Source organism: Henckelia pumila, unplaced genomic scaffold (genome assembly GCF_033568475.1).
Source record: "Henckelia pumila isolate YLH828 unplaced genomic scaffold, ASM3356847v2 CTG_19:::fragment_3, whole genome shotgun sequence".
NCBI classification, from domain to species: Eukaryota; Viridiplantae; Streptophyta; class Magnoliopsida; order Lamiales; family Gesneriaceae; genus Henckelia; species Henckelia pumila.
Genome location: NW_027331777.1, coordinates 625,596 through 681,287, shown reverse-complemented (window position 1 = coordinate 681,287; position 55,692 = coordinate 625,596). Strand labels below are relative to the sequence as shown.

Sequence of the window (55,692 nt, the reverse complement as noted above, 5' to 3'; positions counted from 1 at the left end):
CATCAGTATGCGTAAAGAGGGACAGTCTGCAGAACTGCGCGGCCCTTACGCTAGCATCAGAGGTGAGAGTCAAAACGCCCTCGGCTCTGATGTCTAAACAACTCATTAAAGAGTGGATAACAATCTCAGAATTAAGAGAATAATGGCTCAATATCAATGCTATACATCATTCATCACAATCATCATATAAAACATCTAAACAAACCAATACCTCAAATAGCAATTAGACATTTTACATATCCTCATAAAGGCTGTAAGATAGGAATCAATCCGTACCTTAATTGTCAAATAATTACTAGAGTAATTCTTACAAACTTGGTGCAAATCCTAATTACTCCAAACCTGAGGCAATTACCATTTTCATCAATCCTAACATATATTTCAAATTCCAAACAATTTAAATATTCAATCCTAGGGTCGAAAATACCCAAATTAATATTCTGAAATTTTTGAAAAATGCCAATAAATTCCACAACTATCATATACTAATTCTAAGGTATTCCAAGACCCAAACATTCAATAATTCAATACTATAATTCGAAAATCCCTAATATCTACAATCTGAATTTTTGAAATTAATTCCAAAAAAAATAGGAAAATTCGATCGATACCTCCAATCGGCTTAAATATTGCACCTACAACCAACAATTAAACATATATCAATTATTGGAATTCAATTGAACCAAAATACTCAAATTTTCGAAACCCTAGCAACGAAATTACCTCAAAGTTTTGAAACTGAGCTCCAACCAACCTAAATAATCTTCCTCCTAGCCTAAGCAACGATCGGCGGCGGCAACACGGCGGAAAAATGGCGGCTGGGAAAAAGAGGTCTGATGAAACGAACTCGAAACTCTACCAAATTGGTACCAAAAGAAAGCCCTCATTGCGAGGATTCCGGAACTACGCTCGGATTAATTTTTGGAGCAACGAGCGACGAGAAATCGGCAAAAGAAGAAACGAAAATGGAAGAAGAAATGGAACGGGGAAGATGACGTGTGAAGGAGAGAGAGAATGGAGAGATATTATGTATCTTGTATGCATATGTGTGTGTATGTATTTAATTGGGTTCAATATTTGACCCGGTCAATTTAATTCTAACTCCTGTGTGCCATAAAAATTAAATATGTATTTAATACCGTCTATACATCGATATTTTATAATACATATTTTTAACACACAAATTAATTATCTGGCTTAATTATTTTAATTCAACACTTTAAAATAATTATTAACAAATCTATCCAAATAACAGGGTAATTAGCATCGGGTTCTTACAAATGACGATACGAAGCAGACATTCAAAAGATAACTCAGTTGAAGGAGCTCGTGGAGTGAGGAAGGAAAATAAATCGGGCACTGTGAAGAAGTCGAAGAAATCGAAAATAGGTGAACCCTGTTTTTCATTTTTGAAATCAACCACTATATAAGATTTGTCTCGAGTAACTGAGAAAATTTATCGTTTAGAGAAGTAATTTTTGTCCTCATTGTATGAATATTTATGTGTTTCCATTATTTTTAGGGCTTTCTCGGTCAAATGTGTTGCTATCATTTTTGTTTGCATATATTTTTCGAAATATTCGCGTCATTATTCCTAAGTTTCGTATTTATTTTTGACAGTTCCCGAGTTTAAATATTGTATCCCAATTTGTAAGGTTTTGTTCTTGAATTTGTTTTTGAAGTATATCTTGATGAAAAATGATCAATTTTGGTAAATTAATGATATATTGTTATGAAATATGATGATTTTGATTTTTTGAATATATATTCGATAGTGTTATATTGTTGAAGATAATTGACAAATTTTTGTACATAAGTACCCAATTGTTCCCAAAAAACATTTAATCTATGAAAAATTAATGATCTTGGACATGTAAAAACCTCAAAACACGAAAATGTTTCGATTGAAAGACCACAATTTCAAAATTTTGGACCAAAAACAACCCATTAACAAAGATTTGATTCAAACTCCACATAATCAACACTCACACCCAAAATTCTGATTTTTACACAACTATATCCATAAATCTCAATAAACTTAAACCAAAGATGTTTGGAACAATTCACGAAACTACATCATATTCATGAAATCTTCATAAATCATGCATCAATCAATATATATGCACATAGGGTTCATATAAAAAATACCTATACCCTTGAATGGAGGTTTCAAAACGTTAAAAATTTGCCTTTGATTGCCGGTATGGAAAAATCCTCAACCTTGGGTGCGAGTTAGCCCTACGAACGAACGAACGGCGAATGAGAATTTCCTTGCTAGAAGTGGAGGCAGAATTCGAATGGACAGGGGAGAGGCGTATGCGGCGTGAAGATGAGGGGAAGAGGGGGAAAAAATTTACGTAAAAACGTTGGAGAGTATTAATGGGGCGAAAGCTAGCCCGCTAACTAAAATAATATTCCAAAAACTTTTCTTCACTCCAACCTTTAAAAATAAAAATTGTACATAACTTTTGCATGAAAAATCTGCACCCTCAACACAATAAACGTAAAAATTTCTTACTCTTCGTCATAGGCTAATCTCGACTCCTTCGGTCTCCGAAATTAATCCATTCCTGGAAAAACATTAAAACTAACATAAAACATTAAAATCTCATGTCTAGGCAATTAAACATAAAATTATCTCATTCTATTTAAAACTTTTCCTCGTGAATAGTTCTGTGGATTTTTGGACCTTACATATATATTATCAGAAAACATATTCCTAACTAATTCTTTGCATGTGCATCTGTTGTGCCCCTCCCTATGCCATTGACCAAACTCACTAGAGTTTGAATATTGTTGTAATTTGCACAATACATTTTATCTTCCGAGATGGTACTTTCAAATCATCGATGCAGTAAAATACTTCCATGAAATAAATATTTTAAAAAAAATCGTAGCAGTACTATAGAAATTGAAAAACATCAACTGCTCTAATTCAATTTAAAGGAAAATAATAAGAAAAATCCAAGTGAATTACCTTTCAACGTATTTGTTACTTTGCTTATGTTCATTTCTTTTTAGAGCCCACACATCAATTATTCTCAATTTCAAACTCAGTAAAATTGAATCATGTTCGAGACATCATCGCCATCATTCAAAATCACAAACATTTTCTCATGGGGAACTGCATATTACTAACACACTGTTTCTAGCTTAATATATACATACTTTGTTTATGGCTCCAAAAATAACTCCATTAAAGTCACCAGATCATTTACCAATATCATACAATCCCTTAAATTTCGTATACTTTTTAGAGTAAAATCATATAATTGACCTCAAACATGACATTTCACTTGAAAATTAGTTGTTTTCCTTACCCCATCTAACCAAGACGTGGGTTGGAAATAATCCTTTCACACACAAAAAATCTCAATAATCACGGTCAAATCCTTAAATCTACCAAGACAAAACTCTAAAACAGAAATGACAAAAAGAAAAGAAAACTTATAATATGCAAAAACTAAGCCCAAAAAATTTCAAGTATGAAAAACGAAGCAAAATTACAAAAAAATAAAAAAAATAAACATTATCGCTGGAGAAGACAATGTTTTTGAAAAGAAAAATATTGTCGTCGTCGCCCACACTCGCCATTGATAGCATCTCATTGATCCAAGAGTTTTTCGTCATCTTCTCTTTTCTTTTCCAAAAATCAATTTTTCTTGAGGATAATGGGTCTCATTTTTTATTTAATGTTCTTAATTAAATTTCATTATACATATAATAAAAATTCTGAAAAGGAGAGCTGAAACTAAAAAAATTGATAGTGGGAGCCTTTAATAAAATATTCTGACAGAGGGAGCTAAAACTAAAAAAAGATGATTGTGAGAGCCTTTAATAAAATATTCTGACTGTAAGAATCTAAATTTCCAGAAGCAATGAAGACCATAACCGATGGATTGAGGGGAAAACTTTTCAAATCTGAAATCGATGAGAGACCAAGAACTGTAACAGCTATTGTAACAGTCATGTAATGGAGATTAAGGGCTATTATGGAGGATAAATGACTGTTAATGAGAGGCTTTTCAGTAGCTACTTGAATCCTATAAATTGGGGATTAAGCTGATGGAAAACTCACAAGTTCGAGCACCACAATCCCATACGATATTCTGCCATTTTTGAGCACCATTTCTTCCAATTTTTAGTGATCAAGGAACTGTTGAATTTGGAAAATTTCAGCAGGATCTTGAATTCAAATTCGGTCCTTAGATCAGAGGTCTTATATAGCCTGTTTTCGTCCCAAGTTTGGAGCATCACAGCAGAAATTCGAAACATCAAGTTCCTGCACAGAAATCTCGAAGAACTCGACGTCATATAGAACAAAGTTTATGTCCAAATCTTGAGAATATTTCCTGTCCAAAGTTTGATCAGATTCTGTCCAGCTTGAAGCCATTGAATCTGTCTACGCTTCGAAGCCAACGCCTGCAGCAGCCATTGGAGAGTTAGCAACAATCAAGGTCCAGATCTCTGTCCGATGTTGCGCTGAAACATGATCAAGGAGCTGCACTTTTTTTCTGTCCAAAACCGAGCAGCTAAGTTTCCTTAAGATCGAGCATATTTTGTCTTGAACTTAGATTTGAGGCTCTCCAAAAACGTCTACACCTACACGATTTTCTTAGAAATCAAAAACTTTAAGTGGGCTTCTATCTTTCTTTTGCATGATATAAATTTCTACACTTATATTCATTTTTGTGTGTGAGTTAAGCTTTATAAAATAAATTACTTATATTTTTGAAAATTCGATCGACATGATACGTATATTTCTTTCACTTTGATATTTTATTTGTTGGCTATTCGTGATATTATTTGAAGCATGTTAGATTTATTTGGAAATATTTGAGATGCACTATTAAGAGTCAAGTTAAAAATGGTTAAGAAATTTCTGATTATTTGATTTGATATGGCCTTGATGCGGTGGGTTATAATTACCGTTCCTTTGGCCTCGCCCCTTAGAGGAGTAGCATATATGGGACTGATTAGTAAAACCACGAAAAATGAGATAATTAACAGTGCAATATTTTCTTCGTATTTGTGTCATATTTAGCATGCTTATTTCGAGATTATGAAATATACATGTGTACATGTAAATATATTTTTGGTGTTTATCGTGCTCGATCGGCCCCTACTTGATGAGTGTTTTCCAAAGCACTCACCCCCCCCTTATTTTCCTCCCCAGATACTGAAAATTTCCATTTTTGAAAAATTTTCCCGAAAATCCCGTCTCTTGCATGATAAGTTGAAATTATTCATGTGATACTGTTTTTTTTTTTATTTCGGATATTTCGTTCTATATTCTAAGCCTTTCCGTTTGTTTTTTTTAGGAAATGGTTGTTATCTTTCGCATGCGGCAGATGGTCATTGATAATCAGAAACTTAGGATCAACCGACTATGTGCTAAAGTGGTTGGTGCTAGGCGCGAGCAACAGGAGTGGGATAAACGAGTGAATAAATACTTTTATGAGTTAGAGCAAGTAAGGGGAGACAACATCTACCTCCGAGATGATATCAATCTGAATCATTTCCGAGAAGAGGCTCTACGCAACCAGGTGAGTTAGTCTGAAGAGGAGCACAACAAAACTAAGGTAAAGATGGAGGAAACAGAAGTGGAACATAAGCGGACTAAGGAGACGGACCATACCATACTTTAAAGTGCAATGGTTTAATCATTCTAAAAGGGAAGCCACATGGGAACTCTAAGAGAAGATGCGTAAACAATACCCATATCTTTTTGAGAAGCAACTCGACTCAAGTTTCGAGGACAAAACTCCCAATAAGGAGGGTGGGATGTAAGAATCTAAATTTCCAGAAGCAATGAAGACCATAACCGATGGATTGAGGGGAAAACTTTTCAATTCTGAAACTGATGAGAGGCCAAGAATTGTAAAAACTATTGTAACACTCATGTAATGGAGATTAAGGGCTATTATGGAGGATAAATGACTTTTAATGGGAGGCTTTTCAGTAGCTACTTGAAGCCTATAAATTGGGGATTAAGCTGATGGAAAACTCACAAGTTCGAGCATCACAATACCATACAATATTCTGCCATTTTCGAGCACCATTTCTTCCATTTTCTAGTGATCAAGGAACTGCTGAAGTTGGAAAATTTCAGCTGGATCTTGAAGTCAAATTCGGTCCTTAGATCAGAGGTCTTATATAGCCTATTTTCGTCCCACGTTTGGAGCATCACAGCAGCAATTCGAAACATCAAGTTGCTGCCCAAAAATCTCGAAGAACTTGGAGTCGTATCGAACAAAGTTTCTGTCCAAATATTGAGTGTATTTCCTGTCCAAAGTTTGATCAAATTATGTCCAGCTTTGAAGCCATTGAATCTGTCTATGCTTCGAAGCCAATGCCTGCAGCAGCCATTGGAGAGTTAGCAACAATCAAGGTCTAGATCTCTGTCCAAAGTTGCGCCAAAACGTGATCAAGGAGCTGCACTTTTTTTTCTGTCCAAAACTGAGAAGCTAAGTTTCCTTAAGACCGAGCAGATTTTGTCTTGAACTTAGATTCGAGGCTCTCCAACAACGTCTACTCCTACACGATTTTCTTAAAAATCAAATACTGTAAGTGGGCTTCTATCTTTATTTTGCGTGATATAATTTTCTACACTTATATTCATTTTTGTGTGTGAGTTAAGCTTTATAAAATAAATTACTTATATTTTTGAAAATTCGATCGGCATGTGACCGGCTAAATCGGTTTGATTAAAATCAACTGGCAAGTGTACCAGGTCAAGTAATAGTAAAGTGAATGAAATTCGGATGTCGAACCCACAGGGACTGTATATATATGAATACCAAAATATATTTATTCCTACTTAATCTAGACCAATAAATAAGAGTGATTCAGATTTTAAACTAATAATTAAAAATTCAAATAAAATTAAATTAATTAAAACACATCTAGAAAATTTGGATTAATTCAAATATGGAAAAAGTTCGATCAAGGACTCACGTAGTCACCAGACAATTCATGTAACAAGCAGTCGATCTAAGACATCAGAGTTAATATTAATTCACGGGACTTTTCCTAATTTGTTCGAATGACTATTTCTAGAACAATCAAACCTATTCAAATATTGATGAACTAATCTTTTGTAATTTTAATCAAATTTGAATGCATGAATAACTGAGAAAATTCAGTTTACACCCAAACCGTATAATGAAACCGAATTCTATTTCTAGTTAGTTTTACCCTATGTTGAATATCGAAGTGATCAAAATCGAAACCTCCTCTGTCGACTTGGAATCAATTAACATGCAAGCAAATAACTGGCCAGGAAATTCACAAGACAAATATAAATTCGATAATCAATAAATTAAAATCAAGTCTGCAATTCTCAAATAAACAAACGAGTTTTCTACATAAATTGTCTGCCCCAATCACGTGGCCTTGATCGAAAAAGAAAACTACTCAATAAATAAATTTATGATTTAAACAAAGTTTTTAATCATGAAAAATCAAAAGAAAATAATAAAAGAGGAAGAAATCTTCTCCCAAGCAGTAGCCGCCTCCCACGTTCTCTGCGTCTGAAATTCTGGAACTGGATCTCCGGAACCCTTCTAAAATAATAAAAACTCCTATTTATAGTGTTTGGATCCCCTAAAAATTAATTCCTTAAGCAACAATAATTCTCGGAAATTTTTCTCTCCGCGACATGCGCGCGCCAAAAATGCCTCGTGCGCGCGCAGTTATATAAAACAGTGGCTCAGACTTCTTCTCTCGTGCGCACACGTGAAATAGTCCCGCTCGCGCGCGTTCCTTCATCAACATTTCTGGAATTTTATACCGCGCTCGCGCGAGGGATATAGCTCGCTCGCGCGCGTCCTTTTTCAAAGCAAGCGCTATAGACTTGTGCGATTGCCCTCTTTACAGCGCTGAACACTTCCACTTGCGCTGTTCTCCATTTCCATTGCGCGTTAGCGCTTCATCCAATCCCCAACAGTGCTTCTTCTTGTGCTAAACTCTTGTGCAATCGCGCTACAACATTCACCAACAGCGCAACTTTCAACCTGCTCCGAGCGACAAATTTGAAAAATTCATATATTGAGTTCTAGCCGTCGGATCGACCTAAAATTTGGATAGCAGCTTCAAAACATCTTGAATTCATTCTGAACGGTGGAGATCGGATTTGGATCTCTCTAATATTAAATTTGATTTTTCTAAACAAAGCTTCTCCGTAATTCATTATTCATAAATCTATTTTCCTACAAAATTAACCAGAGAGTGAAATACACACATGCACTAAAACACATAAAAACAATATGAATGCACACAAAATAGACATAAAAATATCACGAAATAATGCATACAAAATGCACTTATCAACACCCCCATACTTAAACCTTGCTCGCCCTCGAGCAAGATATGCAAAAACAATATGCACACAAAAACATAAGTAAGAGCGATTAATGAGAGTGCACAGCCTCCGAGAAGTTCAATCACAAAAACAAAATCACCAACATGCTCTCAACTTTTCATAATACACATTCGGTTTAACGTGAACGTGTGTGTGTGAAATGTCATTCCAGTTTCATACAACTTAGACCGAATTCGTTTCAAAACTGCTTAGCGACCTATGACAAATCAGTGCAAGTTTCACTCTTCAAGTGTCCATTCCTTCCAACGACCTCTACACTAAACCCACCTCCCTTTAGATAATGATTTACACACCTTCGGATTTTGCACCTGGTATTGCTTTAGCCCCAATAATTACCCGCAAACTTAGCTATAACTAAGGTAGGATTCAAAAAAATTTCTCTTTTTTTTTTATTTTTTTTATTTTTTTAATCCCCTCGTCTATAGCCCGGATGAAGCATCAACCCCATGTTACCCGCATACTTAGCTATGGAGCAATAATTAGGATTTCAATCATTGTCCAAGCCCGGATGGAGTTGTAAAAAATTTTTTCTAGGTGCGCCCAAGATCATAAGTGTAAACTAGAGCCTCATCAAAATTCATAGAACACAATCAAGATCCAAAAACCACCTATTGACGTGCAATGGTCAAACAGACAGAAACTTCATCAAATCTATCGTTACACTCCACTGGTCCAACACAAGTGCTTATAAATATTCACGGTTCAACCTACAGTTTCTCATGTCAAGTCAAGAGCAATTTTTTTTTCAAAAATCCACTTTTTTTTTCAAATAAACTTCATCATCATAGACTACCATGACTCATCCTAATCATAACAATGCAAACAACAACAAACAAAAATTGTATGCAAACAAATACGAAACACGACAGATGCAAAACAAACACAACAAACAATAATGCAATAAACTATTCTACCCCTCCCCCCCCCCCCCCCCCATACTTATCCAAATCATTGCCCTCAATGCTTCAGACAATGAACAGAATGCGAAACGAACAAAAACAAAATGAGAACAAAAATAACACTCCCCTGGTTTTCGATTCATCCTCTTCCTTCTTGACAGTATCAGCCGGGACGGTAGCAGCAGTCTAGATATATCGGCAGGCACGACAAACTGGCATGGGAAAGAAAAAAAAATAAAATAAAAACAAAACAAAAACAAAATAAAAAGAAAAAGCAAATGCAAAAACACTGGGTTGCCTCCCAGTCAGCACTAAATTTATAGTGTATAGCCCGACTATACTCCTCTCTGAGTGGAAAAATTCAAGGTGGTTTAACCACCGTCTGTGAAAAAATCGAATCAGTCTTGCACTTGCATGTTACACCATTAAATAAATTGTGCAAGGGACTAATTCCTGCAGAGAGCTGCACCTGCAAACATTCATCATCATAATCATGAGTCTCATCAATCACATAAACAGCAGAGCAAGATTTTAAAGTTGGGCTCTCACTAGCCGGCTTAGGAATATTAAATACCACTTGCTCATTATTCAGTCTTAACACTAACTCCCCCTTCTCAACATCAACTAAAGGCCTACTAGCAGCAAGAAAAGGACGCCCTAAAATCAGCGGAACCTCACAATCCTCATCCATGTCAAGAATAACAAAATCTACAGGATATATAAAGTGTTCTATCTTGACTAGGACATTCGTTACTACTCCTCTCGGGTATTTAATAGATCCATCAGCAAATTTAAGAGAGATAGCAGCAGGTTCAATATTTTCTACACCTAATTGTCGAGCAATAGAATAAGACATTAAATTTATGCTCGAACCAAGATCACACAAAACCTTTTCAAAAGATAGACTTCCAATTTGACAAGGTATGGAGAATCAAACAGTAATTGCTTAGCTTTATGGGGGAGAGGTAGGGTAGAAATATCAACATTATCATTAACTTCAAATTTTGAAGTCTTACCTTTCTTACCTGCCTTTGAGGAATTTTCAGCACGCATATCCTCCTTAGACTCTGAACTTTTTGGCCCCTCTTTCATCTTTTCCTCGTCCCTCTGATGCTCCTCAGACTGTGCTCGAGTCACGATCATGATAGCATTCACGCCTCTGAGATTTGGTTCAGTGTTGCTAGGCAATGCTCCAGTAGGACGAGTAGAGAGTTGGGTTTTTATCTGAGCCATCTGAGTCTCCAACTTCTGTAGCATAGCTTCTTGATTTTTTAGCCGAGCTTCTGTACCAGCCACATAATTCATCATGATCTCCTCAAAACTTGGCTTTTTCTCCTCTTGGTTGGGCTTCCAGTTCTGATTATAGTTGTTGTAGGAGTTGTACGGCTGCCGTCCTTGATTTACTGCAGAATTAGCCGCTTCAACTTCAAACAAATGCTGCTCTTCTTGCAGATTCCCATGTGCACGATTTACTGGCCCTGCTTTCATAAGTGCTACTTGATGTGTTAGAGCGTCGATCTTAGAATTCATGGCCATTAAAGCATCGACCTATAGAACTTCAGCCTTCTTCTCTCTCTTCACATTCGGCCATCCAATGTTACTCTCTGTCATGTTGCCAATGATCTCCCAGGCTTCAGCTGGCGTCTTCCTGAACAAACATCCATTAGCCGCAGCATCCAGCATAGATCAAACCGACTGATCGGCTCAATTGTAGAACGTCTGAGTCTGCTGGCTTTGAGATAAATTATGATGAGGACACATCTTCAACATCTTCTTGAATCTGGTCCATGCCGCATGTAAAAATTCACCCTCCTTCTGTTTGAATGAAATAATATCTGAAAATAATTTCTCCATCTTCGTAGGAGGGAAATACTTGTTCAGAAAAGTTTGAACAAGTTGGTTCCATGTAGTGATGGAACCCGTAGGTAGATCATCTAATCACACCGTAGCTTTTTCTTTTAGAGAAAATGGGAATAACCGCAGTCACACTGCATCAGATGTTACCCCCATTAACCTTGAACGTGACGCAGATCGACAGAAAACGCTCCAGATGAGCGTAGGGGTCTTCCACAGATGTGCCCCCAAATCTTGCTTGCAGTTGGATCAGCTGAATAGTAGAGGGCTTCAGCTCAAAATTGTTTACCTCAACAGCGGGGCGAACGATGCTAGATCCATAGCCTTCAGTTGGCGGACGGATTAAATCAAGAACAGTACGGTTGTCTGTCATCTCTCCTAGCACCTGAAAGTTACAAAGAAAATAGAGAAATTCATAATTTAATAAAATAAATTAAAGTAAAGTCTAATCTCAAGAGAAACAAGAATTCTGATATCACAACAGTGCCCGGCAACGGCGCCAAAAACTTGACCGGCTAAATCGGTTTGATTAAAATCAACTGGCAAGCGTACCAGGTCAAGTAATAGTAAAGTGAATGAAATTCAGATGTCGAACCCACAGGGACTGTATATATATGAATACCAAAATATATTTATTCCTACTTAATCTAGACCAATAAATAAGAGTGATTCAGATTTTAAACTAATAATTAAAAATGAAAATAAAATTAAATTAATTAAAACACAGTTAGAAAATTTGGATTAATTCAAATATGGGAAAAGTTCGATCAAGGACTCACGTAGGTACCAGACAATTCATGTAACAAGCAGCCAATCTAAGACATCAGACTTAATCTTAATTCACGAAAATTTTCCTAATTTGTTCGAAGGACTATTTCTAGAACAATCAAACCTATTCAAATATTGATGAACTAATCTTTCGTAATTCTAATCAAATTTGAATGCATGAATAACTGAGAAAATTCAGCTTACACCCAAACCGCATAATGAAACCGAATTCTATTTCTAGTCAGTTTTACACTATGTTGAATATCGAAGTGATCAAAATCGAAACCTCCTCTGTCGGCTTGGAATCAATTAACATGCAAGCAAATAACTGGCCAGGAAATTCACAAGACAAATATAAATTCGATAATCAATAAATTAAAATCAAGTCTGCAATTCTCAAATAAACAAACGAGTTTTCTACATAAATTGTCTGTCCCAATCACGTGGCCTTGATCGAAAAAGAAAACTACTCAATAAATAAATTCATGATTTAAACAAAGTTTTTTATTATGAAAAATAAAAAGAAAATAATAAAAGAGGAAGAAATCTTCTCCCAAGCAGTAGCTGCCTCCCACGTTCTCTGCGTCTGAAATTCTGGAACTGGATCTCCGGAACCCTTCTAAAATAATAAAACTCCTATTTATAGTGTTTGGATCCCCTAAAAATTAATTCCTTACGCAACAATAATTCTCGGAAATTTTTCTCTCCGCGACATGCGCGCGCCAAAAATGCCTCGTGCGCGCGCAGTTATATAAAACAGTGGCTCAGACTTCTTCTCTCGTGCGCACACGTGAAATAGTCCCGCTCGCGCGCGTTCCTTCATCAACATTTCTGGAATTTTATACCGCGCTCGCGCGAGGGATATAGCTCGCTCGCGCGCGTCCTTTTTCAAAGCAAGCGCTATAGACTTGTGCGATTGCCCTCTTTACAGCGCTGAACACTTCCACTTGCGCTGTTCTCCATTTCCATTGCGCGTTAGTGCTTCATCCAATCCCCAACAGCGCTTCTTATTGTGCTAAACTCTTGTGCAATCGCGTTACAACATTCACCAACAGCGCAACTTTCAACCTGCTCCGAGCGACAAATTTGAAAATTTCATATCTTGAGTTCTAGCCGTCGGATCGACCTAAAATTTGGACAGCAGCTTCAAAACATCTTGATTGTCATTATGAACAATGAAGATCCGATTTGGATCATTCTAATATTAAATTTGATTTTTTTAAACAAAGCTGCTCCGTAATTCATTCTTCATAAATCTATTTTCCTACAAAATTAACCAGAGAGTGAAATACACACATGCACTAAAACACATAAAAACAATATGAATGCACACAAAATAGACATAAAAATATCACGAAATAATGCATACAAAATGCATTTATCAGAATGATACGTATATTCGTTCACTTTGATATGTTATTTGTTGGCTATTCGTGATATTATTTGAAGCATGTTAGAGTTATTTGAAAATATTTGAGATGCACTGTTAAGATTCGAGTTAGAAATGGTTAAGAAATTTTTGATTATTTGATTTGATATGGCCCTGATGCGGTGGGTTATAAATCTTATAATAACCGTTCCTTTGGCCTCGCCCGTTAGAGGAGGAACATATAGGGGACTTATCAGTAAAACCACGAAAAATGAGATAATTAACAGTGCAATATTTGCTTTGTATTTGTGTCAGATTCAGCATGCTTATTTCGATATTATGAAATATACATGTGTACATGTAAATATATTTTTGGTGTTTATCGTGCTCGATCGGCCCCTACTTGCCGAGTGTTTCCCGAAACACTCACCCTCTTATTTTCCTCCCAGATACCGAAGAACAGTTAGAAGATGATGAAAAATATGCATTCTGGGGTTGGTGATCAAGTTGTTGAAGTTTTAGTCGTAGTTATTTTCTGTTATTTTGTCGCTTCCGTTATTGTCATATTCTCTATTGTGTAAAGACATATTTGATTATATAAAAGACTGGTTTAAGGCTATTTTCTATACTAAGTGACTTGTTGTGTTACAATTCGAAAGGTTAAACAACGCCGATGACACGTGTCGGTCGCGGGGCGTGACACTGTGTAGTAACCCAGATTCTATTTTAAGATAATGATATGTTAAACATGATTAAGGGTTAGTAATTAATCAATTCCAAGGTTCAATCGGATTTCAGAATCAAGAATTGGACTTTCAATCTTTGGTCCAGTTCGTACGGTCCAAAGGGGACTTCGGACGATCCAAACTCAGCAATCGGGGGCTTCGGAGAAGGGCTTGTTGACTTCGGAGTTAAGGCACGTTTGGACGGTTCGAACCAGGATCGGACGACCCAAACTCCCTTGTGGCAAGCAAGCAGGATTACTCAGCCATGGATTTTGACAAGTGTCGGATGTAGGACACTTCAGATGGCCCGAAGTGGCGACCGGACGGTCCGAACTCAGCGTGTCTCGCATGTAGGCAGTGAGCTGGATCGGACGATCCGAACCCGAGTTCGGAGGGTCCGAACTTGACCAGAAATTTTCCTATAAATAGGGCTTATTCGATTTCATTTTGAATTACGAATTCCCGAGTTTCCTTCTTCAGTTATATAAATGTGAGTTATACACTTGAGGGCCCTATCGATTATTATAGAGGTTCTGAAATAACCAAGTTGTGGTTATAGTCATCCGGGACTAGCAACATCAAAGGTCTTACTACGGACGAAGGTATGGTCCGGGAATCTATTTAAGTTTTGGGAGTACTTATTAGCTTAGTTAAGGCTTATAGAACTTGTGTAGTGATACGGTGAACTTTTGAATATAGGCTTGGAGCCTAGGATCCTACTAGACTTGAACTAGCCTAGAGGTACGTACACATTGACTGAGATTGCCAGTGAGTATACATGTTTATATGTTGCATTTATTTGGCATTATTATGTGGCATGATGTATGTTTTATCGCTTTCTATATTCATATATCATGTGCACATACACGTTGAGCCTATACCTTGATATACCTGATTATAGAGCAGCTCAGCTCTATACTCAATAGTCTGTCACTGAGAGTACCGCGACGGTGGGGATATGTATGTCTGACTACTCTAGTGTACTAGACGAGTATGGTTGTACCCAGAGGTTGATCTGTGTGGTGGCAGCACTCATGTGGCGCCGGTACTGAGCATGACTTTTCAGATGACCCTTTACCAGTCATCATGTTGCATGCATCATATATATACATTTACTCATGTTTATGTACTGAGCGTTAGCGTTCACGTCCTAGTTATTATCTTGGACACCCTATCACACGGGGCAGGTCGCAGGATGGACGGAGCCGGTAGCTCGAGGCAGGACTAGGGAGCCGGAGCTTTTCAGGGGATTTTATACAACAAGATTTGTTTAGCTGTATAAATGTTTTAGACAGTTCATTTTAAGCTTTTCGATATGGTTGTATCACTACAGTATTAAGCCTGGATATGTTTTACTAAGCTGATATGTAATATATGGGTTATGTTTTCGCACCACTACAAGAAAAACGGAAAACGACAACGCTTTTTCCGCGTTGTTATTGTCAGGAAAAAGCGTTGTCGTAGCCAGTGTTGTGAAAGACCGCGATCAAAGACAACGCGGAAAAAGAGTTGTCGTTTTGAGCAAAGACAACGCATAAAAAGCGTTGTGATATTCGAAAAAGACAACGCTTTTTCCGCGTTGTCTTTTTTAGTAACGACAACGCTTTTTATGCGTTGTCTTTGCTCAAAACGACAACGCGGAAAAAGCGTTGTCGTTGAGCGGGTTTTTTTTACAACACTGGCTTTAACAACGCTTTTTCAGCCACATAGACAACGCGGAAAAAGCGTTGTCTTTTTTCGAAAAAAAACAAAAAAAAAATTATAATTCACAAATTTTCAATATTATAAATCACCCAAAATTCAAAAATTTGTAAAATAAAATTTAATGTACAATCGTCCAATATTATAAATCATTCAAATATAAAAAATAATGGAATTCTAAATCAATGAACACTAGGAAAAAACTATGCATTAATCTCGAAAAACTTTGATTCTTCTCTTCAGCACCTGTTCCCGAACTTTCATAAAAGCCGCAACAATCTCATATCTTTTAATTCGTATCTCCATACTGTAAATTATTAAAAATAAAAGCAAACAAACATAAAACAAATATGAATAGATCAAAATGAAAAATAAACTTAAAACACATATTTGGCAGCAAAGAACAAGAATTACGAATTACGAAGCCACAAGTTGCTAAAAATGAATGGTTGAACAAGTTATAATGGTTGAACAAATTACATTCTCAGTTGCAACCCCATTACTTTATGCATTCAATAACAATGAAGCCAAGCAACTCGAAAACACATGCTAAAATTTTCACTTTAAAAGCCAAATACAACAGAACGAATTAAAACTTCACTTGTAACAGAAGAAATTGCGGCACCTAAATTCAACACAACTATAATTAGAGCATCTAATTTAATAAAGAGAAATAAGCATCAACAAATGGAGGACTCTACTGATAGCACAAAGAAGTGATACCTGCATTTCATGACAGGGCAACCATCTATCCTCTCAACATAGAACCTGCACTTTGGACACCTACTCCATTTCTTTTTCTTGGCCAGATTGGCCAGCATTATATCATCATGACTCCTCTCGTCACTTCTCAACTTCTGAAACTTGGCGCACGTAGCCCCCGAATGCCAAGCAACCTTACACTCTGCGCAGAATAGCCTGTTACAATAAGGGCATTCGGATTCCATTATAACCTCATTCGTCCCACGCCGCTCGTCCAATAGCAAGGCCGAGCAATCCTTGAACGGGCAGTAATACTACTATGATTTTTCTTACCACTACGATGTATAACTGGGTTGGAAAATGCATCATCCAAACATAAAATTACGTTAATCCCCAAATTTGAATAGATCACTGCCAAAAAAATTCATATCAAAAGTAGTGTAAACAGTAGTAAAAAGAATGTTTTAACTCTGAACTATCTATCTCATATTGCAAATAAGAATTTTTCTTAATTAATTTTTTTAAAAAAATGCTATTTATCTTTTATTTGACTATTAATTTTGATAGAAAAATATTCGTTACTATATTTTTAGTTGTTTATTTTATATATAAACTTTCCGATTTTAATTATGAATTTGTACTTTTGAAATTTAATAAATAAGTTTTTTGTGTTTATGTAGAAATGGTTCAAAAGAAGGATAATAAAAAAACATTTTGAAGGTTAATTTAACTAAAGGCTATTTTTAACTTACTTAAAAGCCAAAATTGATTATGGTAGTTCAAGGAAGGCCATTTTGGAAAATTTCTCTTATATATATTAATGAATTGAACACAAACTTGACTCTTGATAAACATTACAAGATTCATATTTTTATATTAGAGATCTAAGCCAATTAATAAAATTCAAGATATAATCATATCATATCAATTAGTTATGGAAATCCAAATACAGGAATACAAATTATATGAATGAATAAAAATATAGCATTGAAACAATACAACAAGAATGAAGATTTTACAGAGCAAGATTAAAATAGGCAGTACTGTTGTTGAATCAAGATTCAAGATTCAACAACAATGAAATCATTGTTACGACAGGAAATATCATTCAGATCGGAACGCCCTCGATCGGCCGAATACTAGATAGCTAATGTTGAACACAGACTTGATTCTCGATAAACATTATCATTCAACAAACAATCCAATAATAAAACAATTGAAGATATCATATTGTTTCTTCTGTACGTTTTCAACTTCAAATGAAAACCCATGCATAGTAAAATTAAGCCTAAGCTTCGATTTTCGAACCCCAAAAAATACGAAAATTATTTGATTAAATGTAAAATCAAAATATAATCAAAGGAAATTGAACCAGCAAACAACAGCAACACAGATCAAATCAAAATCCAAAGAAGAAAATTTTGATGAGAATTTATAATACCTTCGATCCGTCGGTCGAGCTCGATTATCACCATAGAAGAAAACAAGCCGTTGAGACGGCTCAGGCAGCAGCGATGGATTCAAAGTTGCTTGATCACCGCTGCTGCTCGATTATCATCACAAACCACGTTATTGATTATTTAAGATGTGCATGTTGGCATATATAAGACACGTGCTGATTCAAATTATCATTGTTTGCATATCTGCTCCAAACCAACAGTAACAGTATATTGGATCAAGATAAATATAAACATCAGAATAAAAAAATTAGGAATACATGTTAGTTAGTGCTCACGGGAAATAATCATCAATTTTCAGGGGCCAAGATTCACTAGCAGCATGTTTTGCATCCGTGTATATAGATGGTGTTGAATATAATGCATTCACCCGGCCACACTGTTTCAGTAAACTCTCTCAGACTCATTTTATGAAATAACATGAACACAGAATGCAATCTTGAGTCATCACAAATTTTATCACACAAACTCTTCAAGTTCTGCACTGATGGCTAATTCAGGATTTAGAACAATAATTTCTCGTGCAAACAAATATGCAAGGAATCCAAATAGCTTCAAAGAAACTCAAACTAACTGGAACAAGTTCAGGTTATACAAAAACTTGAGAAAGGGGACCGTGATACCTATTTCATGAGTGATGAATCCACTATCAGGACATTTTTCGGATGCTTTTTTTCCAAGACATGCGAAGAGTAGCTGGCAGTAGACTTGGAGAGCTCCTACTAAGTTTATCACGATTCACGATCGATGCGTACGTTCGCTATGTCGAGGAGCCAGTAGGGGTTGTAAAATCCAAATCTGGTAAGAAGGGGAAGCCTAGACCAGCGAGAAGACTTGTAAAAGTTTAAAACAAATTCACAACGTAAATGTAGATTTGTTAAGGATTCCAATTCAAAGTTCCGCTTTTTAACTGTAAAAGCTTTAAAAAAATTCAAATAGCGTGAGTTGGAAAGGGAAGAGATTAATGGATCGAAAGTGAGCTAAATTCACCAAAATAAGAAAAGCAATTCACTCACCAAATCCCAGAATTGTATCTATATTCGGTTGTAGCCTCGAACAGGATAGAGCGCGTCGAGCTTCCTCCGGAGAGAAGCTCAGAAGAAAGCTCGTAATGCCGCCGAAATTGGCGTCGACACTCAGCAAAGAAGCGGCAGAGACTCCAGCGATTAGCCGCCGTCGGAACACTGATTGTAGTGGCCTGAATCACTCGGCCGCCTGCTGAAAACTGCAGCAGAAAAACTGAAGATTGGGATGTGACGAGGGCGAATGTCGCAAAGACCGTGAGAGCTTTGATGAGGATCTAGGGTTCAATCGACTTTGAGAGTGGACGGATAACTGTAGTATATTTAATTATAAATATTTCTTTAGGCAGTCTCTTTACGCTTTTTAAAATTATTTTAAAGAAAGCGTTGTAAAAGAAATAAAAAGAACGCTCATTTACAACCTTTTTAAAAAGCGTTGTGAATGATAGAATAAATGTTGTCATTTATACATTTAAAAAATAAAAAACGCTCATCTACAACCTTTTTTTAAAAGCGTTGTGGATGACAAAAAAAATGTTGTCTTTTATGGATTTAAAATAATAAAGACAACGCTTTCTCATAAAAGCGTTGTGTTTTTTTTTTTAATAACGCTTTTTGTAAAAAGCGTTGTCTTTTAACCGTTGTTAATGACCATTTTTGTTGTAGTACACGTTTTTCTCTGATTAGTATTATTTCTTTTATTAAGTTTAATGCATGCTTTTAGTTGTCAGTTAGTAGGTGATTTCATGCAGGGTCGTTACATTTTTGGTATCAAAGCATGCATATATTTTGGGATTACTACTTTGGATTTAGTCTAGTCTTGAGTAATTATTGCGCATTTGGGATTTTAATGTGCAATTCTTTCAGGATATGGCCGACGAAAGTCACGGTAGTGTTGGCCAGGGAGGTGGTCATCATCATCATCATCATCGCCATCATCATGAGGATCGACATCGTCCTCATGAGGGTAGACTTCGCTACACTATCAATAAGTTTATGCAAGTAGGACCGAAGCCTTTATTGGGTGGCAAAAATTCTGAACAAGCGAGAGGATGGATGTCTAAACTCGAGAGTGCTTTTCGAGATTTTGATTGCACTGAAGAGCAGAAACTGAAAGTTCTAGAATTTGTTCTAGAGGATCGAGCACGCTTATGGTGGGATGCCAATGCTACTCAGGCACGTACGAAGAGAGGACAGGTGACTTGGGGGGATTTTTGTCAGCAGTTTCAGAAACTATATTTTTCTCCAGCAGTTCGACAGGCACGATCTATGGAGTTGCTGACTCTGAGGCAAGGATCAATGACTATTGATCAATATCAGCAAAGATTTCTTGATCTGATACCTTTCAATCCTCATATTAGTGATAGCGATGCATCCAATTATGATATCTTTCTGCAAGGCTTGAATCAAGATATCTATTCACAAGTTGTCGTATGTGATGATCCGACATCTTATGAGAATTTGGTGAACCGTTGCCGTCAAGTGGAGAACAACAAGAGGCGGGCACAATTGATGATGCCAGGACAACCTAGTGGATCTCTTGGGCCTAGGGCTCAATCTTTTGTGCAATCTGGACCTATGTCTTTTACTACTACTACTACTTCGTCTGGTTCTTGTGGTTCACGAGGTAAGTTCCGTTTTGGGAAGAAGAAGAAGGAGGAGTTTTGCAGTCACTGTGGTGGGAAGCATCCTGCAGCTTCATGTCGGAAGGCTACTGGTGCTTGTTATATTTGTGGTGAGAAGGGACATCTGCGGAGAGATTGTCCTCAGCGTATGGGTTCTGCGAGTGGATCGGGATCACGGGTTGGATCTCAGGCTTTGAATTTTCCACGTTAGCAGCCAGAACAACAGAGTTCTTCTGATTACCGTCCACAGACTCAAGGACAGGTATTTGCTCTGTCTCAGGAGGAGGTTACTGAGGGAAGTGGTCGCATGTTGGCAGGTACCTTTTTGTTATGTGGTATTCCTGAACTTGTTTTTATTGATACTGGAGCATCGCATTCCTTTATTTCTAGTCGCTTTGTTAAGTGACATAGATTACATTATGTATCATTAGATATGGATTTTTTTGTATCTACTCCGCTGGAGCAGGAGGTAGTAACTAAGCTTCTAGTGATGGGTTGCCTTCTAGAGTTTGAGGGTCACGTGTTGTCTGCTAATCTGATAATTCTAGCGATGACATATTTTGATTGTATTTTGGGAATAGATATGCTGACTTTGTATCATGCTACTGTGGATTGTTATCAGCGTCTGGTACAGTTTCATCCGGATGAGGGTGATAGCTGGTACTTTTATGGTGAGGGTGCGCGACCTCCGATGCCACTTGTTTTGGCTCTGAAGGCATGTCATGTCTTAGAGTCAGGTGGGGAGGGCTACCTTATTTATGCAGTTGATATGTCCACGAGTAGTCCGGGTATTGATCAGTTACCGGTTGTCAGCGAAGTTTCCTGATGTATTCCCTTATGAGATTCCTGGTTTTCCTCCGGTTTGAGAGGTTGAATTTGGTATTGATCTAGTAGCAGGAACGACGCCTATATCCCGAGAACCTTATCGTCTAGCACCGTCAGAGATGAGGGAATTGAAACAGCAGTTGCAGGATCTGCTTGATAAGGGATATATTCATCCGAGTGTTTCTCCGTGGGGAGCACCTGTTCTGTTTGTCAAGAAGAAGGATGGATCGATGCGATTATGTATTGATTACAGGCAGTTGAATCGTGTCACCACACTACAACAAATATGTTAATTAACCACACTAAAACGACAACGGTTTTATGTGTAAACTATTGTCTTTAGTCTTTGACAACGGTTTTTACAAAAACCGTTGTCGTTGACCGTATTTTAATTAAAAACGACAACAGTTTTTATAAAACCGTTGTCGTATATATGTCTAAGACAACGGTTATAAAAACCGTTGTCTATGAGCGCGTTTTTGGTGGGCTACAACAACGGTTTTAATTAACCGTTGTCTATGTGCGTTCTTTTTGGGGTCTACGACAACACATTTTTATATCCGTTGTCGTTGTTATTCTTTTATTTGTTTTGAATTTTTAAAAAAATTAAAAAAATATATAATCTCATATAAATACATAAGAACCTTCTACAGGCACTCACGCACACTTGAGCGCCCCCTTCAAGTGCGATCGAGAAAACTCAACCCAATCCCTAGCCCCAACCCGTCGCCCCTTCAACCCCGCTCTTCTCCGGCGCCCTAGACGTCGATTGTTCGCCGGAAACTAGTCTTCCGACCTCCTTTAAGCTAACCCAAGACTTAGCAACTCCAATCGTGACTTGAATCTCAAGTTTACAGCTTAGATCGACAGTACACTCGCGACCATCACTGTGTAAGTTTTGTTTCATTGTTCTCTAGCTTCGTTCTCTTGCTTTGTGGTCTTGTTTGGGATTTTGGTGAATGGGTGGAGAAAAAGGGGTTAAATATTGTCGTGAATCTCTTCGATTTTTAGGTCTAGTAGATGCTAAGGTCTAGGTTTCTAGTCGTGAACATCTTTTAGTAGTTTCTAAGGTCTAGGCACTGCGCGGCTCTTTGAGCTATATAAACCGCATCAGCACTCGGCTCTTCAATTTCCCCTCAGTTCGAAAATTCGGAAATGACGGAATGACATAGTTCTAGTCATTTCACTTCGATCACGCGTACTTGTAAGTTGAAATTTCTGCTGGAACAAACTTCTTCTTTATATGATGTAGTCTGTGATTTTATCGGTATGATAATTTAAGCTCGATTTAGGTGCTTGAACGAGATCAATCGATCTCCAGCTCGTTGATTTTCTGTAAATATTCTGAGACGTTGTTAAATGTTAATGTACGTTATTTCAGGTGCTTGAATAAGATTGAGCAATCTCCTGCTATTTAACATGTAGCAATATCCGTATCTTGCAGCGTGCCCATTTTCTGTTCTTAACTTGATTTGGATTGATATTTCTAATAGAATGGGAAAGAAATTGTCTGTGTAAACTCGGTGCTACTTTTATGTTACCTGGTTGTTATCTGTAATAAGCAGCTATTGGATTTTCTGTTAATGTTGTTCACAGAAAAGGCTACAGAAGTTCACAACAAAAAAAGTTATTTGAAGTAATTATTTGTTGTCTCCTAATCTCATAACAATATTTTTTTGGCAAAGAAGAGCATAGATTGGATTCTACTGGAAATTAAATCATAGGTACCATATTTAGTTTATGTGAGCCCTAACATTCAAGTTCAACGCATGCAAGATTTTCTAAATTTCTCGGTTGTCGCATGTGATCCAGTTATGACAGCTTCTGTGCATTTTTAATTGTTTCAAAGGAATGTCTATTTACAAGAAGAAGTTCAATTGTGATGTTTATCACCAAGAGCAGGGGATCCCTGCCATCACTCTTGTTCTCTACTAAAAGAACTACATAAGTGTAACCACTACTTTGTCCCTCCAATTCTAATGATGCCCTGGTTGAGCATGGATAGTGTAGTGTCCTGTATTTAGTAAGTTTGGCATGGATATGATTAAAAAAATTTAGTTATCTTATAGGAAGAACATCACATCTCAAAGATGTATTTTTCATGGCCTCAAGTTTCATGTGTGTCTGGGTTCCCCGCAAGGGGGAGCAGGGCTGTTTTGTGAGCTATAAAGACGTTATTGGTCAGGCAAGTTGCTGCACTTCCATGCTATTGATAGTTTTTCGAGGATTCTGTGCTAATATTAGAATTACCTTTATGTCAAAAATTCAAGTTTATGCAGAAATTCGCAATGCATTTTTTCATCGTCTTTGAAACAGAAAAGTTCATGGAAGGTAAATATGGCACTATCAATAATTTTAGCACCTGAAACTAGTTATTTATTTCCACTTGGTATGATAATGCCTTCTCAGGAAATTAGTGCAAATGGAAGTCCTCCACTGCTTCAAGAACAATTTGTACCTGAAGCAATAGAAATTCGGGAAGCCGCAGAGACAATTTCATCGTTTCCTCCCAATTTCACGCAATTGCTGAATAACTGCAACCCTGCAGTTGATGAAGGTACCTTGCCTAAATGGTTTTAAAACTTTTTAAAACCATTGCTGTAGTATTAATTACTTCTTATCTTTCTTACAGGGGTACCTGGAGGGAACTTCATTACAAGGTATGATTTTAGAGAAGCAATCATCTTCTTTCGATTTGTTTGGTCATTATGGGAACGAACAAAAAATAATTAACTGAAACAAAATGTCTAATTGATCAAAATCCTATGGAGTTGTGCCTGACTACCGAGAAAACATGGACGAATGGTTTGGTTTTATCTTCTAAACATGACAGAGATAATTGCAACAGTTGAGACGTCATCAAAGAATTTGGATATGACATCGCTCTGTAAATGAAGCTTATCAAGTGACATCACACTTCAATTACATATAATTCTACGGTAACTAGTTGTGCTCTTTCATTCACTCAGTTGGATAAACTTCAAATAAGTGCAATGAAGACAAAATCATGCATATATTTTTATTTCCTCGGAATGTCTCTGTTGCACATGATAGTTAATTCAAATATATCCAGGGAATGGTTTACAAGATTTTACTTTTTAGCAATTCATGCTGCTATGGGAGGGGGCACCGGGCTTTACATATTCCAGAAACATTTCCCTGGACGATGTTTCGATGTGGGGATAGCCGAACAGCACGATGTCACCTTCGCGGCTAGTTTAGCTACTGAAGGTATGAAGCCATTTTGCTCGATTTATTCGTATTTTTTGCAGAGAGGCTATGATCAGGTGAAAAGAACTAAAACTAGAACATTCCCTCTATGATAGTTTAGTATCAAGAACTCGGCCTATTTACACGTGGGTGATGATATGATGCAGGTGATACATGATGTCGACCTTCAGAAGCTCCTGGTGAGATTCATCATGGACAGGGTCCATCTTCTGAATCTGGATGTGCGTGTAATAGTGATGCACTATCTTGTTTAGCTGTCAAAATTATTCCCTGCATTGAGCTAGATAATCCATTTATAGGGGTAGTTTGATCAAAAAAAAATTCGTTCTCAAATAATGGTTTTCGAATGAACAAACCTAGTGGTTGGTCAATGTGTCGTGGGCACCTGTCAATGTTGCATGCTGTGTATTTTTTATTATATCTTTGTTTGATTGAATTTTTGTTCTTGTAAATGCCCTTAGGTGATAAAGCTGGGATTTAATTCAGGACATGATAAAGTTGTGAAGCTTCTTTTCCATTTTCACCGATCTCAACGTTATATATATATATATATATATACAAAATCTTAGGATCCAAAACTTCATGTCACATCTATGGTGAGCTGCAGCCCCTTATGTGAAGTGAATGCGAGGATTTTTTGGAGGTTTCAGCCATTCTTCCGTGAGTTTTACTTCTAGGAATTGGAGGCAAATAAATAGATCATGGTCAGTCATTGGTGACGTGAAGACGAATCCTCGTGTAATCTTTAAATAATCCGAACACTTGTAAAAATTAACAGCTGAAAGAGATGGTGTTGGCAGTATTACAAGAATCGAACCTCGTATTATCAGAGGATTTCATTGAACTAATTGTGGATAAGGTCTACTAATTTAGCTACTACATTTTCTTGATCTCTCGATTGAATGTCCTGATTTTCACTCCATTAATCTTTTTTTTTCCTTTTATAATTAGACATTCTCTGAGGCGGATACAAAAGGCGATGGAAGGATAGATGAAGATGAATGGAAGGAATTTGTCTCCAAAAGTCAAACTCTCATCAAGAATATGACTCTTCCTCATCTCAAGTATATACATCTTTAAAACCCAAAAAATTACTGTTCTTTTCAGAGATATGACAGTAGCATTTCCTGTAATGGGCACTGATAACGTTTTTGCCCCTTTATTTTGGTACTTCCAAAGTTTTAAAATTTGTTCATTTATGTTTACCTTGTTGGTTCTTCATGGGAGTGCTTATCTCCAAAATTTACTTCTGGAATTATCTTTCTTGATTTACATCTATGAACAAAAAAATGAAGAGCTACTCGGATCCCCCTTCAAGACATTATGAGTGATGCAAAAATCGAGTCTTTGATGTGTTCATTGAATTTAATATACTAATTACTTTGTTCATTGAATATTTATATTTTATCATTGTTTTTTCACCTTTATTCGTACTTTGTAGATGTTGAGCTACTTGTGTGGAGCTCGCCTGCAGATCAGTTAAAGTTTGTACTGGGTGAAAGTACTCGAGTTTGAGTTCTTTTTTAAAATTATTTTCATGCCTTTAAACCACTAATATCTCTTATTATGTAGTGGATTATTTTAAGGGAACAATTGCATTTTTTGAGTCTTTCCTCTGTTACCTTATATGCATGCTAATAATTAACTACCACTATGATTTTGGTTATCTTACAATTTTTAGCCTATAGTTGGTATTATTGATTAGTTTCTGTTTAATATGTTGTGATTAATTTGGGTGCCAATTAGATACATCTAATTTTTGTTCTCATCGATAATTCTTTGATCATGCTCCTAATTTTTCAGGCAGTAATTTTAGCTCTAAAAAATGCATCTTATTTCCTGAAAGCGGGAGGCCATTTTGTCATATCAATTAAGGTTAGTGTTTCTGGGTATGTTTTGAGTGTGATCATATCCATTTTATCACGTGGAGGATCTTATGTTCAGGGTGGATGATGTTAGAAACTGCTATGTTTTTTGTTCTTGAAATCTGCTTAGATGTGGAAACATGTATACTCAATGTTACTATATATGCGTCAATTGAAATTCCAAATGGCAGACCATAAATTTAGCTTGATGGAAAATTTTAGAAATTTTAATGCTCGATCTGCACCGACTTAATTAATTCTTGTGTTTTTGTGGGAGAAGATACGAATGATGTGAAAGAAAATGTTGATGTTATATTGTTGTTGATACTCTTCGAAACATTACAATTTATATGGTAAACATAGTTGTCTATAATTTATTTATATGTTGGTTTTCTTTAAATACTATTTTGCCAGGAAGATGTCACGCGATCTTTGTTGCTTACTTCGATTCTTTGTTTATCCTCTAAGATGGTTCAGTAATATGTGGATTGTTTGGATAACTGTATTGGAAATTTACTATCAAGTCGATCTTCCCACCATATTTGTTTTATAGATTTGAATTCCAGAATTTTGACATCTTTTCTGCTACTTGAATTCGTCAACTTGTGCAGATAGTCGTGATGCAGAGGATAATGGTGGATGTTATTTTGGAAGGAGTGTTCCAAGTTAATTTATATAGATTAGTTCATAAGTCGATCTATTGGAAAGTTCCGAGTTAATTTATATAGATTAGTTCATAACTCGGTCTATATATATTTTAGTGTAGATTGATTTTGAATTTAGAATAAGAATATTGATTTGTAATATTGAAAAATTTTATATTAAATTTTATTTTATAAATTTTAATTTTTTTTTCATTTTTAATGTTGAAGACAACGAATAATAACTGTTTTGAAAATCAAATTAAAACAACGGTTTAAAATTGTTGTAATAAACAACATACGACAACGGTTTTAAAACGTGGTTGAATAATAAGCAAACACCTACATAAGACATCGGTTTTAAAATGTGGTTGAATAATGTCTACGACAACGGATATATAAACCGTTGCAAATCTGTTGTGGTATGTCAACATAGACAACGGTTTATAACTGTCATTAAAGGAAACTTAAGACAACGGTTATAAACCGTGGTCAAATACTGTGTACGACAACAGATATTTACTGTTGCATATCCGTTGTCGTATGTTAGAATCCACAACGGATATAAACTGTTGTTGTATGCTATACTTTCGACAACACCTTAAAGTACAACGGTTTTTTGACCCCTACGACAACGGATTATATCCGTTGTCGTTTCCCGTTTTTCTTGTAGTGCCATCAAGAATAAGTATCCTTTGCCACGAATTGATGATCTATTCGATCAATTACAGGGTACTTCTGTTTACTCTAAGATAGATCTGAGATCGGGATATCACCAGATGAGGGTACGAGACTAAGATATTTCTACGACTGCTTTCAGAACCAGATATGTGCATTATGAATTTCTTGTAATGCCATTCGGTTTGATGAATGAACCGGAAATCTTTATGAATCAAGTATTTCGAGAATATCTGAATAGATTTGTCATCGTCTTCATTGATGATATTCTTGTTTATTCTTATGACAAGGATGAGCATGTACATAATTTGAGAATTGTATTGTAGACATTACGAGATAAGCAGCTATATGTGAAATTGAGCAAGTGCGAATTTTGGCTTGATCGTGTAGTTTTTCTCGGTCATGTGATTTCTAGTGAAGGAATATCTGTTGATCCTAGTAAGATTGAGGCAGTGCTGAACTGGTCTCGTCCGATGACGGTTGATGAGATTCGAAGTTTCTTGGGTCTAGCGGGTTATTACCGTCGGTTCATCGAGAATTTTGCACAGTTGGTCAGGCCTTTGACTCAGCTTACATGGAAAGATGTTGCCTTCATTTGGTCCTCGGATTGTGAGGAGTCATTTCACGAGCTGCGTAGACGTCTTACTACTGCACCTGTGCTAGCTCTAGCTTCTGGATCAGGAGGTTATGTTGTCAACACTGATGCCTCTGGTCAGGGGTTAGGATGTGTTCTGACACAGCATGTACATGTTATTGCCTATGCTTCTCGACAGTTGAAGACGCATGAGGTTAATTATACAGCACATGATCTCGAGTTAGCCGCCATTTTATTTGCGCTCAAGATTTGGAGACATTATCTTTATGGCGAGAAATTTGAGATATTTACGGATCACAAGAGTCTGAAATATTTATTCACTCAGGCAGAGTTGAATATGCGACAGAGACGCTGGATGGATCTCCTGAAGGATTATGATTGTGAAATCAAATATCATCCAGGTTCTGCTAATCTTACTGTTGATGCCTTGAGTCGGCAGGTGAGACTTTCTGCACTTCAAACTAGTTATTTATCTCATATGATTCAGGAGTGCTGTTCATAGAGTTTTACACTCAAGCACAAGAAAGGAAGAAATGGAATTCGTTTGTATACTATATTATCTGAGCCGGCTTTGTATTCTCGAATTAGAGACGCTCAGATATCTGATGTTAAGACTCATAGTTTGGCACGTCTAGCCAATGGAGTTTATACATCTGGATTCCATTATCATCCAGATGATTTATTATGCTTATCTAATCGAGGGGTTGTACCAGATGTTGCGGAGCTCAGGAATGATATTCTTTCTCAAGCTCACAGGAGTCGATTGTCAGTTAATCCTAGAAGCATGAAAATGTATAAGAACTTGCGAACTAGATTCTGGTTGAAAGGGATGAAGCGGTGGTAGCTCTTATCGTGTCACGCCCAAATTACCCAACTCAAGCAGATAATCACTGAAAATGTAGTAGTGTGAGTAGGGATCGTTCCCACGAGGAAAGGTAAATTCAATGTGTTCTAAATAAAATAAATGGGGGTTTTGGAGTTTGGATTAACTACTAAAAACTTTAAGCAATCAAAATTTACGAGCATGCAAAATTTAAATAAAAGACTGGAGAAATTCAATAAGAGACGAGACTTGGTATCGGTCGACTACACCCTTGATATTCATTCATTCAATCATCGATTCTCTAAAATAATTAATCTTATTAAATATTCATCATTGAAAATTCAATTCCTGTTTCACCGTAATATTAGTTAATTAGAAAACAACATTCTTAACTAACCCTTACCAATGGACCAACCCGATAACAGCAATCTAGATTTAAATCCACGGTAGCATTCAAACTAGTAAAACTGACGAAACTAGACAACACAACACCAACGGTTATATTTAGCCTATCCAATAATTGACCCTACTAGATAATAAATTCAACAGCAGAAATTATCACACATAGTTGCTTCGGAAATTAGGTTATTCAAACAATTACGTATTTTAATTCTAATTTAGCTATCGTTTGCAATACAAAATCCTAAGATGGCCAATCCTAAAATCTCGCATACAAACATAAAATAAAACAGATCAAAAATTGATACTTAATAAAGATTAAACCACTACAAATCCAATCTCATAAATGAAATATACCAAGGGTTCGTCTCCCCCAACCAAGTAAAAGAGTTTAGTTACAACGATTCATAGCAAAATTCACAAAATTCAAAGAAAAAGAAGAAAACTAGAATTAAGAATTCAAGAAGAAAAACCTAGCCTCCAATGTATCTCCACAAGTCTGATAATAATCCTCCTAAAACGGAATAATAGTCTAATAAAGGCTAGGAACTAAATTAACAAAGTTTCCAAAAATATATTTTTTTTCCGGAATCACGACGCCCGCTCGATCCGCAAAATTCTGCGGATCGTGCGGCGTGAAAATGCGTAACTCTCTGCCTCGCTTAAAAAGGGTCTCGCTCGATCGGTAGACATCTGCGGATCGAGCGAGAGAAAAGTTCCATCCTACTGTCCTCAAAATATAAGCGCTCGCTCGATCTGCATACTCTTGCGGGTCGAGCGAGAGAGCCTTTCCAGAATTTGGCTTGAATTTCCCTTGCTTCAAATCTCCGTTCCTCCGGGATTCCATCTTAGTCCGCAAAATAAGCGACCTAACCCCAAAAACAAGAATCCCATCATGCAAACACAAAAAATGCAATACGAACAAAATGCTAAAATAAAACATGCAACTAATGCAAAACAACAACAAAAATGATACTAACAAATGCAATAAAAACACAACTATCAAATACCCCCACACTTAATCCTTGCTCGCCCTTGAGCAAGTTATGCAAAAACAAGATAAAACAGAACAAACATGCAAGCAAGGATTAATCACATAATTCATAGCCTCAGAGAAAACCATTTTCATCTAAAATAAGCTCATAGCAACTCTCAATTATCAATGATATACCTACAGTCGAATGCGAACGTGTGTGTGTGCCATGTTACCCCAGTTACATGCAACTTCAAAAGAACAAAGTTTCAAGGCTGTTCGCCGACCTATAACAATTCAGTGTAAGCCTCACTATCAAGAACTCTCATCCCAACAATCCTTCAACACAACACAACTTTCTTGAGAATAATTACGCACCTTCGGATTTTACACCCGGTATTGCAATAGCCCCAATAATTACCCGCTAACTTAGCTACAACTAAGACAGGATTAGAATTTCAATCCCCTCGTCTATAGCCCGGATGGAGCATCAACCCCATTTTATCCGCATACTTAGCCTTGAATTTGATCTTTTAGGATTAGGATTTCAATCCTTTTCAGGCCCGGATGGAGTTGTAAAAATATTTTTATTTGTTTTTTTTTCTAGGTGCGCCCAAAATCGTTTATGCCATATCAAAGAAATCATCAAGATTCAAACACTATCAAGTTCCACAAACACCTATTGTCGTGCAATGGTCCAACAGACATCCACGATATCTAATACATTGCTACACTTCACCGGTTAAACATGCGTGCTTAAGAATATTCAACAAATAACCTCCGGTTTCTCATATCCAATCAAGAGTAGAAATTTTTTTTTTTTTTTTCAAAAATTCATAATTTTTCAAATATCTCATCATAGGCTAATGATTTCATCCTCAACTCATGCAGTTGGATAACACAAACAAAAATAACAACAATACGATGCATAAACAACACAAGAAAATGTAACAACGAAACAAAATACATGTAATGCAACCCCCCCACACTTAAACAACACATTGTCCTCAATGCAAAAACAAAAGAAAAACACAACCAAACAACGAAACAGAATGAAATGCAAGAACACAAAACAGAACTCCCTGGTTCACAGGTCTGCGGCATCTTCCTCATCAGCCTCCGAAGGAAGGAAAGGGGCGGCGTATTGGAATGGGAAAGGTGGTGGATACGGTAGAGCAGCTGGCACAGCATTTGGATCAAGACCATGGTGGATTGTCAGATTGCACAACAAAGAATCCAAAGCCTGCAAATTATGCGTCGCCACTGTATTGTATGCATTATGATGTTGGGCGAAAGCCGTGAGTTCGCGGATGGCATCAGCTTGAGATCGCCGAGGAGGAGGAGGTGGCCTTGGCTGGGCTTGCGGTGGTGGTTGAAAGTGACCATCCTGCATAAAATGCTTGACACGGTGTACCCTCTTTGCTTCGATGAAAGCGGAGTCGAGTGGTCGCTGAGGTGACAACCACTCTTCATCATTCCGAACTGAAATGCCGGCGCGTAAGCATAAACAAGAGATGATCATGGGGAAATAGAGACCCACAGTGACATTATGGATGGACTTATGGATCTCGCTATGAAGAACCCGCCCCACATTAATGGGTGCTCCGACTTCCAGCGCATAAAGAATGGTGGCGCGCTCTAAACTGACGTCGCTTGAATGCAAGATCGGCATCAGACGCCGAATCACAAAAACAAACCATGTTGTAGGAATTACACGCAAGAACCGCTCCTTGAAGTTCAAAATAGAAGCTGGATTGACCCATGTAGCACCGGGGTGCGCTAGTTGTTCAAGTAATTCATCCAAATGCAGGCCGTTTTGCAGGCTTTGGTAGAGCGAGTCGTCCACCTCCAGTATTTCCAATAAAGCATTCAGCTCATGGGGCAGAAAAGAGATTAGTTTCCCCCGAACAAATGCCTTGCTATCTGTTCGTTCAGCGGCATTGGCATAGAATTCGCGGACAAGCGGCACTATAGCTGGCGGAGGATCCTCGCAGAATTTCGTCCACCCACGCTCATGAATAGTCTGGACAATATCTGGATAGGCCAATTTTTCTTCAAAACCACGTTCAGGGATGGGTGAATGACTTACCTTGGCGTCGAAGTACTGATGACGAGCGGTGTCATTGACAAAGTGGCCGACGAACTCGGCATAAATACGATCAGCAGCCTGAGAAGAGGATTTGCCTTGGTGTCGGGTGCGTTTGGGCCCCATTGATAGTAGGGAGATGAGAGTAAAAATGGTAGGTGCAATTCGTCGAACACCTTGCGTGCGAAGAATAGTTCGGCAACCCCTTGAAGAACACAAGATCAACAATGAAGAACTACGTCTGGGAGATGCCTAAGGAGAAAAGCTCGACGAAAATAACCCACGATGACAAAAATCGAGGATGGTGACCGGCGGTAGACGTGAGGTCCGACGTAAGAGAGGCCGAAGAAGATGATCGGAGAAGATGGCGTCCGAAGAGTTGTGGTGGAAGTTCCGAGAGATTTGCCTGCGAATTAAAAGATGGAAATATGAAATTAGGGATGAAAATTAGCTAAAAATGAAAGGTGGGGTTTAGGGAGACACAAGAGAGAAAAGAGAGAATAAGAAGGAAAGAAAGAAAGGAAGGGAAGGGAGTCGGCGTGTTTATTAAGGAAAAAGTGCTCTCGCTCGATCCGCAAGATGTTGCGGATCGAGCGAGACAAATTATGCAACTCACTGTCCTGACTAAAAATGCTCTCGCTCGATCCGCAAGATGTTGCGGATCGAGCGAGACAAATTGGTAACCTTACTGTCCCGAGCAAAAAAAACTCTCGCTCGATCTGCAAGATATTGCGGATCGAGCGAGACAACAAAAATTAAATTTTTTTGGATTTTTCAATATTTTCGAAAAACAAGAAACAACATAAACATAAAATTAAGACTAAAGACAGTAAAAGAAATAAAAACGATCAGAAGTAAAAAGGAAAGAAACACTGGGTTGCCTCCCAGTCAGCGCTAAATTTGCAGTCAGTCTATAGCTCGACTGCATGCCGTGATTTATTCGACATTTGGCAGAGCATCGAAAGTGATATCGTGCTCTTCCACTCCGACGTTCACGTGGACTCCTTCATAATAGTGCTTAAGCCGGTGGCCATTCACCTTGAAAGTTTTGGATGTGTCCAAACTTTGAATTTCGACTGCACCATGAGGAAAGACGTTAGTGACAACAAAAGGTCCATTCCAACGCGAACGTAACTTACCTGGAAACAACCGAAGTCGTGAATGATATAGCAGAACTTTATGACCGACTTCGAAGTTCCGTCGAGAGATCATCTTGTCATGGAATGCCTTTGTTTTGTCTTTGTAAATTTTAGAGCTGGCATAAGCATCATTGCGGATCTCTTCCAATTCTTGCAACTGCAGCTTTCGATGTTCGCCGCTCTCATCCATCTGCATGTTGAAATTCTTTATAGCCCAATAGGCTCTATGCTCCAATTCGACTGGCAGATGACAGGATTTCCCAAAAATTAACCGATATGGTGACATTCCAATCGGCGTTTTGAACGCAGTTCTATAAGCCCACAAGGCGTCATCCAATCGCAAGCTCCAATCCTTCCTCGTAGGATTCACGGTCTTCTCTAGGATAGATATGATTTCTCTGTTGGATACCTCAGCTTGACCATTGGATTGTGGATGATATGTCGTGGAAATCCTATGCGTCACATGATATTTCTTCAGTAGACTCGCCACGGTTCGGTTGCAGAAGTGTGTGCCTCTATCACTGATGAGGGCTCTAGGAATTCCAAACCTAGAGAAAATGTGATGCTTGATAAACTCTGCAACAACATGAGAATCGTCAGTACGGGTGGCCTTTCCTTCCACCCATTTTGAGACATAATCCACAGCAAGTAATATATAAATATAACCATGTGAATTCGGAAAGGGTCCCATGAAGTTGATGCCCCAAACATCAAAGATCTCACAAACTAGAATAGGTTGTTGGGGCATCTCCTTTCGTTGGGAGATGTTACCTGTCTTTTGTCATTGTGCGCATGACTTACAGAACAGGTATGCGTCTCGAAATAAGGAGGGCCAGAAGAATCCGCTGTCCAACACCTTCCTTGATGTCCTTCTCGGTCCAAAGTGGCCACCACATGCATAGGAATGACAAAACGTGAGAATAGGGATTACCTCGCTCGCGGGAACGCATCGTCGTATAAATTGATCAGCGCAGTGCTTCCACAAATATGGATCATCCCACACATAATACTTCGCATCACTTCTCACTTTGTCTTTTTGCGCCTTAGAAAATTCAGAGGGGAAACCATTAGTGACTAAATAATTCACAATATTTGCGTACCATGGTAATTCGGTGGTCATCGAGAACAGCTGCTCATCAGGAAATTCGTCACGCAAATTCAGCTCCTCATCAATATGAACTAGATGACTCAAGTGATCAGCAACTAGATTCTCGGCCCCTCTTTTGTCTTTGATTTCAATATCGAATTCATTCAGCAGAAGTATCCATCGGATCAGCCTTGGTTTTGCCTCTTTCTTCGCCATCAGAAAACTAAGAGCTGCATGGTCAGAATAAACAATAACCTTAGCACCAAGTAAATATGAACGAAACTTATCTAAAGCAAAAACTACTGCTAAAAGCTCCTTTTCAGTAGTGGAGTAGTTTCGTTAGGCATCGTTCAGAATGCGCGAAGCGTAGTAGATAGCATGCGATGCTTTCCCAACTTTCTGGCCTAAGACAGCGCCGACGGCATAGTCACTGGCGTCACACATAATCTCAAAGGGCTTGCTCCAATCCGGTGGTTGGATTATTGGTGCAGATGTCAAGGAGTTCTTTAATTTTTCAAAGGATGATTTGCATGACTCATCAAACTCAAATGACACATCTTTTTGTAATAGCCTGCACATGGGGGATGCGATCTTGGCGAAATCTTGAATATACCTCCTGTAAAAACTTGCATGGCCAAGAAAAGAACGCACTTCCCGCACACATGTGGGGTAAGGTAGAGATTGAATGATATCAATTTTAGCTCTATCTACCTCTATCCCCTTTGATGACACAACATGACCCAAAACCACACGTTGCCCAACCATAAAATGACATTTTGAGAATTCAAAACGAGATTGGTTTCGACACACCTCTTAAGGACAAGTGCAAGGTTAGATAGATAGTTTTCAAAGGAATCACCATAGACAGTGAAGTCATCCATAAAAACTTCTAAGATATGCTCAACAAAGTCTGAAAAAATACTAACCATGCACCGTTGGAAAGTGTCCGGTGCGTTGCAAAGTCCAAAGGGCATCCGTCAATAAGCAAAAGTGCCAAACGGGCATGTGAATGTCGTTTTTTCCTGATCCTCTGGCGCGATAGCAATCTGAAAATAACCAGAATATCCATCAAGAAAACAATAGTAAGGATGACACGCTAACCTTTCAATCATTTGATCAATAAAGGGTAAAGGAAAGTGGTCCTTTCGGGTTCCGGCATTCAGCTTCCTATAGTCAATACAAACCCTCCACCCATTTTGAATATGGGTGGGAACCATCTCGTCATCCTTATTCTTCACAACAGTGATTCCAATTTTCTTGGGTACCACTTGGACCGGACTGACCCACTGACTGTCAGAAATTGGGTAGATAACCCCAACTTCAAGTAGCTTCAGAATCTCAGCCTTTACCACCTCCATCATCGGTGGATTCAATTTGCGTTGCGGCTGACGTGAGGGGTTTGCTCCTTCCTCCATCAAAATTCGGTGCATGCATGTTGACGGGCTAATTCCCTTAATGTCTGCTATGGTCCACCCAATAGCAGTCTTGTGCTCTTGTAACACCTTGACTAATCGCTCCTCTTGATCAACTTCCAAGCTGTTGGAGATGATAACGGGTAATGTTTCTCCTTTACCAAGGAAAACATACTTTAGATGGTTTGGAAGTGTCTTCAATTTGACCTCTGGTGCCTGCAAAACAGATGGAAGACGCTTGGTATTAGAAACTGGCAAAGCTAAGTAAGAGACATTACCTGACTGAGGTAGCTCAGGCGAACTATTCAGAAGTTTCTCAATCTCTTCTATTTCTTGATTGCATCAAATTCCATCTTCCGTCTGCATAATGGGTGCTATAATAGCCACCTCTAGATCAGCTTTCCCTGCATTCTCACAATACTCTTGTGCCAAGAAATCCACAATATCAACAGAAAACAAGCAATCATCACTATCAGGGAATTTCATGGCATCATAAATATTAAATTTTACAACCTCGCCATCGAATTCCATAGTAAGTGTGCCACTGTGAACATCAATTTTCGTCATGGAAGTTTTCAAAAACGGTCTGCCTAACAAAATAGGACTATTATGATCACCGTTTTTCATATCTAGCACATAAAAATCTGCAGGAAACACTAATTCATTTACTTGCACCAACACATCTTCTAATACTCCCCTAGGGTATGCATTAGACCTGTCCGCTAACTGTATGACAATTCCAGTTTTGTTCAATGGGCCAAGTTTTAAGGATGCATATATAGAATAAGGCATAACATTAATTGATGCTCCTAGATCTAGCATGGCCTTCTCAAGTCTAACATTCCCTATAGTGCATGGGATAGAAAACATACCTGGATCCTTACATTTTGCGGGTAGTTTTCTTTGGATCACTGCAGATACATTCTCACCAAGTTCCACTTTTTGACAGCCCTTCAATGTCTGCTTCCTCTTTGCTGTGCACAACTCCTTCAAAAACTTTGCGTATCGAGGTACCTGCTTAATCGCATCTAGCAATGGAATATTAACCTCATATCTACGAAAAGTTTCATAGAGCTCCTTAATCCCCTCACCTTTTCTAGAGTCCTTAAGTGCTAAGGGAAAAGGGGCAACATGCTTATATTCAGATAAAGGAGGAAACTTACCTCTTGGCGAATCATCCTTGGATGATTTTTCTTCACTTACCTTTTGCTCTTCTTCTGCTTTCAGCTTCTCTTTGGGCTCAACCTCAACTTCTTTCTCCTTCATTTTCAACTCCTTCCCATTACTTAAAGTTATCGCACTTGCGTTCTCTCTTGGATTCACCACAGTTTGAGATGGCAAACTGCTGGAATTTTGTGATTCCAGCTTGTTGATTGCTGTAGCTAGCTGTCCCATTTGAGTGGTTAAGTTTTGTATACTTTCCCGGGTGTCCTGTTGAAAAGATGCAGTGTTAGTGGCAAGTTCCTTAACTATATTTTCGAGAAACTCACCTGGAGTTGGTATCTGAGGTCTCTGCTGTTGCTGTTGAGGGTACGGCGGCCTATAAGTTTGATTATGTGGTGGTGCTTGAGGCCCCAATTGACTTGCTTGAGGATTCCCATATCTTAGATTTGGATGATCCTTCCAACCAGGATTGAATGTGTTGGAATAAGGATCATAATTCCGTTGTGGTGGTCCAGGAAATCCGCCAGTAGCGTTTACCTGTTCAACTGAGTCCTCTTGAAGTGTAGGACACATATCAGTGGCGTGTCCTATTGCAGCGCAGATGCCACATGCCTTCGCAGTCTGTCTATTCCCTACAGCCATCTGACGCACAAGAGTCGTCAATTCAATTAATTGTTGTTCAAGGGAAGAAACATTTACCTCGTTGTTCTTCCTTGGTGGATGATCATTCCTTATGGTGCCAAATTGTTGAGAATTGGCAGCCATATTTTCAATCAAATTCCGTGCTTGTACCGGCGTTTTGTCCATGAAAACACCTCCACTCGCCGCATCCAACATGCTCCTGTCATGAGGCAACAAACCTTCATAGCATAATTGAATCAACTGGTTTTCACTTATCTGGTGTTGCGGACAACTAGCGCAAAGCTTCTTGAACCGCTCCCAATATTCGTGCAGTGATTCCCCTGAATATTGCTTGACGCCATAAATTTCTTTCCGGATGTTCGCAGCTCGAGAGGCTGGAAAAAATTTATCCAAAAAGATCCTTTTCATCTCTGTCCATGTGGTGATAGAGCCAGAGGGCAAGTAGTATAGCCAATCCTTAGCAGCACTCTTCAAAGAGAAAGGAAAGGCCCTCAGTTGAATCTGCTCCTCCGTCACTCCATGGGGTTTCATACTAGTGCAAACCACGTGGAATTCCATCAAGTGTTTGTTCGGGTCTTCACCTGCAAGACCATGAAAAGCAGGTAGTAAGTGAATTAAACCAGATTTAAGTTCAAAAGTAGCATTATTTTCTAATGTAGGAAAAGTAATGCATAGAGGTTGTTGATTGGGATCAGGAGTGCCCAATTGTCTGAGACTCAGATTAGCATTAGCAGCCATCTCTTCTTCTAGAAAAGCAGCTCGAGCAGCGGCTTCTTGTTGTTGCCTACGGAGTTCTCGCCTTCGCCTATGCAAAGTTCTTTCGATCTCTGGATCGTAGAAAAAATCCTCTTCAACGATCACCTGAAATCATGAACTAGAGAAAGCTAGAACCAGAGAAAAGAAGAAAAAAAAAGAGTGAGAATAACAGAATAAAGCAAAATAAAACAAAATAAAAGAACACAAAAAAATTAACACCGTTCCCCGGCAACGGCGCCAAAATTTGGTAGCGCTTATCGTGTCACGCCCAAATTACCCAACTCAAGCAGATAATCACTGAAAATGTAGTAGTGTGAGTAGGGATCGTTCCCACGAGGAAAGGTAAATTCAATATGTTCTAAATAAAATAAATGGGGGTTTTGGAGTTTGGATTAACTACTAAAAACTTTAAGCAATCAAAATTTACGAGCATGCAAAATTTAAATAAAAGACTGGAGAAATTCAATAAGAGACGAGACTTGGTATCGGTCGACTACACCCTTGATATTCATTCATTCAATCATCGATTCTCTAAAATAATTAATCTTATTAAATATTCGTCATTGAAAATTCAATTCTTGTTTCACCGTAATATTAGTTAATTAGAAAACAGCATTCTTAACTAACCCTTACCAATGGACCAACCCAATAACAACAATCTAGATTTAAATCCACGGTAGCATTCAAACTAGTAAAACTGACGAAACTAGACAACACAACACCAGCGGTTATATTTAGCCTATCCAATAATTGACCCTACGAGATAATAAATTCAACAGCAGAAATTATCACACGTAGTTGCTTCGCAAATTAGGTTATTCAAACAATTACGAATTTAAATTCTAATTTAGCTATCGCTTGCAATACAAAATCCTAAGATGGCCAATCTTAAAATCTCGCATACAAACAAAAAATAAAACAGATCAAAAATTGATACTTAATAAAGATTAAACCACTACAAATCCAATCTCATAAATGAAATATACCAAGGGTTCGTCTCCCTCAACCAAGTAAAAGAGTTTAGTTACAACGATTCATAGCAAAATTCACAAAATTCAAAGAAAAAGAAGAAAACTAGAATTAAGAATTCAAGAAGAAAATCCTAGCCTCCAATGTATCTCCACAAGTCTGATAATAATCCTCCTAAAACGGAATAATAGTCTAATAAAGGCTAGGAACTAAATTAACAAAGTTTCCAAAAATATATTTTTTTTCCGGAATCACGACGCCCGCTCGATCCGCAACATTCTGCGGATTGAGCGGCATGAAAATGCGTAACTCTCTGCCTCGCGTAAAAAGGGTCTCGCTCGATCAGTAGACATCTGCGGATCGAGCGAGAGAAAAGTTCCATCCTACTGTCCTCAAAATATAAGCGCTCGCTCGATCTGCATACTCTTGCGGATCGAGCGAGAGAGCCTTTCCAGAATTTGGTTTGAATTTCCCTTGCTTCAAATCTCCGTTCCTCCGAGGTTCCATCTTAGTCCGCAAAATAAGCGACCTAACCACAAAAACAAGAATCCCATCATGCAAACACAGAAAATGCAATACGAACAAAATGCTAAAATAAAACATGCAACTAATGCAAAAAAACAACAAAAATGATACTAACAAATGCAACAAAAACACAACTATCAAGCGGAGTGTATATCAGTTTGTTTCGAGATGTTTGGTTTTTCAACAGGTCAAGACTGAACACTGACGACCAGGTGGATTACTGCAGAATCTTGAGATTCTCGAATGGAAGTGGGAGCACGTGACTATGGATTTTGTCACCCACTTGCCTATGACTTCACGTCAGTGTGACGCTATCTGGGTCGTTGTTGACCGTTTGACGAAATCAGCACATTTCATTCCTTACAACCGGGAGTATTCTTATGATCGCATGGCACGCTTATATATCCAGGAGATAGTGCGATTACATGGGATTCCAGTGAGCATATTCAGTGATAGAGACCCGCAATTTACCTTACGTTTTTGGGGTAGTTTTCAACAGGCGTTGGGTACCACTCTGAGTGTAAGTACTGCATATCATCCGAAGACTGACTGACGGGCAGTCAGAGCGGACGATTCTTACATTGGAGGATATGCTACGTTCTTCTGTTATGGATTTTGGTTTGTCTTGGCAGGATCAGTTATCTTTGATCGAATTTGCCTACAATAACAGTTATCATCGTAGTATTGATATGACACCTTTCGAGGCATTGTATGGTCGACGATGTCGTACTTCGTTATTCTGGGATGAGATAGGAGAACGACAAGTCGAGGTTCCTGAGTTGGTGCAGCAGATTGTAGACAAGGTAGATTTGATCAAGCGAAGGATCAAAGATGCTCAAGATCGGCAAGCCAGTTATGCTAATATTCATCGCAGACCACTTCAGTTTGAGCCTGGTGAATATGTGTTTTTGCGAGTATCACCTTTCAGGAAGGTGATGAGATTCGGTGTGAAAGGCAAGTTGTCACCCCGTTTCATTGGGCCTTTCCAGATAGTGGAGAAGATTGGAGATGTTGCTTATCGTTTGGAGTTACCGCCATATCTTTCCAGTATACATGATGTTTTTCATGTGTAGTTACTTCGACAGTACATAGCTGATGAATCTCATATTATCCAGCCTACTGATGTTCAGCTAGATCCAGATCTGTCGTGTGTTGAACGACCACTCCGTATCCTAGACAGGAAGGAGAAAGTTCTTCGGAACAAGACTATACCACTTGTGATGGTACAGTGGCAGCGTCGAGGCGTTGAAGAAGCAACTTGGGAAACCGAGAGCCGTATACGAGCTGAATATCCTGAGTTGTTTGCTTTTTACTTTTGATTATCATGTAATTACAGTTGTTGTAATAAAACATGGTTTGATGTTTCATATTGTTATCCTGAATTGTCTTTAGATTTTATTTCGCGGACGAAATGTCTAAAGGTGGGAAGAATGTAGTAACCCAGATTCCATTTTAAGATAATGATATGTTAAACGTGATTAAGGGTTAGTAATTAATCAATTCCAGGGTTCAATCGGATTTCAAAATCAAGAATTGGAATTTCAATATTTGAGCCAGTTCGGAAGGTCCGAAGAGGACTTCAGATGATCCGAACTCAGCAACCGGGGGCTCCGAAGAAAGGCTTGTTGACTTCGGAGTTAAGGCACGTTCGAACGGTCCGAACCAAGATCGGACGGCCCGAACTCCCTTGTGCCAAGCAATCAGGATTACTCAGCCATGGATTTTGACAAGTGTCCGATGTAGGACACTTCGGACAGCCCGAAGTGGCGATCGGACGGTCCGAACTCGACGTGTCTCGCATGCAGGCAGTGAGCTGGATCGGACGATCGAACGGAGGGTCCAAATTGGACCGGAAATTTTCGTATAAATATGGCTTATTCGATTTCATTTTGAATTACGAATTCCCGAGTTTCCTTTTTCATTTATATAAGTGTGAGTTATACACTTGAGGGCCCTATCGATTATTATAGAGGTTCTGGAATAACCAAGGTGTGATTATAGTCATCCGGGACTAGCAACATCAATGGGCTTACTACGGACGAAGGTATGGTCCGGGAATCTATTTAAGTTTTGGGAGTACTTATTAGCTTAGTTAAGGCTTATAGAACTTGTGTAGTGATACGGTGAACTTTTGAATATAGGCTTAGAATCTAGGATCCTACTAGACTTGAACTAGCCTAGATGTACGTACAGATTGACTGAGATTGCCAGCGAGTATACATGTTTATATGTTGCATTTATTTGGCATTATTATGTGGCATGATGTATGTTTTACCGCTTTCTATATTCATATATCATGTGCATATACACGTTGAGCCTATACCTTGATATACCTGATTATAGAGCCGCTCAGCTCTATACTCGATAGTCTGTCACTGAGAGTACCGCGACGGCGGGGACATGTATGTCTGACTACTCTGGTGTACTATACGAGTGTGGTTGCACCCAGAGGTTAATCCGTGCAGTGGCAGCACTCATGTGGCGCCAGTACTGAGCATGACTTTTCAGATGACCCTTTACCAGTCATCATGTTGCATGCATCATATATATACCTTTACTCATGTTTATGTACTGGGCGTTAGCGCTCACGTCCTAGTTATTATCTTGGACACCCTATTCCACGAGGTATGTCGCAGGATGGACGGAGCCGGTAGCTCGAGGCAAGACTAGGGAGCCGGAGCTTTTCAGGGGATTTTATACATCAGGATTTGTTTAGCTGTATAAATATTTTAGACAGTTCATTTTAAACTTTTCGATATGGTTGTATCACTACAGTATTAAGCCTGGATATGTTTTACTAAGCTGATATGTAATATATGGGTTATGTTTCCACACGTTTTTCTCTGATTAGTATTATTGCTTTTATTAAGTTTAATGCATGCTTTTAGTTGTCAGTTAGTAGGTGATTTCATGCAGGGTCACTACACACTGACAGAGAGAGCTGAAACTAAAAAAAGATAATAGTGGAAGCCCTTTATAAATTTTCTGACAAGGGGAAGCTAGAACTAAAAAAAATTGATAGTGGAGAGTGTTTTTAATAAAATATTCTGACAGGATACTGATTTTTAAAGTGAAAGTAGAGAGATGTATTTTAGGCTAATTTACCCATCATGGATTATCAAAAAAAAATAGACAATGATATCAAAGTTAACTACTCACAAACTCAATGATATGCAATGATATGGTATAAGATTATTTTGTCATACAATTGAAACAACACAATAATAGTCCAAAAATTCTCTGACTTTTGTCTACATCATATATTTATCTTCGAAACAACACAGTTTTCTTGATCTCCAATAAGACAGAAGCACATACAAAGACAATTTGGACTCGCAACTCTCGGCAGGAACAAGTCTCTTTTTTGTCTCCCAAATAGAATAAGAGCACAAATTTTGGGATGCAGAAATTAAATTAAAGAGAGGATGAGTGGTGCGGGAAAAGTAGTGTGCGTGACTGGAGCATCGGGCTACATTGCATCATGGCTCGTTAAGCTTCTGCTTCAGCGGGGTTACATTGTCAAAGCCACTGTTAGAAACCTCAGTCAGTAGTTTTAATCTCCATCTTTTGTGGGTTTGGATTGATAATTTCTTGAATATTATCTTTCAGTTGTTGGAAACCATGATTTTGCCATCAAACCAATAAATTTCTTGAAAAGTTGTGTTCTTGTTTTTTGCTTCCTGGGTTTCTTTTCTGTATTTGCTTCATGGGTTTATTTTTTTATTTTATATATCGTTTTCCTTGTGGGAAACGTATCTTATTGTTTGTTTTGAGATATTCTCGATCACCTATCTCAGAAAGTAAAAGATATAAAAAAGATCGGTATCTGAAAATTGGAAACTTTAAGCAGTATGTGTTAAAGCTAGAATTTTGAATGCCTTGTAATATTATTGCATTCCTATTATCACATGACTTTTGGAGGTGATCTCTTGGTTGTGCTTTGATTGATAAATTTGATTGGGACGGAAAGATTTGATTTTGGGAAGGATTTGATCGATGAATTTCAAATAATACCTATTTTCACCACAATTACTATTGAAATTGGATAACATGATATATATGAAGCGAAATCATATATTGTTCAGATTGTAGACGCGGTTGGGCTGATATATTCTAGATAGGGAATCAAGTAACAGATCTGTTTACGCCTATGAAATGCAGGCGATCCAAATAAAGTAACCCACTTGAAAAGACTCGAGGGAGCTAAGGAGAGATTACAATTGTTTGAAGCCAATTTAATCGAAGATGGATCTTTTGATTCCGCGGTTCATGGTTGTGAAGGGGTCTTTCACACAGCCTCACCTGCTCTCGCTGCAGCAACCGCAACCGACCCGCAGGTTTGTTCTCTCTCTTGCTTGTGCGTGATTCTTGCCATGTTCAATCCTTCCTTTTTGTGTGTATGTGTGTGTGAAATTAACTATTTGATATATTTATGTGCTTGGTTTAGGTAGAGCTAATAGAACCCGCAGTGAAGGGAACTCTAAATGTACTAAAATCATGCAGCAAAGAACCATCTGTGAGAAGAGTGGTGGTAACATCCTCTATTGTTGCAGTTATGTTCAATCGCAGACCACAAGGCCCCGACGCTAGAGTTGACGAAACATGGTTTTCAGATCCAGTATTCTGTGAAGAAATCAAGGTTTGTGCTTGTAGGAATATCAACATTTTATTACTTTTTAGTTGATGTTTTTTTATCCTTTGAAAACTCATCAAGATCCAGAAGAATTTCAACCACGGGATCCTTACTCTAGACAATCCTCGTAGACGTCTAATGTTGATAATTCCAACTCTGTTATCGTTTGTTTCTATTAAAACACCCCAGAATTTGAATGCAATACACTGTTTCTTGAAAAATACTAGGATTTATAAAGAAATCGAAAAATCTTTTGATCCAAACATCACATCTCATGCTAGCAGGCCTGGTATTGCCTCTCAAAAACATTGGCAGAGGAAGCTGCATGGAAATTCTCCAAAGAAAATGGAATCGACTTGGTAGTAATCAATCCTGGATACGTGATCGGTCCTCTCCTTCAGCCTACACTCAATACCACTTCTGAGGAATTTGTGAGCCTGATCAAAGGTACGTAAAAAGATTTGTAGGTCTTTTCGCCAATTCAGATTTCTAGAGCATTTTAGCTGATTCTATTACAATTTACAGATAAGAAATTATACCCATACTATGTGTTTGACGACGTGAGAGATGTTGCCCGAGCACATATTTTGGCATTTGAAAATCCTTCAGCTAGTGGCAGATACATTTTGACTGGAAAAGCGCGACTGCCGGAGGAAGTTTTGGAGGTTTTACAAAAGCTTTATCCTTCTTTGGGCCTTCCCAAAATGTAAGTTTTTCATCTGTTCAAACAGTTTAGAGTTCCCACTCTCCCCATTGATCCTTCATTTCTCAAGAAAATGAACTTCTATATGTTAATCGTGTGCCATAAAAAACACGACGCTGGAATGTCACCATCTTTCATAAACTTTCAAACCATTTATGCACAACCACTTTACTTTCTGTACTAAACAAGAAAACTAAGTTCAGACATATAATTCTGTTGTCCAATTTCTTATTCAATAGCAACATATTTTTCTAAATAAATGATCCGTTTTTCCCTCTTGACTATACTATGCTTTCATGGCTAGCAGCATTTGAGTATCTCATATTCTGCAAATGTTAACTGGCTTAACACATTTTCACTTATTGCAGCAATACTCCAGGGGATCCAACTTTCCAGGTATGCAATAAGAGAGCACAAGATTTGGGTATCGTTTTCACGCCATTGGAGATGAGCTTGAAGGATATGGTTGAAAGCTTGAAAGAGAGAAATTTCCTCATCTGATCTTGCCAGCGACAATCTCTTGATAGGGATTCGTATCTTCTCATAATCCCATTGCATGTAGCAAATAAGTCGTTTACTAAACTATTGAAATAAATTATATTAATAATCGGTTTGGATTGGTTTGGTGCACGACCGTCCCTCGTAGTGTCATACTCTTATTTCAAATTGTCAAGATTTTACTACTTCAAAATTACATGTATTGAAACTACTATAAGTTTTTGTTCCAAAGTTTTACAAATCACAAAAACTCTTATCAGGCTGTTTTATGAGTTTTTTGTGATACAGATTATTCAATTTCACTCGACCCAACTAATGTTATTTTTTTATGTCAAAAATATTAATTTTTACTAGAAATATGGATCGGGTCGATTAGTCTCATGAAAATAAATATATAAAACGTCTCAATATAGAATTACTTTTTACGAATATACTTCAATTCAAATCCACTTAATAACATAATAATCTCAAGTATCCTTGAGGTGATTAGATATAGTTGGACCAAAAAAAAATTAAAAACTATAATAATAATTTATTGTTGAAACATATAAAATTATAAATAAAATTATAAATGCACCAAATTCACATAATTATATCCATTAATTATAATAAATGTATTTTAGTAAGCCACGAAGAAAAAGTTAGTTACTTATTCTTTTCTATTTTCTTATTTCTTTGATTTCACAGAATTTTCTTTTTATGCCCCTATTTAATATTAGGCTTTTACATTTATATCCCGGTTAATTATATATAAATACCCAATCAAAAACTTGGTTTTAGGTCCAGTACCCATGTCATAGATTTTAATATTTATGTACCTACTACAACAAAAATCTTTTTTTACACTCCCTTGTCTCCTCTTAAATTATTATTATTATTATTATTATTATTATTATTATTATTATTTTATCTAGTTTTTTAATAGGGAAATTCTTTTTTCTCACTTCTCACGCCCTTCTTCTCTTATTCTCTTCTCTCATTTTGATAGAATCGTCTGTGCTAAATCCCTAAACGTATATCTGCACCAATTTTCATCCTCTTCTCTCATCTTCCAATCTCGACCAATATTCATCTCTTCTCCCAACATCTAGCATCCACGCTAAACTCACGGGCTTGCAACAACATACTAATCGCTATCGTCGATTTGAAATCTGTCACTCACATGAAAAACGAGTAGAAGCAAAGCAAAAAAGGCAGTGAGTTTCTTCTGATATTTTTTATCTTCTAATATTTTTATTCAATTTGTCCAACTTTTCATTCAATTTCATCTAGGTTGTTACAAATCTCTCGAAACTGTGGAAATCAATTTTAAAATTGTTGTATGCGAAATTTTGGAAATTTAATTTGTAGTCGTGATAGTTCAAACTAGATTTATCAATGTTTTGTTTGGATAGAATTAGGTATAGACAATTCAAATAGTTCAAACTTAAAAATATTCCCTTCGGTTTATGTTTTCTGTTTTGTTACCGTGAAAATTGTTTATCAAAATCTTATCGTTATGCTTCTGACACACGTTTTTTTTATTTAGAAATAGTACGAGAATGAGTAGGATACGAGATGAAACGTAGTATCCGTAGGGCATATGAGACACCAAGCCGCTGCTATGCTGCAGTATTTCGGAGTACAATGGAAGAACTTTTATCTGTAATTGGGAGAAGACAACTACAGTGGATAAATGATTCTCCATTCTCAGAATGGTTGAAGATGCCAAAGCTTAGCTTTAGTTGTTTGAAGGTTAAAGCAGTGTTGAGAAGGTTTGACGTTCAGTCTTTGTCCTTCAAGTTTGGTGATGGTAATGTATCGGTTCTTTTTAAATCGTCAGAGTTTTCCATTGTGATGGGGTTGAAATATGTTGGACAACCGGTGAATATTGATTTGAAAATGGAATCTTTCTTTGTAACTCGTTATTTTGGGGGTAGTGTAAGTAAGGTGATCCGATCAAGTATTCGTTTGAAACTTCTTGAACTAGCACGTAAGAAGAAAAAAAAATATGTCGAGGACTTTGCGAGGATGTTTATCTTGTATTTATTCAATTGTGTGATTTTTCCGGTTGGAAATTATACAACTCCACGATTTATTATGCCATATCTCGATGATCTGGATCATTTTGTTGATTACTCGTGGGGTGATGCTGCGTACCGATTCCTTTGCGAGAACATGGCTGCCCATATCGGTGGTGAACAAGGTGTAGTAGAACGAAAGAAGTATTTAGATGGTTGTTTAGTGGGGTTGATGGTTAGTATTTATTGTCCTTAATACATTGGTCATATCTAACATTTCTTCTTGTACATACTTAATCTAAAAATCTTTCAATGTAGACATGGTTGTATGAGAGTGTACCTTTGTTTGCCATTCAGACAAGTATTAGGAAATTTCCCCGTGTGTTTCGTTGGACGAAGTGCAAAATTCCTAACAATTCTGATTCTGCCGAATAATTGTTTAACACAATTACGAGAATGAAGGTCCTATTTGATATGTCATTTTGATATAATATTATCCAAAATAATTATAAGGTTCTAACTTTGCGATTTTATGTTATAAATAGGTTGTTCCTATAGTTCCATCCCCTAACGAAAGAGTGTTTGTTGAGGAGATATCTTCCAGCACTGTGGTACGTGAATGTGATGTGTATTTATACTTTGTCCAATTAATTGTAATGTTCTTAAAGTTTGTTGATGAATTATGTGATTGATTTGTTACAGGTAATGTCAGCAACGAATGAGTATCTTTTGGAAAAAGATGTCACTCGTTTGGAGAAGATTGTTAGGGAACAGTCTTCTAAGATTGAGAATTTGAACGCAGATACGGTTCGAAAAGTGGTGCTGAAAAAAGTAGTAGTCAAAAAAATTCTGGTGGTAAGGATTTTGATGGCAATTTCAATGAATTATATAGTGTGCAGATTGAGACACAAGTTCCAAAAATTCATGAAAATGTGAATGATGTTGCTGATGAAATGGAGGATGGATTTGAAAAGTTAGATGAGAAGGAAGGTGATAAAATGCAAGTAGAAAATAAAATTGAGAATGAACCAAAGAAGATAGTTGATGATGTGATTGTGGATTCTATTAAAATGACCTCAAAGGATGATGGAGAAGCCTCCGGTCGAAATATTGATGATCGTGTTTTAAAATTGCTGGTTGACGAGAGCGATGCTGCAAGTGGATTTGATCCTAAGAAGATTGTAAACATAAGAAAGAAAGTGGAGCGCGCGAGTAGGAGAAACAAAGAGAGTTGGATGAATGTGCCGAGAAGAGTTTCAAAACGATTGAGAGAGAAATCTAGTAGTTTGGTTGGTAGTACAACATAGGTAATAGTAATATATTACGTATAGTTGTTTCTTTTATTTATTTGATATGTGACTTATATTGCTTCTATTTGAATTATTGTGTGTTTCATCAGGATGACCACCTCGTAGATCTTGATCGTGTTGTTGAGCAGGTGACGCTAGATGTTGGACAGGTTGTGGAGGATCCTTTGCAAGTATACAAGGGTCGGATAGATTTTTGTGGACACGATTTAGTGACTGATTCAGAGAGAAATGTCATTACTTCTTTTCTTTCACGGGAAAAATTGTAGTAAGTCATCATGTTTATTACATTGTATATTTTAACTAGTGCACTGAATTTTTTTTTACACAGTTGTGTGGTGTGGAATTGAAGGGGATCGGTTAACTCGTGCCCAAAAACGCAGCGAAAATATTAAATTTTTTATCAAAAGAGATCCGAGCACTTGTGTAGCATTCAAAATCAAAACAACCATAGGGTGTTTAGAAGTTTTACCTATCAATCTCAAAGATTGATTTATGGCTCCAACCAAGTTGATAAACAACTAGGCTCTTGAAGTGGTAGAACTATCTACAAGCTTCCAAGAGCACACCTTGCTCAAAATGGATTCAACACTTCAAGCCTTCGAATTAGGTCCACAACTAGACGATCTAGATCCGCTATAAATATGCACTAGAATATTTAGAGAATTTTGCATTGAGATATCCTTTTCTTTCTTCCTCAAAACTGAAAGAAAAACTTGGAGAATATTGTAGATGGAGTGTTCGGCCACTTCTCCTCTAGAATGGAATCAATATATGAATGTGTGTATAATATATTAATGGAGAAGGATTAAATAGATACAATTAAAATCATGCATAGAAAAGTGCAAGACTTGCATGGAAAATTGCATCCAATCTTCCAACCCTTCAAATTCCATCACACACATATTATATATGCATATATATATATATATATTTTGAAAATATATATAATATATATATATATATATGTTTTATGAACTTATTTAATTAAACATTAAACTTAATCCCAATTAAGTTTAAATAATTAATTAAATCTAACTTGAACTCATTCAAGTCCACTAGCATATAATTATTCAACAGTATATTAATTTGAGCTCTACAAGACTCAATAGTGTTTAATTAATTCAACACATGAATTAATTTAATTATTTGTACATTAAAATGTCTACTAGTGTTAAATTAATTCAACACTTGAATTAATTAACTAAGTTCAAAATAATAGTTTAGAAAATCACCATTTTCATAAACTAATTATTTTAAGTCAACTTTTAATCTTGGAACATATTCACAAATTAAAAGTTACTTATTCCATTTAATCTCCAATTTAGAAGTCAAACTTCTAATTTATTTTACTTATAAACTCCTTTATAAGTTGTTCAACACATTGAACTTATTTCAATCTCAACGGGATCTAGAAAGCTAGTACTTGTGTAACCCTCAATGGTTCACTGATACAACTAGCAGTGGGTTCACATCTCCATGTGATTAGGGATCAACAAGTCCCTTATATGAGCATACCCTATATAGCTCCATTCTTATTGATCAATACATTGATAATAAGAACGTCAGAAAACTCAAGTCTGATAGTACCCAACCAGTCATGTAAACGTCTAGCAGCATCGCTTACATGACTCCCTAGGTATCAAATGATAGTGTCTGCAAGAACCAATCAATTATGGTTAGCGTACAGTATGGTCCCTTCAACTCATATATCCCGACCGATTCGACAACCATCGGGTTATCGAGAGTTGTCATTGAATCGATAACTATGTGTCATGCAGGTGTTGCATCGAAGGTGTAATTCAAGAAACCCCTTTCTTAATTACCACCTACTCTGATAAGAGATTTCAAGCTACGCATGCATGAGATCACATAGGATAACCATACCCGTAGGTAAGCGGTGAATCCCCGACTACAATTCATTGACTCCTATATATTTCTTCACAACACCCAACATTGCCACCTGATGACCCCAGATGAGTCGGTAAACAAGTCAAAGTGAAGCACTAGCATATAGAGTCTCCATGTTGTCCCGGGTCATAAGGACTAGTGGTGTACAACCATAAACTAGGACTTTTCCACTCGATAAGTGAGAACCACTTGAAAAATCCTTTAGGGAGGGTTGTTCAGTGCACTCTACAAGGAGCACCTATTTGCATGCTTGGACATCTTCATGTCCCCTATCAATGAAACATGGTACTCACATCGCAAATACTTGTCTCAAGCTCGAGCGGTCTTTATCCTTCTTTATGGCAGCTGAATCGACTAGGAACAGTTTAGAATATACAGTATTCCAAATATGAGTTTCATGATAGTCATCACATGACCATCTCATATTCTTTCTACTATTTGTATATTCAAGGGCTTTATCTATGCAGCTAGCATGAGTATAAAGATAAAGATGTGCCAAATTAAATAATGTAAAATATTATTAAAATAAAGATTGTCATACAAGAGTTCTCTCAAGGTCAATCGGCCAACACATTGGCTCGACGGGCATCTACTCTAACAATCTCCTACTTGCACTAGAGCCAACTACCCATATTCTTCAAACCCATTGATTCGCGATGCTTTTCGAACAATGGTCCTGTTAAAGGCTTAGTTAGTGGATCAGCAACATTATCTGCAGAGGCGACTCTGTCTAACAAGACATCTCCTCGTTCCACAATTTCCCGGATGATGTGGTATTTTCTCAGTACATGTTTGGATTTTTGATAAGACCTTGGTTCTTTTGCCTGAGCAACGTCACCAGTGTTGTCGCAGTACACCCGGACTGGAACAACTCCATTAGGAATAACGCCCAACTCTTGGACGAAATTCCTAATCCAAACAGCTTCCTTTGCAGCATCGGATGCAGCAATATATTCTGCCTCATTGGTTGAATCCGCAGTGCTGTTTTGCTTGGAACTCTTCCAAAAAACAGCAGCACCATTGAGCATGAATACAAAACCGGAAGTTGACTTCGAATCATCAACATCGCTTTGGAAGCTAGAGTCGGTATAGCCTTCCAATTTTAGTTCTCCACCCCCATAAACCAAGAACATATTCTTAGTCCTTCTCAAATACTTGAGTATGTCTTTCACAGCTTTCCAGTGTGGAAGACCAGGGTTCGATTGATATCTACTTGTAACACTTAGTGCAAAGGTCACATCAGGACGTGTAGATATCATCGCATACATGATACTACCAATTGCAGATGCATATGGAATGCGTGTCATCGCCTCTATCTCTGCATCATTCTTGGGAGACATGGACTTGGATAGAGACATGCCATGACACATTGGTAGATGTACTCTCTTAGACTCATCCATTGAGAACCTCTTCACGATGGTATCAATGTATGTGGACTGGGTGAGACCAAGCAATCTTTTTGATCTATCCCGATAGATTTGTATTCCCAATACAAAAGATGTTTCACCCAAGTCCTTCATCGAGAACTTACTCGATAACCATACTTTAGTTGATTGCAACATTCCTACATCATTTCCAATAAGTAGAATGTCATCAACATAAAGTACCAGGAATGTCACAGCACTCCCACTGACCTTCTTATACACACATGGTTCCTCGGGATTCTTAGTAAACCCAAACTCTTTGATCGTACCATCAAATCTGAGGTTCCAGCTCCTAGATTCCTGTTTGAGACCATAAATAGATCTCTGAAGTTTTCATACTTTATGCTCACTTCTGATAGATGTGAACTCTTCAGGTTGAGACATGTAAATTTCTTCCTTAATATCCCCATCAAGAAAAGCTGTCTTCACATCCATCTGTCATATTTCATAGTCGTACCATGCGGCAATGGAAAGAATTATCCTAATAGACTTGAACATTGCGACTGGAGAAAAAGTTTCTTCAAAGTCAACTCCTTGCCTTTGAGTATAAGCTTTTGCTACCAATCGAGCCTTGAAGGTACCACCTTCCCATCCGTACCAAGTTTCCTTTTGAAAATCCATTTACACCCTATAGGAACAATTCCTTCAGGTGGATCCACAAGATTCCACACTTGGTTCGAATACATAGAATTCATCTCAGATTCCATAGTTCAAGCCACTTGGATGAATCGGCATCAGATAACGCTTCCTTGAAGGTTCTTGGATCACATCCATGATCAGGCTCATCTGGGCCCTCTTCAAGAAGCAGACCATACCTCATATGTGAGACCCCGTTTCTAATCTCCTATTCTCGAATAATTAAACAAAATCAAACACGAAGAGTCGCGTAAAAACGAATCAATTTTATTTTTTTTTTACAACAGCGCGCCCGCGCCGGAGTCTCGCAAAGGACAACGCGCCCGTGCCAATAGTCAGGGTGCCCGCGCCGTGACCTCGCAAAACAAAGGCGCGCCCGCACCTACCCCAGCACGCCCGCGCCGTCAACTCGGCTGCAGAAAAACCAAAGCATAAAAATACATCTTTACAAACTCGAATCCAAAATCCAAGAAACCCAGGTTCAAAAATCATAAATACATGAGATCTAAGGAGTTGAAACACCAACAAAACGATGTTTAACAGTACAAGTTTGACGATAGGGGTTTGTTCGACTAAACAAAACAGTACAACTCCAAAAGGTACGACCTTAAGATACACGGTGTCTCACTTCTATCAATCTCAGCCCCAAGCTAACCAGGACAACTCGGTCCAGCTCCTGATCCTCCTGTTGCCAAGTTACACATACAAAACAAAAACAACAGCCGGAATAATCCGGTTAGAAATATAATTTCTAAGTAAAAGAGACATGCACTCAATATCAAATAAACACTTCAATCAAAATGTGTCAGCATAAATCATAACATCGAAATGATATTGAATGAATGCATGAATTTAAAAGTCGAGATTATCAAGTCAGATAATCATAAAATCGATCGGTACTCGGTTGGGATCCCGGGGTCAAGTCTTCACGACAACTCACCGACGCACCCTTTCGGGGTGGAAGTTGAGCAACTCGATCCCCTAGACTTCAGAGCAACTATAAGAAGTATTCTGGCAATTGGAAAAACTCAAAATCCAAAGCCACTTCAATATAGCTCCCTAAAACGTCTAATTTCAAAACGAATCGAAAGTCGACTCAATATGAATGCAAGTGAAAATAGAATAACAATCAAATTCACTCAAGCAAATAAACATGTAGTATGTGATTTTCGGGAACTCGAGAATAAGTCTATCTCGTGTATTCGTTCCCATTCATTTCAATGTCGACTTTTACCTTTTTCTCGAAGCTTCAATCAATCCTGTCAAGCAAGAGACAACTCGATTCAAACTCTAAACAATTCGAAACTCAAAGTCAATAAATCAAACAATCTATACCGTCTTCCAACTCTTCGATTGGTAACCGATCTCCAAGTCCTCCAATTCCAATCTCTAATCAACTGTCAAAACATCGAGACACGGATTCGATATCAACTCGGAGTTCAAACTCAATCAAATTCGATATACAAATCAAACCGAACCAAAACCGATAACTCAAACTCGATTTCGACGGCATAACGGCTATAAATCGACTATCCGGAAAAAATCAAATTATCAACAACAATCATAACAACTCGAATATCATAACCAAACATCCAAACAACTTAATTCCAACTTCAATCAAAATCACCATTTTCGAATTAATGCCTCAAAAATCATATAAAATCCAAACTTCGTTCTTTTTCCAAACCGACTTCGAATACACGATCTATACTAGCTCAAGAACGACATTTTCCAATATTATCAAATTCTGACCACTCAAAAAAATCTAAGTTCAAGAGATTGTAGCAAAACTTACGTCTAAATGAAGCCCTCGTTGCGGTAATCATGAATCTCAACACGGAAATGAAATCTAACGGTCGGATCGAGCAAATCGAACGGAAAGAAAAGCTTGAAAGCCATCCATGGCTTCTATCAGTACGTACGAAATGGGGGAGAGGAGAAGGGAGAGGGATGGAGTGATGTGATGGAGATGATGAGGCAAGTTGCCTAAAGATAATATATAAAATCCATCTTTTGCATTTCAGTCCTTTATTTCTCCAATCTTGCAAAGTAACCCCCTGCTAAATAACAAAACATTCCTCAATTACTGAAAACCCTGATTATCTCGATTAAACTCAATTATAATAAAATCGGGGCATTACAATTCTCCCCCTCTAAGATTCGATTTCGTCCTCGAAATCTAACGGATCACAGGTTGAAACAAGAAAGAACCATACTGAAGACGAACTCACCTCAATCGAACAACCCTGAAAATCGCTGCCTCAT

At 37.7% G+C, this 55,692-nt stretch overlaps 1 protein-coding gene, 2 non-coding genes and 1 pseudogene across 3 annotated transcripts; 3 read left to right on the top strand and 1 right to left on the bottom strand.

Annotated features, from left to right (window-relative positions):
• The first annotated feature begins 11,023 nt into the window (after positions 1-11,023).
• Positions 11,024-11,125, top strand: LOC140870760 (small nucleolar RNA R71). Its single transcript, XR_012147533.1, has one exon. It is a non-coding gene; the product is annotated as a small nucleolar RNA R71 (small nucleolar RNA).
• Positions 11,126-25,844: 14,719 nt separating this feature from the next.
• On the top strand, positions 25,845-25,916 carry LOC140870761 (small nucleolar RNA snoR60). Its single transcript, XR_012147534.1, has one exon. It is a non-coding gene; the product is annotated as a small nucleolar RNA snoR60 (small nucleolar RNA).
• A 6,940-nt stretch (positions 25,917-32,856) lies between these two features.
• On the bottom strand, positions 32,857-38,803 carry LOC140870746 (uncharacterized; annotated as a pseudogene).
• A 4,800-nt stretch (positions 38,804-43,603) lies between these two features.
• LOC140870716 (phenylacetaldehyde reductase-like) lies at positions 43,604-46,281 on the top strand. Its single transcript, XM_073273104.1, has 6 exons — positions 43,604-43,858; positions 44,477-44,652; positions 44,763-44,954; positions 45,233-45,395; positions 45,474-45,654; positions 46,020-46,281. Exons 1-6 carry the CDS (start codon positions 43,741-43,743, stop codon positions 46,150-46,152), a joined length of 963 nt encoding a protein of 320 aa, XP_073129205.1. The 5' UTR covers positions 43,604-43,740; the 3' UTR covers positions 46,153-46,281.
• Positions 46,282-55,692: the final 9,411 nt, after the last annotated feature.

Excerpts from the sequence above, each read along its gene's own strand:
- LOC140870716 (XM_073273104.1), top strand. The coding sequence starts at position 43,741 with ATGAGTGGTGCGGGAAAAGTAGTGTGCGTGACTGGAGCATCGGGCTAC. Across the intron at positions 44,955-45,232 it reads TATTCTGTGAAGAAATCAAG|GCCTGGTATTGCCTCTCAAA; the intron begins GTTTGTGCTTGT and ends TCATGCTAGCAG. Across the intron at positions 45,655-46,019 it reads TCTTTGGGCCTTCCCAAAAT|CAATACTCCAGGGGATCCAA; the intron begins GTAAGTTTTTCA and ends CACTTATTGCAG.